The sequence below is a fragment of the Alosa pseudoharengus genome, unplaced genomic scaffold, assembly GCF_046254945.1.
Source record: "Alosa pseudoharengus isolate Yale_2024_CS ecotype anadromous, Long Island Sound unplaced genomic scaffold, YU_APseudo_1.1 YU_APseudo_1.1_scf_8, whole genome shotgun sequence".
NCBI classification, from domain to species: Eukaryota; Metazoa; Chordata; class Actinopteri; order Clupeiformes; family Clupeidae; genus Alosa; species Alosa pseudoharengus.
The window spans coordinates 26,972,218-27,044,306 of record NW_027468870.1 but is presented as its reverse complement, the minus strand read 5'-3'; the positions used below and the strand labels follow the sequence as shown (position 1 = coordinate 27,044,306).

General features: G+C 41.2%; 3 long non-coding RNA genes across 3 annotated transcripts; 1 reads left to right on the top strand and 2 right to left on the bottom strand.

Annotated features, from left to right (window-relative positions):
* Positions 1-37,052: 37,052 nt before the first annotated feature.
* Positions 37,053-37,714, bottom strand: LOC143111734 (uncharacterized). The gene is made up of 3 exons (XR_012984603.1): positions 37,645-37,714; positions 37,221-37,320; positions 37,053-37,106 (listed from the first exon to the last, which is right to left on the bottom strand). It is a non-coding gene; the product is annotated as an uncharacterized LOC143111734 (long non-coding RNA).
* Positions 37,715-38,343: 629 nt separating this feature from the next.
* On the bottom strand, positions 38,344-38,782 carry LOC143112500 (uncharacterized). Its single transcript, XR_012984770.1, has 3 exons — positions 38,705-38,782; positions 38,539-38,571; positions 38,344-38,409 (listed from the first exon to the last, which is right to left on the bottom strand). It is a non-coding gene; the product is annotated as an uncharacterized LOC143112500 (long non-coding RNA).
* A 13,513-nt stretch (positions 38,783-52,295) lies between these two features.
* LOC143112767 (uncharacterized) lies at positions 52,296-55,296 on the top strand. Its single transcript, XR_012984791.1, has 4 exons — positions 52,296-52,372; positions 52,962-53,003; positions 54,594-54,630; positions 55,211-55,296. It is a non-coding gene; the product is annotated as an uncharacterized LOC143112767 (long non-coding RNA).
* The last annotated feature ends 16,793 nt before the right edge of the window (positions 55,297-72,089 follow it).

Sequence of the window (72,089 nt, the reverse complement as noted above, 5' to 3'; positions counted from 1 at the left end):
ACTGGAGAGAACATGCTACAGTAAGTGTCAGGGCACAAACCCAGCCAAGACTGGGATCGACTTGGAGAGTTTGTCAGGTAGAGAGAGGAAGACAGTTACATGTATAAGAGTGGAGGGGGGCAAGGAAGGGTATCTAACAGACAGCTGTGCTTTTTATAAGACAGTGTACTCTATGGAGAGAAAAAGAAAGAGAGAGAGAGAGAGGGTGAAGATACGTAAGGAATCTTTAAGGTATGTTGGGAGTAGTAGTTAGAATAGGAGTTTTCATGACGGATTTGACACAGAGACAATGTTAGAATTTAATTAAGTTATTTTATTAGTCCTGACTGAATTTTTTCCCCATGTAGGGATAGTGCACACACACACACACAAACTTGCACATATGCACACTAAGAGCAATGAGCTCACCAGGAGCACACACAACCAGAGCAGAAGCATCTCTACAAAGAATTGTTGTTTCTATAAATGTTATTCTATAAAGTACAATATTTAGCCGGTTACACTTTACTTGAAGGTATCGACATAAGAGTGATATGACACTGACATGATTGTGTCATAAACATTATAAACAAGTCATAAATGTTTATGACAACGCTTCTGTCACTCGCTTCTGTCAAGTGTCATTCCGTTTTTGTCATGACAAGTTAGGGTTAGTGTTAGGGTTATGACAGTGTCATGTCACTCTTATGTAGATACCTTCAAGTGTTACCGAACTCTGTCCTTTTAAGCCAGACAGCATCCTAACATGACCCCATATTAACACAACAATGGGCACAAAAGATAACAGTACATGAGATTCTTTGGGTTGTATCTCAATATTCGCACAGCCTTTCCATTGCTTCTGTTGAATGTGCTCTCGTCATGATGGTCAGGTGCAGAAGTAGCATGTCTCTGAGTGCACTATAACCTGCAGTAGCATGGGTGAAGGACACGTCAAGCATGACCCCCTGTAATCCAGGCCTGCCACTCAACTTCATCCTCCCATCTTTTATTCCCTTTTCCTCACACAGGATCCTGCATTTTTCATTCGCTCTGGACTCGAGGTGCATATGTGGACATCCAAGCATGTGACACTGCTGAGACTGACACTGTTCACAGAGCATTTGTGTGCTCTACAGCACTAGATTTACATGATCAGTACACGGCACCTTCATAGACCATTCATGACAAATATCATCAGCATTAGATCGATAATTATTAAACCAGATTCTAACTGATTTTAGATGTCATAAAGGCTGGCTCCGTTAATTGTCTGTAAATGAAGTGGAGAAGTGTTTTGTTGGTACAAGCTTATGTTATGACTGTCAGCAAAACAAGGAATATCTTAGATCAACTGCTTTAAATATGCGGCCTGTGTTAATAATCCAGTTTCTATAAAGTTGTAACTGGTTGCTCAATTTGCCTTTGACAGCTGACCTGATACTAATAATATTGTGTCATATTGGAAATAATATATTTAGTAAAGTTTATTAATGGTTTATGTTTTGCTGGGGTGAAGTGCTTGTGTAGCACCAGATGTAATGCAAAATCAGTTAGTAGCCTAACACAAGTTCAGTGTTTTTTTCCCCCAAAGTGACTGTGAGTTGCTATGGCTATAGGCAGAATTAAATAAGTGAACAAAGTCACTAAATGGCTTGCTGGAGCCATCTTGTTTTGAAAGTGTTCTCACAATGGCAGGTTATGTCATCTTTTTGTGCTGATTATTGCAGCTTAATATTTCAGGGACATAGAGCATGCTGACTACTGTTTTGCCTCAAAAGAGTATTCCACCTTCTTTCTCATTTTGTATTCATTATACTGACCTTTAAATTCATCCCACTGTGGTTGCAGCATTAATGAATGCCATGACTGCATTTGAAAAGCATAACCCTACATGACATCATTCATTTGCATTAATTTGTAGAAAGATGTTAAAGAAATACATTTAGGAGTAAATCAACGTGTCACTAGCAGATTATATAGTATTTTTTTTATACGCTGTTGTTGTGTAATGGCATCTGGTGCCTACTGGCTATTTACATTAAGTGGGACAGCCGTGGGGTGCAATTGATGTGCTGACCTATATAACTTCACAAAAGGCTAATTAGCTCTCTTTTGAGGTTGCTTCAAGTGTGTATGTAGGTGTCCCATATGCTACTGCAGCAGCTCAAGATGCTGCCCCATTTGTATAGAACACACTGGGGCAGGTTACATTCAACCCTGAACTGATCAGGAGACATATGTACTGTATGTGTGTTTTTTTAGTGGTTATCTTGTAATTTCAGATAGCTCAGCATGTGGGTTGCCTGTGGCGATGGCTCAGGCCTGTGATGTCAGGAATGCGATGGAAGTATGCCAACAACGTGTGTCATCACACGGCTGCTGTTTTGTTCCAAGGCTGTTTTTTGTGCTTTAGCTGCAAATATGGTCTCTTATTTTCACGGTGTTGCTCAGAGGTATTCTTTTCATGTTGGTTTGAACATTCCTCTGTACTCCCATAATGCGTCTGCTTCTCCACTCACTCCACACTGATGAGGAAGACAGACCGTAAATGAGGTCAATGTTCTTTCGGCAATCAGAAACTTTCCCAGGTAAACTTTATTCCAAAACGTATTCCTTTATTGTGGTTGGCTGTGGATCCTGTTCTGAACACTCTCCTATAGACATTTTCAACAATATTCCTGTGATGATTGCTCCATATGGTAAGGCTAAATGGTAACACTTTACTTGACGGGTGAGTTCATAACACATTCATAGCAGCTGTCATAAACTGCACATAAAGCATTCATGACTGTTTCATGAGACATGACTCAACATTCATACCAAACCTTTCATGAATGTGGAAGACAGAACGATGTCAACTTGTCAAAATAAAAGTCCAACATTTTATTTGTGTAACCTGGATACCATTAATTTAATCTCTCCAGCCTTTGTAAATATTCCATGAATATCTTATGAAGTTTGCATCGAATGTCACTATACTATACAAGTTGTGAAGTATTCGTAATCACTGAGTTACTAGGAGGTAAACTAGCCTACATTTAGCTGACCCGTATTTGTGTAACCTGGAATGGTTGGACATTCCCAGTAGCAAAAGTTGAGAAACCATCTGCAAAGGTCATAAAACAAATACATTTTTATGAAACAAAAACATTTTTATGAAACAAAAATTATGAAACAAAATGATTTGTTTGACCATGTTCTGTCTTTTTGGCACTGGAGTAGCCCATTGACTCAGATGTGACGTGATCAGGTAAGAGGTTTAGAACAAAAATGGCATGCTGCTTTGCGACTTTGGACTTTTATTTTGACAAGTTCTCGTTGTTCTGTCTTCCACATTCATGAAAGGTTTGGTATGAATGTTGAGTAATGACTCATGAAACCGTCATGAATACTTTATGTGCAGTTTATGACAGCTGCTATAAATGTGTTATGAACTCACCCGTCAAGTAAAGTGTTACCGAAAATACTTCAGGTCCTAATTTTTGTATGTCCATATGCACTCTTGGTCCTTCAGTCATGTATAGGCATCCTGCATCAAGAAGTCACAGAAAAGTTGGGTAATTAGTTGGGTTTGTCGTGTGTCAATGGAATTTTCACGTCCAAATACGTGGGTTTCAGATGTCAAAAATACTGAGAAAATGGAAAGGCTTCAAAAGAACAGTACTTATCCAATAGGTGCCTTTGTAGCTGATGTAATATCAGGCAAGACACACTGTTGATACTGTGACGTGTTTAGCTTGTCATGTTTTCACTTTTGTGCATATGTTCATGTGCTAGATTAGACATCAAAATACTTTTCTTTCTTACAAAGAGCAGGCCATCACAAGATATACTCATCAACTTATCCTTTTTTTTTTGGGGGGGGGGGGGTATGCCTTTAATTTGACAGGACAGTGGAGAGAGTGACAGGAAGTGAGTGGAGAATGAGATGGGGTGGGATCAGGAAATGACCCGGGGCACGTGTACCCAAATATGGTATAGGTGCTATAACCAGTTGTGCCTCAGCGCCCCCCTCATCACCTTTCCTGGGGTTCATGTCTTTCCATGATGGTCTACCATTACTGACTGCTGTCCACAGCTGCTGGACCATGCATGTTTATATGATATTGAAGCCTCAAACACCATTTCTCCACTATCCACCACCACCTCCACTATCTGTATCATTGATGACACCATATTGAATTTAAATCGATATTAATAAAACTCCCCTATTGTTAGATGAGCTCGAGTCTGTGTCATGGACATGTCTTTGTCATGGACTGATGTGCTTTTTCTCCCATTCTCCTTATCATTTACACTCTGGTAGCCCTCTGCTTGTTATGGCCAAGTAGAATGTCAGTGGTTTATTTCATACATAAGTGTGTGGGCAATGAGAAGCGTTAGTCCCTCAGTGCAACAAAAACGGCTATGGATGTACAGGTATAAGCTTGTTTTTCAATGGGAGTAGTGTCTGTCTTCATAATATGCTCATGTCTATGTGATCTGACAAATTCATTTGAACACAACTAATAGCCTCAGCATTGCTTCTCAGGGCTTACGTCAGGTCATATCCCCAATATGCCAGCTCAGTCCTCATGTTAAATGGATCTTGACGTTAGCAGGTAGAGTCCTCTCTACAGCACTAGGGGAATAGCTTACCAAACACCACAGAAACAAACCAAGAAATGGAGAGCTCTGTGAAAGGCATACACTGTTCCATTACCCTCTATAATCAACTCCTAGATGACAACCCAGGGTGGCTCCCTGATAGTTTTCTTGTTGTCTTCTTCTCTTTTCTCAGCTCCGGCTGTGAATATGTTAGAGTTACATATGAAAAAACTATCAGTTTATCTCGGCAGGTGAGGTAAATGGTCTTTTTGCTTTGCCCATGAACTCTTTAGTAAGAAAATTACAAACTATTTGTCAGCTGCCAGAAAAGCTCTCCTGCTTTGTGATTCTGTTGCAACTCAGTCAGCAGCACCACTCCAAGGTCTTCTATCTCTACACTTGAAGTTTTTCTATAAAGTCATATGAAGATTTTGATAAAACATTATTTTTCGGTTTCCTGGCTATGAGATAAGTCAGTTGCACACAAATGCTGTATTTTTATCTTCCGTAGCTCATATCAGAAAGGATGTTGCTGGGTAGTAGTAGCACATGGGAATGTTCTTTTTTTAATGACTTAATACAATGTGAGTTATAGCTTAGGACCTCCTGGAAATTACCGAGACTTTCCAACGGAGCCAGACCTCATTTGGCTATGCACTAAAGAGAGATGATTTATATGTGCAGATTGACAATGATGGATGTTTAATCCATTCTCATTTTTTAAAAAGCAGAGTTACGATGTTTTTTCCCCAGGCCTATCTATCTCCGCTATGCGTGTATACATTTGTAAAGAAAATTATTTGACAGCCCAAACTGGAAGTTGGTCAAACTCTGAATTACACTTTTGAATTAAATGGAAATGACAGTCAAATTCCATTTGTGCACCTTTCTATCTGTAAAAAAACACTTCCTAAAACAACATTAATATAGATCCCAATGCATTACGCTAAGCTAATGGAAAGAGAAGAGTGACACAGCACTTTTGTCTCCTCACCCATCATAAACATAGACATGATGAAGTCAGTCAAAGCACCCAAGGGGACAAAGGAGGCGAGAAATTAAATCAAATTCTGATGTGGACCAAGATGTTTCTAATGCACACAAGAAACTTTTTTTTTCTTGCTATGTCACTGTAGGGGCTCTGTATTAACCGTCAAACCATTAGCATAGATCTTGGAAGTGGAACATACTGTATACGCCAGATCAGAGCCACATTGCGGCTCCAAAGCAGTCTATGGTAAATGATTTGTGACTTGTGGTGGTGATGCAGGTGAAGAGTCCTGTTGTCATGCGTTGTGAGGGGCTCGCTCGCATGCGAGGGGCTCATGCATGTCTGGACACAGCATGGAGTGATTGATGTGAGGTGGCCTCTGAGACTTACCCTTACTGAAGAATCTCATTTAGCAATCGTGGCAGGCCCCCGATCATCATGACAAGGCCAGTACTCTTGACCCCTCCCTGCCTCTTATGAAAACAAATGAGACTCACTCTCATCACAGAGGCTCAAGAGTGCACGGCATGACACATTTATTTCTTCAATCACACGGCCATGAGAAAAAGATGGGGTCATATATATAAGGGATGTGGTACTGTATGTACAGTTCCCACCAATAAAACATCCACAAACACAGATATCTGTGAACACACACACACGCACACAGGCGTACACACTCACCTTCACTCACTCACTGATGCATGCAAATGCGCACATACAGTGCACATACATACACACACACTCACACCCATACACACACATACATGCATGTGTTTGTCCATCCATATGTATGAAGTGCAAATAGAATTCGGCATATAAAATATGCATTAGTACTTCCGATTAACACACAATTATCTGCTAGACAAATTCTTTGAAGATATCTGTTTCAAAAGGTGTGAACAAAATGTTTGTGTTATTGAAATTCATTGTACAAAGTGCACGACTGATGAATTTCATCAGGTTTAAGAATGTAAAATACATCTGGTCTGGTAAAATGTGATTAAATATTAACACCACTACTACTTCAATGCAGAAAAATACACCTACCAAATTTATATTATAATTTCCTGTGTTGGTTCAATAGGTTCCTTTGGCTGATTTCATTCTATAACATAACAATCAGAAACGAGAACTTGCCCTGCATACATTAAGAGAGAACCTGCCTTATGTCATTACCACCTGGACATGATCTTCAGTCCAGTCAGATGCTGTTTAGGCCCATATAGATGATGTTTCTGGAATCATCACTTATCTGTCAGCTTGAGCAACTGTATTTTGTGTGTGGATCTATCCAAATTTAGGCCAGAACAGGACTGAATCCTGGCCATATTCCGTCACAATGTCTTCAAAGTTCAGTATTAAATCTTCCAGAAGACTGCGCATCTCTCCCTCTGTTATTTCGTCATCTAACACAATGACAGGCCAGGAACGACGACCTTGAGATCCACAAACACATCCTCGGCATTCTCACCAGATTTCCGTCACAGCGTCATGTGGTGTGTGTGAAGGCAACAGCTGCTCCAATTCAATTGGATCACGTTCAGGGTTTTCAGCAGTCACCACTGTGAGTTGGTCGAGTGACCTCTGAAAAAGGATATCCTCACTGACAAGCTGGGAGCATCGCACACCCCCAAACCTCCCCAAGTCTCTCTCCATCACTCCTCCCCCTCTCTATCTTTGTTTCTTTCTCTTTCCCTCCCTCCCGCTCTCTCTCTCTGTCCTCAATCAAAGTGAACTCACACGCCTGGAGAGTTGGCGGCGGCGCGTGGCGTACTGCCGTGCCTGCGTGGCAGCGAGCGTTTCAGGTGTGGGATTTTTGAAATGATTGTGTCTGTCACCCACGCGCCGGAGGTAATGGAGTATGCTTTGTCTCCCTCGATGTGTCTCAAAGTGCCCATCTGGAGACGAGACGGTATTCATTCCCCGCTGTCGGGCACATGCCATTTTTCATCGCTCTCTCTCTCTTTCTCCCGCTCTATCTGGCTTGGACTGGGCCGAGGCGGAAGCTAAGTGCTTGTTTGTGACAAGCCAGCCGTGCTCTGCTCAAAAGCCGACGCTAAAAGGGGAAATGTATACAAAATACATTTTTGCCGCCCCATTTGCTGTGAAAGTATGAATGGTGGAAAGTTAAGTTAGTTTTCTTTTTTCATTTCTTTTTTGTTTTGTTTCCCCCTTACTTCTCACTTATTTCTCTTTTACCAAGCTGTCACTGATGCTGAATATGTGCTGACAGCAGACAACACTGTGCTCCGACCGAGCACCTCTGAATTCTGCGACATGCGTAGAGCTGAACTCGTGTCACTAGCTTTCTCTTCATGCAAACAGTTTGACAGGCCTTAGATACTTATACTCACTTTCACAAGTTAGATCTGTGAACATCTGGTCGCTGTCAAAACACAGAAATTACTTCTGTCCCGTCACAATGGCCCCCTCTGTATGCGCGGCAGATGACTGCCAAAGCTCACTCGCAATGGGACAATTAGTTAAATAGAAAAAAGAACACAGGTGACTGTCATCACCCAAAATGTATAGCCTGTCAGCAAGTTTAAAAAATGAATATGTTAAGAGAATACTCTTTGAGTTCTGAAATGATTCTGAGACAGCATGGAGGTAAATGCATGGTAAATGGACGTCCTCCTTAGCAGAACAAGATCCAGGGTCAGGGGTTCAATCCCAGGGAACAACCATTGTGTGTAAAGTCCCTCAGCTAAAAGCACTCAATTGATGAATACATGGAAATCGCAAATCAATTGATGAATACATGGAAATGGCAAACTCATTACTGTCCTCATCCTGACCTCTCAACTCTTCTTGAGATTAGGCACACACTACAGACGCCAAAGTGTCTAAGGATGATTAAATTCCACCATACCATGCCAGTCAGCATGTGTGTGCTGTGCTGAGAAGGCTGCATGCTGCTGGATGGAATCACGGAGCAAGCGCTAGCTCGCGTTTCAGAGCCGGAGCCAGAGCGGTCGGAGTCACCAAATCCCAATTTCCATGGCGCTCCCAAACGTGCCAGGCTCGATGCGCCGGTGTGGGCCACGCTGATCCGACTGCGGAGAATGGCGTGAAATCCCACCTTGCTCTGAACAATGCCCCCGCCGTCTCCTCTGGTGCTCCGAAACAATGCAGAGGCGGCAGGCCTCAAGCCCAGCCAACAAAGAGGATGTCCCAACACTCTGCCTGCAACAACAATCTCCTTTTGTTTAGTGTGGTATTGCTTTGTTTTTTGTTTTCCTCCTGTTTAGCAATTGTTGGGGGTTTGTTTACTTCAAAGGCAGGAGGAAAAATTTCAGACTTTGATGACTTAAGATCCTATGTAAGACTTTGTCACTCTTGACACATTGTGATTTCCTTAAAGCCATGGCTTTAGGTGGTGGAAAATAAAAACAACAAACAAATGAGGTTGATAAACTGCTGTGCCGTTGAACCATCACTGCTAGCAGGAGAGCCTGGATGATTTCTGGATGTTGTGCCGTAGCCATGGTGACAAAGTCAAAGTGTTCAATTTGTGTTTCTTTATGTCATTAATGATGGTCATTCTGCAAAAATGATTTCAGGAATCACATCCTTTGGGCTCGTTGACATTTAATTATAAACCTCTGCCAATTTCTTTTCCTCTGCCAATTACTTTTCACTCATTTTGAGTTAACATTCTATAAGGCTTTTTAAACGGGTTATTCACCTTATTTTCAAATTGGGGGGGGGGGGGGGGGGGGGGGGGGTGGCTGGGGGCGCCATCTTTGTCCACTTTGTGTCCGAACTTCCCATTCAGCAGTAGGCCTACATCCATTGCAATACATTGAGATAGCAGAGTTCTATTGAGATGACTGGCATGTTATAGGCCATCCTGAAGTTAGGAACGTTTATTTAGGATTTTGGTGACTAATGACATTTCTGTGATACACCTTCCCTATCTGAAGTTAGGAGCAGCTGTTCTGTAATGACTTGACTTAAACATAGTTACTTACCATAGTTACCAAACAGATAGGATAGGATTTGTGAGTTAGGAAATTTCTGTAATACGGCTTCGCAGTAAATGTTTTGGTTTTAGCATTTTAGACAGTAAATAATCAGATTGGGTTTAAAGAAAGAAAGCACTTTGTAAGAATATATTATGACAATTATGTATTGGCCAGAGATGTAAAAGTCTGGCTTCAGGAAGTAAAAGTCCTGCCATGTATTGCTTCTTCCCAAGGGAGTAGGCTAATGTTCAGAGAGCGTAGACACTATGGGCGCTCTGAGGCTAGGTGTCGACCAGGCGCGTAGCAAGCGTGGGGGATGTGGGTGTTATAACGTACACACTTTTGCTGGAACACGATTCTATCCCCCAGACTTTTTGTCAGATTAAAATGAAAGTAAAATATGGAAATAAACGCTCCCGTAAAAAGTTGGAACCATATCTACCATAATGCACACACAGAGAGACATAGGTCTGTTGATTTGATTGAACGGTCATCCAGCCAATCACATCAAGTTAGCCAGTGAAGAACCAGAGCCGCTTACAGTAACTTTGCACACTACTGTATCATAATTTACAGTAGTGCTCTAATACTGTATTATGATTTACAGTAGTACACATACTACTGTATCTTTATTTACAGTATTTACTACAACTGTTTTATCATTTGCAGTAATGCTACTGCATTTATTCCAACAATATTATTTTATATATTAAAAAACACACATTAACCAGTATGTATGTGAAAATAATATAATTTTATTAAAAAACCTCATCAATACAAATATAATGGCAACCATAGACAAACTAACTGTAAAACAACATGACTGTCTTTATGGTATAAGCCAAAAAGTTCTGCACACACAGGGAAGGGCAGGGCATGCATCATCTTAGCTAACCAAGGGATAGATGACAAATAATCAATTTTTTTCCCCCTAAAATGTGATGTCCTTTGAGGCCTGCATGGTGCTTGATTAATACACCTGTGGAAAGGGACCTGATGAAACCCATGAATAGTTTTATTGTAATATTATGTTGAAAATTGGTGGTAAGCAGTGATGGGCAGTAACGCGTTAGAAGTAACGCCTTACTGTAATCCAATTACTTTTTTCAAGTAATGAGTAAAGTAAGGGATTACAATTGCAAAATTAGTCATTAGTAACTTTACTTTACTTTCCTGCAAGCCTGCGTTACTGCGTTACTAAACCGTGATTTTGTCATAGGCAGTAAAATAATTTGGGATTTTGCCATATGGATTTTGTGAGACTAACTGGTGACAATGATGTAGGCTATAGCTGCGTGATATAAATGTAAACAAACACACGTGTGCAAGACATGGAGTGCGGGAGAGAGTGCGAACATGGAGCATTTAATTCATTGCAGTTCAGACATTACGAAAAAAACATTAACGCTGTACACTCTTCATGGGAAGAAACATGTTGTCTACAGCGAAAAATTTCACCTCAAATCTGAGCAAGCACCTAGCAAGCCGGCACAGAAATGTGAAACTCATTGAGACACCCCCAGATCCCGACATGATGGCTGCAGCAACAGGTGAAAATAGAGGACGTTGCGGGTTCCCTGTAGCCTACTGGCCCGTTATAACCAGTGTTGGGAGTAATGCGTTACAAAGTAACGCGTTACTGTAATTCCACTGCTTTTAGTGGTAACGAGCATGTAACGAAGTATTTTTGTAAATCCAGTAACGCAATTACAATTACTGAAATTTCAAAGAGTTCGTTACTTGCGTTACTCTGTTGATCTTGAATGAACGACTGCAGACAAGATGCATATTTGCTGCTTGTCTCCCGACCTTAGCTGTGTTTCCAGCGATTGTGTTTCATGTTTAGATTGCAGATGCATTCTTTACAGTTAATAGCCTCCTCACATTCCTCCTTATTTCGGATTTATGCTACAACACACAAGAGTGCATTAGGCTACAATTTAAACGGGCATCTTAAAAGCCTTTTCCCTTTCGTTTCCATCTGGTAAGCTCCACTGCAGTAAAAGCGCATTTGTTGTTTATCTCCGCTTTATTCCGCGTTTTTTTCTCATTCTTACAACATAGCCACGCCACAACACCAATAGGCTACAGTAGCCTATATATAGCCTTGACAAAAGCAAGCACACGTTTAACTCGAGAGGAAAATGCAGATTTCACTTACCAGATAAAGAAACCTCCAAATAGCCTACCGTACGTAAGCGACTTGAGTTATTTGCACAGTATGTTTACATCGGAATTGACGTCCATGGTGTTATGGATTCATGTGTCTGCGACGGAACATGCAACTTCTCTCTGGAACACCTTATCATCTGAAGAGTAACCTTCTGCATAGTGCACGACAATCCCAAACTCTCAGATGCATTAGAACTTATTTCGGTAGGTCAGCACTTGTGCAGCGCAGGCTTTTCCCAAACTGCTGGTGCTTAAAATGCTATATAATACAACTGTGTTCAAAGCAGGATGAGGATAACCTAAGGTTGTATGTGTGTGTGAGCAGACAATAACTGCTTTGAAAATAGGCCATTTAACATTGTTTCACATTACATCCCATTGAACTCATTCCATGTAGCCTACAGAAGGATTGCAATAATAATGATAAAAATAACTTATTACTATATTGCAGAATGCAGTGTCAGTGCACCACCATGCATACTACTACTAGTAGTAGTAGTAGAAGGCAAGCAGTAGGCAGTGTACTGTACATCTCTATCAAACCACCTAGATGGTGAGGGTGGCGCAAAACAAGGTCAGGGAGGCCTTAATGCATTGTAGAATGTTTTGGGGTCGGAAAAAGTTTGAGAACTCATGCACAAGGCTATTGATTTGAAGGCCCGTTGAAACTACAATAAATAGGTCCAAAAATTAGGTTTATTGTGTGTGTGACTGTTCAGTACTGTTCATATTGACATTTTAAAAGCAGACTTAAAAGTAACTCAAAAGTTACTTTCTCTAGTAACTAATTACTTTTAATATACAGTAATTGGTAACGTAATTGAATTACTTTTGAAAGAAGTAACTAGTAACTGTAACTAATTACTAATTTTCAGTAACTTGCCCAACACTGGTTATAACAGAAGCCAGGGCATTATAATATTCTGGCTGCATTCACTGTGATTTGGAAAATGGGCAAAAATATAATGTGGTCTTTGCCTTAATGGGGCTGGTGAGTGTTGAAGTCTTCAATAATTTGTTTCCCTTAAACCAGCGTTTCTCTACTGGTTCGCGGAGACATGCCAGGTGGGGCGCGAAAAACAGGAGTTTTTTATTTTTTATTTTATTTATTTTTTTATCTGTAGCCTAGGCCCAGGTAGCACCCGATGCGCAATGGACGCACTGTGTTATTCATAGGGAAGCGCTCGTGTCAAGGCAGCGTGAGCGCATGTTTGAATCTGCAAGCACGTTCACTAATGAACATTTCTTAAAGCTGGCCTATCTTTGCGATATATTTGGAAAGCTCAATGAGTTAAATATCCAGTTACAAGGCAAAGACAAGCACCTACCTCACCTAGCAGATAAGATTACTGCATTCACCAAAAAACTTGAGGTATGGGACAGGCGCCTCGATCGCAACAGTATGCCTTTGAGAATCTGAGTGAAATCACTGAAACGTCTGCTTCGGGAGCCACTCTTGTGATCCCATGTATTAAACAGTAGGCCTACATCACATCCCTGCAAAGTTTATTTAAAAAATATTTCCCAACCAGCAGTGCTCAGTATGACTGGGTTATGGATCCATTTAATGCAGCATGTTGGTATTTCATTGAATATATTGTACAATGCTGTAAAATATTGGCTTATGCTTCCTAATATGTTGCTGGAAAACAGAAATATGTGTGTTTAATTTACAATGGCACATTATGTATTCATTTATTATTATATCTGCAGCACCAGCTGATTTTAACTCTGCTGAAGAGGATATATTTAGAACTTGTCAGTATTTCAATACATTTGACAATTTTAAGCTTGACCTACCACTTTCTTAGAACAATGAAGGACAGGTGGGGCTCGAAAAGGCCCCCCTGATCAAAGTAGGGAATGAAAGAAAAAGTTTGAGAACCACTGCCTTAAACTAAGCATTTACATGAAGCACAGTAGCCTATGCCGATTGAAACACATTCCACTCAGATAGGTGCTACCAGGCTCATATAGGCTATCACTTTTAATTGCAAACAGAAAATGTCTAGCTAGCTGTTTATACCAACTTAATATCATGACTATTGCTAATATACTGCCAAATGTGGAGTTTGTGGACTAGCCATAGGCTTATATTTGAATGGAGCTGATCATTATGAGAGTTGTATAGATGCTCTTAAAGTGACAGCGCACCATTTATAAATGAGTTAAACTGCATCAAATTAGTAGTATTTCTTAAGAAATATTTTAAACTAACATTTATGCTTTGGGCACCATCACCATTTATTTACATCTATTCGAATGAAGGAGTATACACACCAAAAAGTTAAGATTGAAACTAATAAAACCAAGTTTTAAAAAAGCGTATTCAGGTTGTGTATAGCTAGTGTGTTTTTGTAAAGTAACTAAGTAAAGTAAATAGTAAAGTAACTTATTACTTTTGAAAATAAGTAATCAGTAAAGTAACTAGATTACTTTCTTGGATAAGTAATCAGTAATCAGTAACTAATTACTTTATCCAAGTAACTTGACCAACACTGGTGGTAAGCATTGGTTTGATTCTATTGGCCCTTTATGTCTGCAGATTCATTCTCAGGATTAATCCTGAAGGCTCCAAGTGTCAGGCCAAATCCCAAATCAGCCGCCTGTGATGTGTTACAGAGTTCATAATATGGCATAATATGGCAGAATTAGCCTACTGATAATTACCAGTAATTCAGCCACTCAAAATCCACCAACTCTCTAATAAAAGATGCCACGACTGGGTTGAGGCCGACCGTCTTCCTTTGAACCTTCCCTGTCTGGCGGCTGATTTGGGATTTGGCCTGACACTAATCCTGAGAATGAATCTGCAGACATAAAGGGCCAATAGAATCAAACCAATGCTTACCACCAATTTTCAACATAATATTACAATAAAACTATTCATGGGTTTCATCAGGTCCCTTTCCACAGGTGTATTAATCAAGCACCATGCAGTCTACATTCATAATCATGGTGCTTTTTTATACACCTGTGGAAAGGGACCTGGGGCCTCATGTACAAAGACTTGCGTGGATTTTATACTAAAACATTGCGTACATGCAAACCTGAAAAGTAGTGTATGCACAAAAAAATCCTGATGTATGAAACTGTGCGTACGCAGCATTCCACGCAGCCTTTCTTTGTACATCCCAATTAACGTGAAATTAAGCGTACATGCACAAGCATTACACTCCACCCTCTCTCCCTCAATCACACTCATTTTAATATGCTAACTAGAAGGCCACTCGAGAGCGCAGACCTCCGCAAAGACAAAATGCCCTATACCGCAATATTAATAACAATGAAAACTCATTTGTGGATCCATTCACACTTGAACCTGCTCCAAAGTTTAATAATTGAAATCATCAAATTAATAAAAAAAAGTTTATCTCCAGTGAATGCGAGGTAGAAGTGTTTATCCGACGAAATGGCAACAATCTTACGTCTTTATCATCTGTAATTAATAACAAACAAAAAAACAGTAGTGGCAGAGCGTAGCAGTGGCTAGCTATAGGGTCAGAGACCGTGGCAGAATTATTGGTCAGTCTGCAAGTAGGTGACAGGGTTCGCATAACTGGGTTTGATGCATTTGAACCATTACAACACAATTAATTAAAAAAAAACATTAAATCAATCGTGTCCAAGTAGGCTACCATGCATTGTGCACTCGAGGTGGAATAAAAGTTGATCCAGGCCACATCACCACAACATTACGATTTCTGGATCATATCCCTATATTTGCACACAAGTTTGACAACAATAATGTGAATGCTTACTCGAGGAAAGTCAAAGTATCCTATGCAGTCAATCACACTAATCGAAATAGCTTATATCCGCGCTTATTAGTCAGCCTATCTATTCTATCTATATGTGTAAGCTATAGGTTTCACATTCCCTTTTAATTTGTATCCTCTAATAAGTCTACTGTACACTTGTCATTATAGATAGGTTGTTGCATAACTTAGTAGAATTTGAGCATGTTGCATGTCCATTTATATAGAAACAGGCCTACTTTCGAAGAGTTATCATTTTTAATAACCCATGTTTCACAATATACTGTGCAAATAAAGGCCTAGACTCGCGATCAATGTTGTTGCCTGCATTGCCTCTAAGTGTCGCCAACTGACGATACACATTGGAAATGTACGTACGCCAGACATGAAGTTTGCGTGGAGGACCGCACATTCTCACGTTCAAGTCAGTCTTCGTACATCCAGACGTGAACGTGAGAAGTGGCGTACGCAGCATTTTAGTGCGTACGCAAGCTTTGTACTTGAGGCCCCTGGTGAAACCCATGAATAGATGCACTTTGCAATTGCAGAGAGGTCATGCCGTTGCCTAGGATAGCTGAGCCATCAGAAGTTAGGTGCATTAATCAACTAGATAGCCTACGCAAATTGCAAAGCCAGAAAAAAATGTGATGTGTCAATCAAAGTCAATTCAGAATCAAAGTTTCCTTATGTCATTTTCACAGTAGCCATATGAGTTGAGTGGATGAAATAATAGGCCAAGCAGTCTTAAGGAATTGATGAGAGGCAAATAAAGGCAGCCCATTTTAGATTGAATTTAGGTGCAATTAATACATGTAGCTTAGCAATAGAGTCATAAAAGCAACTAGAGATGCAATTTGCAATTGCAGAGAGGTCATGCTAGAAACCGAATAGCCTACTGCTACACTACCTACCAAATAAGGGTACGGGTATGCTTTAAGATGGTCGTCAGATGGTGAGGCCTCTGCAGATTCGTTGCTTGTCACATCGTCTAATTCAGATCCACCGACCGTCGCACCCAACTCGTCTTCATCAGGGTCCAAGAGGACTGCTGTATCTAATTCACACCCTGTCGCTGTACTGTCTTCAAATACCCCGTCAGCCACATCCAACTCGTCTTCATCAGCGCACAAGAGACCAGATGTTTCGAGGCTTATAACACAATGACCAGCTAGATCCTGGGATGGCGCTACAAAGTATAAATAGATAAATTAATACGTGTGTAAATTACGTTTTAGATTCATACATAAAATCAAACAGAAACTGACAAACCTACCTTCAAAATCGAGATCACCTCCACCACTGTTGAGGTCGCCTATAACAGCATGCAAAGAAGCAATCATAATGCAAAGTTTACAAATAGGCCTACTAACAAAAAAATAAAAGGGTACATGCATAAACAAATACAATTTCACTCTACCTGTTATAACATTTGGATTGGGGGGATACTTACAAAGTTGTTTTACACATCTGGGTCTGTCGTTAGATCCTGTACCAGATGTATCCAATGGATTAGAACCACTCAGGAACAATATACTGTTTTAAAATAAAAGTGTTAATGTCAATGAAATATTTCATGCGGGTCATAGACTAGCAGTGTCAGTAAGAGTAAATATTTCTTAATGTAGACACAAACTCACATGCATTGGGGTCCATGCCGTTGCTCTTCCTTCTGACACCAACCAGGTTAAGAATGAAAAAACTGGTAAATTTAGGCCAAGCTATTCTATCAGGGGTTTTTAAACCTTAGGGGGTGGGCAATTAAAAAATGTAGGAGGGTAATATAGCCTAGCCATACTAATAGTATGAGGCGTGTCTTTCAATTGCTAATGTTAGGATTCAAACCACACAGGCCCTAGACCAGCGGAAAACAAAGCATTGACAACGACCCTCGACACCTACCCCCATGCAGTCGTTATTACAATTTCCACCCAGACAACCACCACCCTAACCAATACATGTATTTAAAGGGACACCAGGCAAGCCTGATGTTTTTTCTCTACGAAACTCCCCCTCGCTCGGTCTGAAGCTCTTTTCCTTTTCTTTGCGTCTTCCGTCAAGGGTTTTAGCTGCTTTCCTTTCCGGAAATGTTGCCATCTTTGCTGCATTCACTTTCTATCTATGTCTATATTCATAAACTTAAAGGAATTTTTTTTCTCAAATTCACAAACTTTAGGATTTCAAAGACCTGTAGAAACGCTGCTTGAAAATTAAATCAAAGACTAAATATTCCTTGATGAAAAATACATTTTTTTTTTAGCTTCCCAATGTTACACTGTACACTTTGATTAAACTGGAGTGGACATTTAGTAAGCTTCAAGAAAACTTATTTGAAAAGTCTATTATCTGTAAAATGTGCCTCTTTATTCCCAATAAATAATTAGAAGCACAAAATAAATCAAGCCTCCCATAATGAACATGCTTGAAAATCAAAGCAGCCTTTTATGAACTCTTGCTCCCCATGTTCACCAATATTACAGCAGGAAAAGCTTGAATATGTCCATATACTAGGTATCCACAACTTATTTACACTTGGGAGAGTGTCTCTCTGTGTAGTTAGAGAAATGCATCTATTTTGGGATGTTTAGAACAGAAACTCTTTCTCAGTAACATCTCAGAGAGGGGAAAAAACGTGATGTAAGATATAATCACAGTCTTGGACTATCATAGAGACTGTGAGCTTGACAGTAATTGCTTTAAATAGGTTTTAATGAAAAGATTCTCACCTTTATCTTATGTATCACACCTTGTCGGCGACTGACATTTTTTCCCAAGCTATGCTAAATGAAACTTCTTCTTATCAAATCACTGGAGGTTATGCTAAGCTTCACAATGGTAATGGTGAGTAAAAATGTAGGCCTATATGATGGAATGATAAGCAAGTTTGCAGGCCTAATTTCCCAATCCGCCCTTCAGACAGTATACATAAATGTATGGATTCACAATTAAAGTAACATCTAGAAACTAGAAGGACACTCAGAGAGCACAGACCTCCACCAAGGTCATGTCCAGGGCTCTCAAGTTTTGAAGTTTGCAAGGAGTGAGACTTTGTTTCTCAGGGGGGAGGGGGCGTGGCATTGGCACAGTGCCACGCCCCCTCCCCCCTGATCGAAGTACATTAAAGTCCTACGTCTGCTTGAACTACTCACTCCCCATAACCCATCGACCCAGCTTCATGAGAGAGCACAAATTCCATTATTTCAAACACACTGTTTTATTTATTCTAGAACCCTATAGTAAATAATACTAAATAATAATAACATAAATTATAATAATAATTTCACCCAAATGGGCCCTTTGAACAGCAGTGGCTCATTCTGCTCTAAACAAACAGAAAACAACCAAATGAGAAAAAGCACATTTAGCCCCAAAATGGTCTTTTGAACAGTGGTGGTTCTGTCCATGTGTGTGTGTGTGTGTGTTTATGAGTGATGTTGTGTGTTGTAAGTGTTTGTGGCAGATTTTGATGCCTTGATGACTGATACTGGGGGCCCATTTAAAGCACTGTGGTTCAATGTCAGCCATTTTCAGTCATGAGGCCATCCTTAAAAATATTCTTGTTTGCAGTAACAGCCAAAGAAATAAAAAAATGGGTCGGTAGGTAGGTCAATTTTTTTTTTTTTTTCAAGATTCAAAGTAAAAAAAAAGTACAATTTTGGTCATGGTGATTACGTAGGTATGAATTTAAACAAATGTGCATATTGTGACGTAACTGACTGGGTCCTCAACCCGTGCCTTCAGGCGCATCACTGCAAACCTCAATCTGATGCAGGTTATGTAGACCAGCCTTTCTCAAACTTCTTTGATCTGAGGCCCAGTCATGGTGGACTTTGGGGTCATAGGGCTCATCTACACGTACCCAACCCCACTCCCTCCAAATCAAATTGTCATTATCATTATCACAATCATTATTATGCCTATATTGTTATATATGCACTTTCACTTAAATGTTTTGTGACATGCACATCAGAGGACTGCTTTACTAATGTAACATATAATTAGTTTAATTGCTTTTGCATGGTTGCATGATGCTTGCATAAGAAAAGAAATACTTCTCAAAACAGCAACAATTATATGGGTGCTATTGTTTTGGGATGTTTCCCTCATGCAAGCATCATACATTGGTAGGAAATGGAGAAAAAAAAATACATGTTTTTTAATAAAGTTTAATTTGAATGCCTGAAGGATTCAGGAAACACAATACCAGCTTTTTTGGCGAGCAGATAGGCGTAAATCACTGATCTGTTGATCTTTAAAGCAACACCAAAGAGTTTTTTGTACCTTAAAATAATGTTTCCAAAATCGTTTCAGTGGTTCATCAACTTGTAACAGGGTGAACGGCACTTCTGTACTCGCTTCGCAGCCCTCTATCGGCTATAACCGCACTATGTAAGTTTGCCAGATCGGGTAGCGGATCTGTAGTTCGATGAAATGAGACATAAGAAACTACAAATTTGACTTGCGTTTGATGTCGCAATACATCGTACTTTTATAAATCATGCAACATATTCTACCTTGTCTGTGGACATTGTTATTTGCAAAGCCGTTGCTGGATAAACAAATAGCATGCGTGCGACAGAGGGAAAGTTCTTTGGTGTTGCTTTAACCGATAGAAAGAAGGCTACAATAGCTTTTGGCCACGTTATATTCAAATTTGACTATACAATACTCAGTGCTATACAGTATTATACAGTCTCTGCTCTGTTTCTATGGAAGTTCCAAAAATCAACGTTGTTGTCAAATGTCGTTAAACAATTAAATAGCATTCAACAGGTTGAAGCGGAGCTTTGATACCAACGTTATCGATTAGTTTCAGTTTCTCTCGCGCAGGCGCCTGCATTGAATGAACGCTCATACCACCACTTTATTGTATGGCTCCATGTTTAATGACATCGATAGCAGAAACGTTTGTTTTCTTTTTTTGTCGGTCTGCGGTATCTTGATCAACTGTGCAGCAAATTATCAGACGAAGCACCAGGCCTAATTTCACTCCACGACTCTGCGGACCAGCAGTCTCCACGTTGCGGACCCACATCAAAACAAAACTATTTCCTGATTGGTTGAGAAATCCTATTTTCTGATTGGCCGATAGGTTAGTAACTCAACAGCAGCTCTCTGAGCTGAATGAGTGCACAGACAGCAACGTTGTGTGACACGTTTGTAAAATATAGCCCTTAGAAATTTCTGTGCGGGCAAGTTAATAATTTCTCGGAGTGAGAAATGTCTTGTGTGCCGTGTGAGCGTGTGAAGTCATTGAAATGCGTGTGTCTCACGCTCAATGCGTGAGACTTGAGAGGTCTGGTCATGTAACTCTAGTCTATGCAAGTCAAACTCGAGATATCAGTATGTAATTGGCTTATATATTGTGACGAGGCAAAGAATACTTGCTTTCTTGGCAGTTTATTACCAGCATTTACAGAGAACAATACACACAACTTGGACTGGCTCAGCTTATACCCTAGTGGCTATACTACACAACCTGGGTGGCATCCCGTAACATAAACCCTTTCATCCCGACAACACAACAGCCGGCTAGTTTACACACATACATGACAAGTCACTCACCGGTGATTAACGCATAACATTAGGAAGCTTACCCAGTATCTAAGCTGTACATTTCTCCCATAATCCACCGCATGAAGGTAAGTATAACAGTAACACATTTCCCTGTCAGCATGTCCGAGCCACGCTACATAGCCCCCCCCTAAGCGGGTCCCATGTCCCCATGACCCCAGCTTACATTACAAAGTCCGAAGATGAGTGGGTGGCCTGCGGGTACGTCCCGAGTGGCTTAGTGGCGTCTGCATAACAGACGGGGCTGTTCCAATTTCCGACCCCCCAACTTCTCTCCAGTCCCCGGGTTTCTCTCCCTGTCTTCTCCACCTGTGTCCAGTTACCCCCTTTTTTCTTGGGTTGAAAGAACTTGGCTATGCCAAACCTTTTCATTTTGCATCCTAATCTGACCTGCAGTTTGTCAAACGTAAAAATAGCATGTTGGTTAAAATCATATTATACAATTCCTATTTATCTATCCATATCAATTGAATCATAATCCTTAGTAAAATGTAAATACTTTGACTAGATACATAATATTGTGTATTCCCATGAGAATTGAAATACATGAAATACCACTGTCTTCAATAAACCGACAGTCTTGTACCAAGGCTGCCAGATGTCTGCTGGTTGAAGACTTTGGTGGTATTCAGATGTGGAATGTAGCCTAACTAATTACATCAACTCAAATTACCACAATTAAGTAGGTTTTCTTGTACTTTTAATGTATTTTTTAACAAAAATACACTCACTTCAGTAAGTTTAAGTAATTGTACAGAAATATATTTCAAATTGCATAAGCTACCAAGAAAAATGTGGTTAATCATGCATCAGATGCTGTGCTGGCTTCAGCTTTCGGTTGGTTCATCTACCAGCAAACCCAATGAAATATTTAACTGGAATCTAAACAATTACATCTCATGCATCATGCTTAGTGCATGAGATGTAATTGTTTAGATTCCAGTTAAATATTTTAAGCTGATATCAGCTTCAAATGTCTAGACTAGTAGCCTACTCTGAGTAGGGTTTGAAAGTAGTGGGCTACTTTTATTTGTTGTGATTGAGTAGAATTTCAGTCATGTAGGGCTAACTGCAAAATGCGTGGTCAACCAGAGAGAAAACGGTAACGTTGTTGATAACAGGTGTCCACGTGAGTCAAACGTGCAGTGTGCATCATCAGCCTATGACACCGCTTAGATATCTCAGTTTAATTTGGCATTTTCAAAATTGGATAGCATCTGGGAAAGTGGATGCATGCCAATTTTGTGACAGCAGTAGTTTTAATCAAAGGTTATAAACTAGCGACACACACAAAGAGTTATCTTACCTGACCATCATTGATAAATTCGATGATACAACAAAGTATTGCGGATGTAAATAACGTAACAATGTGGTTGTTGGAGGGTTAACTGTCTGCTTATGGACTTTTTTTTTACTTGGTGTCAAACTTACCTCTAAACTCACTGCTAACTGCTTCAGCCTCTCTTCTCCGACACACTGCGTGCTCCGAGACACTGCCAGACTGCCCTACTACCAATGGTGAAATTTCGCGGGGGTCGCTGCCTTGGCTGTCAACGACTAGGCTATGAACATAAAATATACTTATATATTTTTTTTAATCTGATTTATAAATGGGGTGGCAACAGGGGTGGCAAGACTGTCTCTCAGGGGTGGCAGCTGCCACCCTTTGCCACCCCTTGAGATCCGCGCATGCTTCAGGCCACTTGGTAAAGTAGTCCATTGCTACCAAGATGTACCGGTTATTCCGCTCGGTGACAGGAAAGGGTCCCAGGACATCCACGGCAACCCGCTCCATGGGTGCTCCGACCTGGTACCGCTGTAGCGGGGCATGGGAGCGCCGTCCGGGTTCTTTCCTCGCTGTACAGGCGTCACAGCAATGGACGTATTGCTCTGTATCGAGGCGGCAGCCAGGCCAATAGAACCGTAACCGGAGCCGGCGTAGTGTTTTCGTGACACCGAAATGGCCAGTCCCCACCGCACCGTGATTCATTTGGAGCACCTGGCCGCGGACACAGGGTGGCACCAGCAGCTGCAGTGTCTCTCGCTGTCCCGACGGTGTCTGCCAGCGGTGATACAGCAACCCATCCCGGATGGTGAAGTTGGGCCACTGTGAGTAGAGGGCTTTAGTTTCTGAGTCCAGGGCAGACACAGCGGACCACTGTGGACGGTGTTCCTCTTCCACCCAAGAACGAAGCCTTGAGAGGACGGCATCTTGCTCTTGCATCCGCCGCAGCTGCTGACGGTCGAATACTTCCCAACCGCTGGTGTCTGCGGGCGGCAACGTGGCCGCACTCCTGGAGATGCAGTCTCTCATCTCTCTCGAATGCTCGTTGTGCATTGCATCCACTGCTGTCGTGCTCCTCATCTCGTTCCACTCACAGTGGCAGCATTTTGTTTCCAAACACAGGCGCCGTGACAGTGCGTCTGCATTTGCGTGCAGCCTGCCAGCCCTGTGTCGTATTTCGTCATAGTCTTGTAGTGCTTCCAGCCATCGGGCCAACTGTCCCTCCGGCTCACGGAAACTTAGCAACCAAGTGAGTGAGGCATGGTCTGTGCGTAGTAGAAACTTGTTTCCATAGAGATAAGTTCTGAAGTTTCTTATCCCCAGAACCACCGCTAGCAGTTCCCTTCTCGTGACGCAGTAATTTCTCTCTGTTCGACAGAGAGCCCGGCTAAAGTAGGCAATAACCTGCTCCCCATGTTCCCCCTCTTGGGAAAGCACCGCCCCAACACCCACATCGCTTGCATCAGTGTCAAGAATAAATGGTGGGGTCAGGGAATGCCAGCACAGGTGCCTCCACTAGCGCTGCTCGGAGTCTGTCGAATGTGTTCGTACAGTCCTCACTCCAGTTGAAAGGATGTGACTTCTCGGTCAGCCGGTACAGTGGGCTGGCTTTGTAAGCGAAGTCTTTGACGAAGCGCCTGTAGTAGGACGCTAGCCCTAAGAAGCTCCGAAGCTCGGCAACATCGCGGGGTTTTGGCCAGTCTCTCACGGCGGCGACTTTGCCTGGATCGGTTGACACGCCGGCCTCGCCCACGATGTGCCCGAGGAAGGCTGTTTCCCTCCGCAGCAGATGGCATTTCCGAGTTTGCCATGGCTCCCTTGAAATCCGCAGCATGACAGAGTAGGTCGTCAAGAAACACCACACAGCGACTCCGTGGCACGTCTGCAAGCACTCGCTCCATTAAGCGCTCGAAGGAAGCAGGCCCGTTACAAAGTCCAAATGGTAGGACCCTGAATTGCCACAGCCCCTGCCCGATGGAAAACGCCATCTTGGGGCGTGCCTCTGGCGTCAGGTGCACCTGCAAATACCCACTCCGTAGATCCAGCGAGCTGAACCACTTCGACCCGGCGACGTCATCAAGCGCGTCGTCGATCCGGGGAAGCGGGTAAGAGTCTTTACGCGTGACTTCATTCAGGCGTCAGTAATCGACACAGAATCGGCACATCTGATTTTTTTTTTGGCTGTTGCTCGGCTCGATAACCTCTGCTGCTGCCATTTCGGTGATCTTCTCTTCCGCTGCAGCTCATTTGGCTAGGGGCAGACGCCGGAGTCGAAGACGTATTTGGCGAGCGTTCCCTGTATCAATGTCATGTTGGACTAAATTTGTACCGACGCACTCTTCATCCCGAGCAGCAAATATGTCCCCAAAATTCTGGAGGAGTTGATGTAATTGAAGCTGTTGGCTAGGCAGCAGCCCTTCCTGGCTGCGCATACACAACTATTGTACTGCCTGTCTCGTCTCCTCGGATGGCGATGGTGTGGGGCTGTGGCAGCTTGGCATGGTGTTTTCCTTTCGTTTTCGACGTGTCCTGGCTGGGGCAGGCTCGGTTGTGGCGTGGTGTTTGTGGTGTGGAGCTAGAGGACCGAGTGCCCTCGGTAGATCAGCAGCTGATAGGCTTTCGACCGGCAGCTCGGTACTGGCTACTGCAGCGCCTCGTGTTGTTGTATCTTCCCCAACAGCGTGCAGGTCCACAGTCGCTCTGCTTATGCGAAGTTGAGCTTCCTTCACATTTACTGTGGCCCCCCACCAAGTCAGTAAGTCCAGGCCGATGATGCCATCATCTTGTATATCAGCCAACCAGAATGGGTGTTGGACAGTGCGACCAGCAATGGTAACGGTCATGGCTTTTCTTCCTTTCATGGGTGCCCGTTCTCCCATCACTGTGGCAATCTGTGTCTGTGTGGCTACCCAGCCAGGTGGTGTTGACAGTTCGGTGCCAGGTAACACACCCGGTCGGATGATTGAAATGGTCGAGCCAGTGTCTACTACTCGCCCGCACAAGTACTTCGTCAACGTCATAGTCCACATACAGTCCCTGCGCGTGGCCAAGGCATCCCAGTCTTTGTCGGTCAGGAGGAAAGTTGATTGTCGAGGGCAGCGGTCCTCCCACTGGGCCACCCTCTATTGGTTTGGCGCTGGCTGTTGAGGTGCTGTCCGCGGGGCGGGCGCTGGGCATTCCCGGGCTATGTGCCCGAGCTCCCCGCAACGGTAGCAGCCCTCATCCCGTTTCCTCTGCTGTACGGAACTTCGCCGTGGATATCGTCGGGCGTTGATCGTCGCCACCTGGCGCGTCTCCATAAGCTCCTGCTTGCCGGGCTCCATGTTCACCTCCACCTGCCATACATGCTGCCTATTGGCGCATAGGACATGCTCAACACGCTCCGCCTCGTCCAGCGCTGTAGTCAGAGAGCGGGGGAAGCTTAGGCGGATGTGCTCCCGAAGCCGTTCTGGGCGCAGGCCCCGCACAAATGCCTGTAACGCTAGCTCCTCTTGTTCAACACCGGCAAAACTTGCGTATCCTCTTCGCGCATAGAGCCTCAGGTCCACCGCGAATGCCCCCAGGCTCTCCCCTTCCTTTCTGTAACGAGTAGCTAGTTTCTCCCGTGCATCGTCTACGAAGATACGCTGGCCGAAGTGACGCTGCAGGGCTCATTTGATCGCCGGCCAGTTAGCGTGTTGACCCGGCGTTAAGTCTATTAATGCCTGAAGTGCCTTTCCCTCCAACTTGCACGCCTGTCTCTTCGCTTGACCAGCCATTAAAGTCGACTGCCAGCTGTACTTGTACCAGATAGGTTTCCATATGCCCTTCACCGTTGTACTTTGGCAGTTTCATTGTGGCTCTCTTAGGCGTGTTCTCTGGTGGACGAGTTGCCATGTTCAGCACAGGGATCTCTAGCAGTGGGCGGGTTGGCATGCTCAGTGCAGGTATCTCTGGCAGCGGGCTCGGTTCTAAGCCCGGCATCCCGTCCAAGGCCGTCGACTTGCTTGGGACGAGTGCAGTTGGGTCGCTTCTATGTCGTGGGTCGCTGGCGCCATCTGCCGTGGTAAAGCGTGATGAATTTCGTATTGGTGATTCTTCCATCTCGTAGGTGGGAATCTTGCCTTTCACGTAAGTCTTGGGTTCGATGGATCTTCCAGATGTTGTCCACGTAGGTGTATACATCCTTCTCCTCTTCTAGACCTTTCTGACACCAATGTGAGGAGGCAAAGAATACTTGCTTTCTTGGCAGTTTATTACCAGCATTTACAGAGAACAATACACACAACTTGGACTGGCTCAGCTTATACCCCAGTGGCTATACTACACAACCTGGGTGGCATCCCGTAACATAAACCCTTTCATCCCGACAACACAACAGCCGGCTAGTTTACACACATACATGACAAGTCACTCACCGGTGATTAACGCATAACATTAGGAAGCTTACCCAGTATCTAAGCTGTACATTTCTCCCATAATCCACTGCATGAAGGTAAGTATAACAGTAACACATTTCCCTGTCAGCATGTCCGAGCCACGCTACAATATGTAAACATAAGATGTACATCACCTTTAGGTAATCAGTTTGATCTGAAAATGTTTTAATGCTGCATTAATGAGAATACCTACACACTATTTCATGAACTCCAAAGGCCAGCGCTGCATCTCATATAGCGTACTTCTGCACTTACAATTCCTAATTTGAGTGTATTTCACACTGAGAATTCTAATGACACGAGGTGCACTGCTAGTCCCCAGATGGTGCACTCATTAGCCGGCTTCAGACCGTCGAGCCAGGTCAGGCTAGGAAAATTTGAGGGGCCACCTGGTAATAGTAGCCCACGCTACAAGCCTCATGAACCTGACACGTTTGTGTTCAGACTGTCAAGGCCATTAGCCTCTCTGCATTACACCTCGACACGCCCTCGCTTGTGAAAACGTCACCAATACCACCCATTTTCAAACAGGATAAACAGAAAGTCGCGTATCTCTTTCCTATACTGGGGTGCGATTCCCAAAACCATAGCACTTTGTTGGTTGCAATGCAATTTCCCATTGCCAACCAACTAAGTTGCTAACGGGTTAGCAACTATGGTTTTGGGAAACGCACCCCTGTATGCTATCGAAGTCAGTCACCTATTCTGTCCTTTTAGGCTGCGTGTGCCTATTCATTTCTATACAAACCAAGATGGCGGATTCCTAAAGAAACGCAAGCACACACAGCATACGTGTATCTAAATGAGCTATATATCTTAATGAGCTATGTACCATAAATTACATTTTACCATGAATCAAAGAGCTGTAAACACTGTTGTAAGGGTGTGTGTAACGTTACAAATCCGCTTGGAGCTCTGGTGGAATTTTGATTTCACGAAGATGTGCCGCGTGAGTGGCCACCCAGCCCAGCACCAAACTCCAAGCGCACAGTAAAGAAAATAGGAGTCCCTAGAGTTGGAGGAGTGAGCCAAAGCGTTTTATAGCCGACCCAGCCATTGTCCTAATCTAGAAACGGCCCGGTTAGCTTTATTTTAGCGTAGTCGCTGTAATCCGGCAATATCAACTAGCATGTCGTTGCAAAAGTGAATCAAATAACTCAAGATTTTTTATAATTATTTCTCGTAACCTGTACATTCACATCGAGTACAAATATCAATGCAAATTAACACAAAGGGATTTACTAGACCAAATTAGATTTGGAACTATTTTCGGGCATAGCACCGGCAAAGCACCGCTGCCAGGCGCAAAGACATCACGCAGCATATGAAAACCCTCAACTTCCGGCAATACACCAGCGTGACTACCAAGTTCTCTGCTACTAGGCTGACACTGACAAGTGGGCTTTCTCTAAGAGTTCTAATGGCGATGAATATGGAAGATTACACGATAGATGAAGATGATGACTTCGACTACCAAGATCCAAGACCCTACCTTTTCGAACCTGAGTTCACTGAAGAGGAGTTGCGAGCTTTGGATCTGGGAAGAGAGGACGTTGCGACTAGTCAAGGCGAGTCAGATGAGAGAACGAGAGCAAACACAAACTGGTGGTGTGAGTGTGGAGTGTGCCAACCCATGACACTCTTTTCACATCATAAATATGGTGTGCAACCATACCAGAAACAAAATTTTTCACATGGTAATATTATACATATTTAAAAAGTGGATAAATGGACCCAAGGTTCACACAAATTGTGTAATTTGACAAATTCCACATTGACAAGGGAATGGTAGAGCAATGTCTATGCTCAGCTTGCCTTTAAGAGCACAACTCCTTACATTTGTAAGGCTTTTGTTTTTAAGTCAGCAAGTTTCATGGCCATGTCACATCCATAACGTTTTATAGGAAAAGTTTATGCTACACATACAGTGTTGATGCGACAATGTCCATAGTGTCTGTGCAAAGCTGATTTATATCAATGTAAAGTGTGATGACCAAATTGTGCCCCTTTCTTACTTTTAAAACTATTAATGGTGCGTTATGGATGTGACGTTATGGATGTTACATTATGTAAATTTACAAGACTTTAGACTTTATTATACCTCAAAGCCGATAAAACGTCTGTTCTGGTGGCATGTCAGTTTCAATGCATTTCACCTTAGTGTTTACAATTGACATTTCAAAGATTATTAGGTTGATGAAAACCACAGGGAGGCCTCGCCTAAGCATTAGCAAAACAAACATAATATTAAAATACCTCCAGTAATTAGCCTAGCCATAGCCTATTTTCAAGTGGCCTAATAAAAATCTGAAAATCTGAGCGATTATCTTCCCGTAACTGTCATACTTTTGTTGTACAGTAACTGGATTATCGTGTTAGCTGGTGAAGATGGCTGACTTGAGTTCAGCTGGAGTTAACATAGCAACCTCCTTCTGTTGCAGATCTGTTCAGCCTGCCGTTCATGTCTGCTTAACACAGTTTCATTTTAAATGACGTGATATGCCAGCATTTGAAGTGTCAGGTCCTCTGTAGCTAATACCCACAGAGTAACATGAGTAATGGCAGCAATAAACTAGATGTACCACATAGCGGTACAAAATATGACCGCCTCTCAGTCCTGAATATTCTCTTCGCAAAAATAAATCATGCTTGTCAATTTGTCTCCATCTCCTACTCCTGCAACTCATGTGCATTTGTACTCGATGTGAATGTACAGGTTACGAGAAATAATTATAAAAAATCTTGAGTTATTTGATTCACTTTTGCAACGACATGCTAGCTGATATCGCCGGATTACAGCGACTACGCTAAGATAAAGCTAACCGGGCCGTTTCTAGATTAGGACAATGGCTAGGTCGGCTATAAAACGCTTTGGCTGACCCAATTTCACCTAGGGGTGGCGTATTCCTTTAAGTAGCTAGAAAGCCTAGGCTATTCCACACTATCGACATATTTTGTCACTAGCTAATAGCCTATATCGGCCCTTTGTCAAATACAGTGGCATTATCAGCCCTGACCAAAACCGTTCAGGAATTATTCATGCAAAAGTGGAACGTGAATAATGTTTCATTCTCCCTCCTTTTCGGCACGAATGAAACAGAATGAGAGAGCATGAACCATATAGTTTCTCCCGTTTTGTATTTGCCAAATTTGACAAGTGTACTTCCAAGCGCGAGGGAACATATTTTTGACCAGGGGTGCTGAATAACAAAATAGGCTAATCCGACGATTTCTCCCTCAGCATATGATTCAGCATATGATTTAGACAGCTAAATACACCATTTCAGTGCCGTGTATGAGTAGGTCTAAGAGTGAGAAGTTTTATAATGCCCTGGGCAGCCACATTCCACTGCAACTATGCGCAGCACTTGCCACTCCGACTCATCAATAAAAACTGTGCGCGCACACACCAGTCCCATAGAAGCGCACTTGACTTTACATCATTAACCTATTTCAGTATATAGCCAGAGAATGTCCGTAGACGGGCTCTGATATAGCCTAGTCTAGGGTTAATTCCTTTTCTGACTTCTTTCTTTTTATCGCCATGGCATTTAGAATAAAGAATAACGTTCGCGAACCCTTCTGGTTTTGTTGTAAAAACAAGCTTACCATCGGCCTATCCGCACATTTTAAACACAAGGGATGAATTGAACGATGACGAAGTCGGACATATAGGCATAGTTCATATTGAAAAAAAGTTATACAAATTGGAACTCTAGCTTTTCCCCACTGCAGTCTTTTAATGCCATCTAATCATAACGTGCGCAGTCTGCGCCATACTTAAGCCCAAATCACCCAAGATTTGCGACAAGAAGACCTGCAACATTCTATTAACCAGCAACTTGATGCAACATTCTAAAACCTTGCAACTGTGACCAGACATGGTGAATGCTTTGCGACAGCTTGAAACGACGTGCAACATCTAATTCACACCGCTGTAACCTCCTTTCTGTAACGGTTTCGTGTCATTGTGAATCTTTGGTGTGAATTGGGCTTTAAACAGACAATCTGACGGGTTTTAAAAGATTAAATACAACCCGAAACTAAAAAAAAAGACCAGGCCTCTACTGGAAACCGGCCTTTAACCCAAACCTGTAGCCACGCCAGGTGTTTAAAAGAGACTGGCATCTCTTTGGGACTCGGCTATTATTTGAAGTTTTACGGTAGTCCAAAATGAATCAGGGCTCTATCTTGGCGATCTAAAATGCAGCGCACAGCGTACTCCTATCTTACATTCAAATTTTTCGCCATGCATTTCTCTTCTATTAATTAATGCGCCCAGGGATGTGGCAGTTAAAAAACTAAGGTGTGGTCTAGCGCATTACCTAAAAATCACTATCTTACACCATCTAAAAAGCATCACACCACTGACCAAGAAAATCCTGGTCTATAGCGAAAGGTTTATATAAAGCACAGCTGAAGACGCACTGTCACGAGATGTAAGCAGCAACTCCTCTGCAGAATAAATGTCCTTCGGTTTTTTATTCAGTCATTGGAACATTATTGGGGTAGGTGTTGTTTTTTCAGGCTATGTTTTCAATGGTAACCCATTGTCAGTCAATAGTAAAAAGTAATTAACTGTGTATAACCGTTTTGTCGTTGACTAAGACAGGGGTTCCCAAACTTTTCAACCCGCGACCCCCAAAATATCCGTGCCAGAGACTGGCGACCCCCACTATCCCTGGATGCGACTCAAAAAATAAAATAAAATGTGCGCACCGGCCATACGCACTAGGCTTATCCAAACACGGGCTTAACGACAACACAAAAGAACAGAGCAGCCTGTTATGATTTTACATATGGAACTTTACTAGCCTATATGATAAAAGCAGAATACCTTAGTCAAAAAATAATATCCATGAGTGCACATTATTGCTGTCATGTGCAAACTTAACTTTGAAACATTACTTTAATTTCCATTTTAAAGCAACACCAAAGCACTTTTCCTGTCGCACGCACGCTTGTTTATCCAGCACTGGTTTTGTAAATAACGATGTCTACAGACAAGGTAGAGTACGTTGCATGATTTTATGAAAGTATAATGTATTGCGACATCAGAAGCAAGTCAAATTTGTAGTTTCTTATGTCTCATTCCATCGAACTACAGATCCGCTACCCGATCTGGCAAACTTGCATAGTGCGGTTATAGCCGATAGAGGGTCGCGAATGCAGAAGTGCCGTTCACTATGGAAAGCCGATTGAGCATTTATTCTGATATCAGGCATAATTGTCATGTACATGTAAGACATTTTTGTCAACTAGTTAACTAGTGAGCCATGTTTGTGTGAACTAGTTAACTAGTGAGGGCCAAAATATGCACACTAGTTAACTAGTGGGAGCCAAAAGGCTCACTAGTTAACTAGTGAACACATTTTAGCTTCACTAGTTAACTAGTGAGAGCCAGAAATGTCTACTAGTTAACTAGTAAAGGCCAAAATGCATACCAGTCAGCTAGTTGAAGGCTTTTGGGTCTCACTAGTTAACTAGTGACAGCCAAAAATTTGCACATGTTTACTAGTGAAGGCAAAACCCCTCACTAGGTTAACTAGTTGCAGTAGGTCAATGTCACTAGTTAACTAGTGAACCATAAATGGCTTACTAGCTAGCTAGGTGATGGCAGCAGGCTCACTAGTTAACTAGTTGATGCATCATTTGTCCAAACTAGTTAACTAGTGAGGTCATAAATGTATACTAGTAAACTAGTTCAAGACAAAATTCACACTAGTCAACTAGTGGCGCAGAATTCAAATTAGGAGGCGGAGAATTCTGGAAATTGAGGCTTTCTATTGGCTCCCTATGTCCAAATAGAACATGACAACCAATCACAGTGCTGAATTTCACGAAATCCCACCCATAACATTTGCATGTGGCACACAAGTTAACATGCTGGCCAAAGGAACTCTAGCTAGTAAACTAGTGGCTTCAGTGTGACACTTACATGTAAACTAGTGAAGGCAGAACTGCTCACTAGTTAACTAGTGAAGACACAAATGCCCACTAGTTAACTAGTGAGGTCTAAAAAGTGTCACTAGTTTACTAGTGTGCACCAAAACACCCACTAGTAAACTAGTCATGGCAATTTCCATTCGACTAGTTAACTAGTGAGGTGCAAAAAGTGTCACTAGTTTACTAGTGTGCCCCAAAATGCCCACTAGTTATCTAGTGAAGGCCATTGCAGCCCCACTAGTTAACTAGTGAGATGCCAAAACGCTCACATGTTAACATGTAAAGGCCAAAATGCCCACCAGTTTACTAGTGAGGGTGTTGTGGGCCTTACTAGTTAACTAGTGGCATGCATATTTTGTTCACTAGTTAACTAGTTACACCTAAAAACACAAACAAGCTGACCGTTTTTGTCCACTAGTTAACTAGTGGAACAATTTAAGTCTCACTAGTTTGCATGTGTGGCAGTAAAGCAGCTCACTACTTAACTAGTGCGCACAAGACACACACTAGTGGCTGTTTTTGGAGCTATCTAGTTTACTAGTAATGCAAAAGGTACTCTTACTAGTTAACTAGTGAGACATTGGCCTTCACTAGTTAACTAGTTGACATGTTTGGCCTTACTAGTTTACTAGTAATGGAACAGGACATGCTTACTAGTTAACTAGTGAGCATATCTACATTATGAATGCCTTTCACTAGCTTATAGAGTATGGAAAGCCGATTGAGCATTTATTCTGATATCTTGATATCAGGCATAATTGTCATGTACATGTAAGCCATTTTTGTCAACTAGTTAACTAGTGAGCCATGTTTCTGTGAACTAGTTAACTAGTGACAGCCAAAATGCTCACTAGTTAACTAGTAAGGCCCAAATTCTCTCTAGTTAACTAGTTCATATGTTTCATATCTTACTAGTTAACTAGTAATGCTCAGCATGTTCACTAGTTAACTAGTGGACATTGCAATGTGCACTAGTTAACTAGTTTTAAGACTTCTATATATTACTAGTCAACTAGTAAGGTACAAAATGTTTACTAGCTGACTACTGAATGTCAAATTCCCACTTGTTAACTTCTATGTAATTTGGCCAGCCGCTTGAGCATTTATTCTGATATCTTGATATCAGGCCAACATGCAAGCCATTTTTGTCAACTAGTGAGCCATGTTTGTGCACACTAGTTAACTAGTGACAGCATAAATGCCCACTAGTTAACTAGTGAACACATTTCAGCTTCACTAGTTAACTAGTGAGAGCCAGAAATGTCCACTAGTTAACTAGTAAAGGCCAAAATGCATACCAGTCAGCTAGTTGAAGGCTTTTGGGTCTCACTAGTTAACTAGTGACTGCCAAAAATGTGCACATGTTTACTAGTGAAGGCAAAACACCTCACTAGTTAACTAGTTGCAGTAGGTCAATGTCACTAGTTAACTAGTGAACCATAAATGGCTTACTAGCTAGCTAGGTGATGGCAGTAGTCTCACTAGTTAACTAGTTGATGCATCCTTTGTCCAAACTAGTTAACTAGTGAGGTCATAAATGTATACTAGTAAACTAGTTCAAGACAAAATTCACACTAGTCAACTAGTGGCGCAGAATTCAAATTAGGAGGCGGAGAATTCTGGAAATTGAGGCTTTCTATTGGCTCCCTATGTCCAAATAGAAGATGACAACCAATCACAGCGCAGAATTTCACAAAATCCCACCCACAACATTTGCATGTGGCACACAAGTTAACATGCTGGCCAAAGGAACTTTAACTAGTAAACTAGTGGCTTCAGTGTGACACTTACATGTAAACTAGTGAAGGCAGAACTGCTTACTAGTTAACTAGTGAAGACACAAATGCCCATTAGTTAACTAGTGAGGTCTAAAAAGTGTCACTAGTTTACTAGTGTGCACCAAAACACCGACTAGTGAACTAGTGATGGCAATTTCCATTCGACTAGTTAACTAGTGAGGTGCAAAAAGTGTCACTAGTTTACTAGTGTTCCCCAAAATGCCCACTAGTTAACTAGTGAAGGCCATTTCAGCCCCACTAGTTAACTAGTGAGATGCCAAAATGGTCACTTGTTAACATGTAAAGGCCAAAATACCCACTAGTTTACTAGTGAGGGTGTTGTGGGCCTTACTAGTTAACTAGTGGCATGTATATTTTGTTCACTAGTTAACTAGTTACACCTAAAAACACAAACAAGCTGACCGTTTTTGTCCACTAGTTAACTAGTGGAACAATTGAAGTCTCACTAGTTTGCATGTGTGGCAGTGAAGCAGCTCACTAGTTAACTAGTGCCTGAAACGGCTATTTTGCAAATTCTAATGAGAGGGTGGGTAGAAGACTCCTATTGGATATTATGTAAGAATCCCACCCAGTCTAAATGTAAATTTACTGTTCATAGCCTCGCGATCAGGTCCTGATGGGTGCCCCTAGTGGCTAAAGTGACACACTGCTCTGCAACGGTACTTCAGTATAGATACTAAAGCGGAGCCTGCAGTATGCAGAATCTCATATTCTGTCAAAATGGTTTTTAATAATAACAGGGAAACCCCATGCTTTAACAAGTGAGCTCTTAGTGATCCACACCAAAGATTCAAGGGATCGATTTTAATATTAGGCCTATTCTTTGGTTATTGTTGCTAGGCAACCACAGACATAAATGTATCCATTCAGTCACGCTTTTCTGATTAATAACTGAAAAACAAAAGATTGTACACATTAACTGCACATAGTTTCAAAAGTAATTAAAAGCTCAAAGATCAAGAAAAAAACTCCATGCACTTGTAAGCACATAACAGACATGAAGTCAAATTGACACATTCAAATTTGTTGGGCGGGTGCTGAAACATTAAATTGCTTGTGTAATATAACGTGCATAAATAGAATATAAAATACAGTATGTCTAGCCACAGCAATTTAACTAATATCAGTAACAACGCTGGGTCCAACTTGTGTGTGTGTTGTCCTACCTGGCTTTAAACTCTTTTCTGTAGAGCAGAATGAGCATGTCTCCTGCAAAAGATTTTGCACGATAAATACTTATGTCAAGTACGCATCAAATGATTCTTTTGTCGCAGACCAGTCATGGGAGTCATTAAAATTAAGGGCCCTATCATGACATTCTAAAGTGCATCGTCACTCGTCAAAAGTCTATTCAAATTTAGTAGGATGTCCAGTTCACATTGGGAGGGGTTTCGCTATCAAAAGTGGAGCGCATGGCGTAACAAGGTGTTCCTAGGTCTTTTAATCAGTCATATGGGTGTGTTTGGGGCGTAACATCATTTTAAACCAATGAGAATGACATCTGTCATTCCCTTTAACGGCGCAACATGCGATATGTCAAATAAATGCAACGGTATTTTGGCATTCAAAGGCGCATTTGAAGGAGGCTGCTTGCGAGACCGTATAGAATAGTCATTCTTAAACCATGCTTTACTAAAACCTAGCATAGCCTTCACACATTTGCACTCGTCTATTTAAACTCATTGGCAAAGTGAAACTAACTTCACCAAGGAGTCAGTCAACGACAAGACAGTTATATGCAGTTACTTTCACTATTGACTGACAATGGGTTACCACCGAAAACATAGGCTGGAAAAAGCAACACTTACCCTAATATTGCTCAAATGACTGAATAAAACAACATTTATCCTGCAGAGGAGTTGCTTATATCTCGTGACAGTGCGTCTTCAGCTGTGCTCCATACGTGTCTCTCGCCTCTCCCCTAATCACTTTTAACCGTCATTACCAATTTGCAAATGATGGTGAATAACTACTCATTATGAGATGTACAGTATTTCGTAATATCCTTGTTCTAATTATGTTTCCCATTGTAATCGTGCAATTTGTAATGCTTTGCATGGACGTGCGCTGGTGTGCGTTCGTGAATGATAGGATGGTGCGTGCACCTGCATGACTGGTGACATGCGCTCTTAAAATAGCATATGAACAACTCGCCATTGACTTCTGACCAGGTTTAGGTGGTGTATGATAACGATTTTTAGACAACGCGCTAGACCCCTCCCTAGGTTGTTAATTGCCACACCCCTGGGCGCAATGCTTAAAAAATAAAGGTGCAAAATACCAAATTCAACTTTGCGCGGGTGAATAACGAGTATTACGCCATGCGCTGGTGACCCAAAATACAGCCCTAAGTCCCAGTCCCTGATGAGGTGGAGTTTGGGTTATCAACGCATCATATGACACTTCACATGTGACCCCTCGTCATCACAGATTTAACTGCCGATTCACCACTCACCCAAGGATTATGTTAATGACTCCCTAGACCAATCTGTGACAAAAGAATCGTCTGATGTGTACTTGGCTTTAATCTGACAGCAGAATGTTGCTTTAGATAAAATATCATTAGCACTAGCCTTTTTCTTCCCTGACATCTTCTTGTAGCAAACTGTACAGATGCCTGAACTATCTGCAAAAAACAAATGCTTTGTATAATACAATGATACTTTGGATAAAAGCAACCATAACCAGCCAGCAGAGCTCAATAAGGAGCACCCATACGGTCTAAATGTATACTACTTACCAAGGGACTTAAACAACAAAGTCCCTAGTCTCTCCCGCTCCTGGGAGATGGGGAGGCAATGGAGGTGACCTTGTTGTCCCTGGAGGATCATTTCTGCAAACTAAAAGAGCAACAGAAAGTCTATTTTAATTAAGTAACATCACTAATACCAGACTGCATCACACAAATCTGAAACATATAGAGCAGCGTAACAAATTGTGGTTAAAAATGTCAATTTGGGAAAGGGACTATATTACAACGGAAGATTATGGTGCTCATTATATAATTACACGATCATGACTGTATCATGTGCTGAAGGTAGCACTGTGTCCATGTCCAAGATCCATTAATATTTTACCTGCAATGCACCTTTATTCAAAATTGCTCTAGTTAAAGTGAAAAATAAAAATATCTATACATTATGCAGAAAATGACCAAATTGTACCATTATTGAGAACACTCCACATGACACCGAGTCATTTTGAAAGTCATGGTCCCTTTTAATGATCTTCCAGGACCTTTGGCAGCCTCTGCTAGCAGCAAATAACCTGAAAGATTAGAGAATATAAGTGTGAAAGAGATCTCTACTTAATTTTCATTACCTCATTTTATAGCAGTACAAAAACCTTATACCTCCCATTTTCAATTATTTGGGAGCAACACTGTGGCTGCTCCCCCAATGAGTCGACAAATGCTATCTCTCCCTCTTCCAAGTTGCAATGCTATACAGAAGATGGGAAAACGTATGAGAAAGGCTTGAAGGAGAATTTCAACCAATCTTGAAATGACTGTGTTGAAAATCACTGAAACTCTTTTAAAATGTCAAGCACTAACCGCTCTAACAACACAAAATGGGAATCGCAAAACAGCAACAATAATGATGACAAATGTGTGATGCTATTTTGCGCATAATAGTCTCTGCATAACCTAACTGCAACCTACAAAGAGGGTCCAGTGGCACTCGCCCAACAAGTAGGGCCCGAAGACGGCCCTGGATCCATTAAGAATGTTTTTCTGACAGGAAATAAAGAAAACATTCATGAACAAACATAAATAAACTTGAGAACGTATGTATTCTGTAGCACTGAACAATAGCCTTAAACATTTACATAACTCTTACTTTTACAAAATAAGTGCTCCTGGACCTGGAGCTGCCCTCCAAAATCAGGCGCATAGCCTGGCTACTTATTGCCTCTGTCCCAGGCTGGCCCTAAGCGAGGGAGAGAAATGGTTTAAGTCATTAAATCATGTTATATCTATATTTGATGTTTGTATATATGTGTGTGTGTGTGTGTGTGTGTGTGAGAGAGAGAGAGAGTATTATAAAGGTATGGGTTACCCTGCTGATTACTAGAAATAGGGCATCCATTACCTGAGAAAGTAATAAATAATCAAATATAACAATTACAATAAATCACAATAGAGTCAAGTTGAAGTGAAAGGCTGACAGTTATATAGCCTAGAAGGGGCAAGAGGATCATTTTTTAAAAGAAATAGAAAATTACCTCATCAGGAAGTTCAAATGGGCCTAAAAGGGCCTCCAAACTGCCCAGAAAGATCTTAAACGGCCCAACAGTCCCAAGGACAACGTCACTACAAAGTCCTTTGGACTTCAGTGTTTCTAAGTCTACATAGGTAAAGAAATGAAGTTCCAAAATAGTTAACCTTACTTAGGGTAATGGCACAAATTTAATCCAATCAACTAGTACATGTAGCATGCTAAACTACTTTAAAGTAGTGTTGGTGTAGCCAGTTCACCTTGTTTCTCTGTCTTTTCCCCATGTCTGTCTGTTTTCCCTACATGTCCCACACTGGCCTGCTCCCGCTAACTAGGGGGGCGTGGTGATTAGTTACACACCGGAGTTTGTTCGCACTGATTACTGGCCGGACAGTATAAAACCACCCAGGTATGAAGAAGCGTTGTAAGCTCTGCCTGTTTAACCCCCTAGCGTGTCGGATTCAGTCATCAGGTATGTTGCAATACTCCCGTTTGCTGCCGGACTAATAACATGGTTTAATCAATGTTTGTCTTCACCTGTAGCTTCGCGGTCACTGGCTAGTCTACTCCTGCTGCCCGTGTTTTAGACACCATCCCTTATTCATTCTACAGGTATGCACCTATGTTTGTCTTAAATCTCTCATAGTTTATTTTCTGTTTTGAGTCGTAACATTTTCTCTTGTATGCCTGTAGCTGAACGTGGGTGAGTGCTCTCCATGCGGCGCTTTGTGCACTAATCATAGTTACGAACATAGGTATGTACGATGCTTGCTTTAATGGGTAACTTTCTAGGCTGCAGTAGAAGGCTTTATGTTCAATGTCTTTTCTGTCCTGTCCAGGTAGCGTGGCCTTTTCCATCTACGTGGGGTGCATAGCGTGGGTCGTGCTGCTGTCTTGTCTGTAGTTTATTTTGGTGTAGCCTAATTTTGTGCCGTTTCCAAGTAAGGTCCGTGTCTGTTTTGTTTCTTTTTGTGGGCATTAACTTAATGTCTACGTCTGCCTGTATTCTTTGGGTTTATTTGGCGTTTATGTCAGCCTACATGTTGCTTGCCGCATTAGTAGAGGAGCGGGGCATAAGTGGCATATGCTTCAACCTGGTAACTGCTTAGTGTCGGTCTGGTGCTGGTTGTCATTTGTGTGTGTTTGTATTTCTTTTTGTCCTGGTGTGCCTGCATTATCTACCATCACGTCTGTATAGGCTTACTGTATTTTTTGCCCCCTTGTGGTGCTGTTTTATTTGTTTGTTTAGCAGATGTGGGGCCCTCTTTGAGGGAGGCTAGTCACCTGGTGGTGGTACCCTGTAGCTGCACATTTGTGGTGTCATTGTTGCTTGCGGTGGGCTGCTGTGTCACTGGTAAGTAGGCTTGGGTATCGAATATCGAGTATTGGTTGGAACCGGGACTATCTTTGCGATTTTCCCGGAATCGTTCAAAAGTTTAAATTTCGATTCCTACTTTCGATTCCCAGTCTGCCGACAGGAAGAAGAAACGTCTGAACACCAACGAAGAAGCGCATAGTTAATAGAATTAAAATTCATGGAGAAGGTCAGACTATTTCATTCAGAAAGCAGGGTTCCCGAGGATCGATCCTTAAAAAGTCTTAAATAGGCTACAACTGAATTTTCGAAAGAGAGGTATTAAATGTGCGAATGGGACCGCCAGCGAGTGCAAGAGAGCGAGTGATGTCTCCATCCAGTTTCGTGTATTTAAAACGCAATTGTATACGTGATAGGCTATTAGGCTACGGGAGGAAGTGTAGTGGTTACAGAGTGAAGATGTTTTTCACGGGTTTGGTTAAAGGTGTGAAAACGGTAATAATACAGTAGGCCTATGTACAAAATAATATGCCTGGCGTTTTCGTGGTGTAGCTGAGGCCTGAGAGATAGACAGGGTAGCCTACGTGGAATGAGGGAGCCTACGGTAGAATGAGCGGGAGAAAGAGTTGGTAAGCCAGTTAGCGATAGGTTGGCCATATGTTCGAATTTAGGCCGGACATATGGGTTTTAAAAGCCCTGTCCGGCGTCCGGCGCAGCCTCAAGCCGGACGTTTATTTGTTCTCCTTTTTGGAGTTGCGCTTGGCATCTAAAGTCTTTGCTCGGACGCAGCATCGTTTCACAAACTATGGACGCGAAGACTGCTGGTGAAATTATGTGCAGTGCTTCGCAATCAGGAGGAAATACTGTATACCGGTATGTTAAGTTGATCTGTTTGCATCTTTCCAGCGTGTGTTGCTGGCCTAGCCTAGGGAAGAAAATATCTGTCTAAGTTATAATAGCCTACCTGTAATATCTGCCAGCAGCTTGCTTGCCAGCGTTTCCCAGTAGGCTAGGCCTACTTAGCAAAAGTTGTGAAATATAACCGCATATGTTTTGAATGTCGGCGACTGCTACATAAAAATACGTGCGTTCATAATGTGCGTGCTTGAGATGAAACCAGCAGTTTTCAGCAGGATCATGCGAAGAGGACCTGTCTCTTAATTAATTTAAAACAAGTCAATGGTTTTACAATGTTTCAGTCAAGCTTTGGTTGGTTTAGATACAACTGGTATGCAAAATGTAAAGTAGTGGATTAACTTTAATTTGCTGTGCTGCATATGGACAATAGATGCACATAGTAAATTATATAAAGTAGGCTTATTAAAATATGTAAATAGCTTAGTTAACTTTGAAAAAAATATTTAAGGGAATCCAGTCCAGTGCACGTCTTTGGCAAGTAGCCCTAGGCTACTACAGACACAGGTGAAGAACAGCCTCAGCAGTAAGCAAAACCAAATATGTACAGTACAGCCAGCTTCAAAAGCAAGCAGTCCAGACCCTAAAATTGGGCATTTATAGCTGTGAAGGTAATTCACACACAATTATTTTCTTTCGCCAAAATATTTTTGGTAACTTCTGTAGACATCCAAAATGGGGTGGGGGTTAAAATTAGTAGGAAAAAAAAACTATTGCATTAAACAGTCTTATATATCTTTTTGCCGTGGTATAGTCTTAATTTTCATTTAGATGTCTTGAAAAGGTCTTAAAAGTCTTTAAATTTGCACTTGGAAAATGTGCAGATACCCTGAGAAAGACCGTTGGTTAGCTAGCTCATTTAAAATATCCTAAACTTTTTTTGACCCTGCCTTTAAAAAAAATCGGAATCGAGAATCGTTAGGAACCGGAATCGAAATAAGAAATCGGAATTGGAATCGGAATCGTTCAAATTGAAACGATACCCAACCCTACTGGTAAGTCACTTTCTTGCAGTGTGTATGCACGTGTGATTGCTGGAACTTAGAACACACCTCCAGTTAGCCTGCCTCCCTCAGGTAAGCCCCCATCTGCTGTATCTTTTTAGCTCTAGTGGAGCCTTGGCCCCACTTAGAAATCACCTGTTCATATTGTATCATAATAAAAGATAACAATAATAAATATTTTTGTACTTTCATAACCTCTGACTCATTTCAGGTATTATTGCAGGACGCTCCTCCTTTCCCCCCCTTTGGTTATTTAATAAACTTTTATGATTTGACTGGAATTCACGTTGTCTGCTTGGTGCTTTCGGACCTGTGTCAAACCTTCCTTAGCAAATTCTCTTAAAGAAGTCCCTGGGTACTAAGCCCAGGGTGGCGTAGTCAGGCTACTGGGAGTGGCTTATAGCCTCTCTCTCTCTCCCTCCTTACTGCTCTGGTCACATTGGCAATTTAGACTTTCTGCTTTTTGTAATCTCTGGATACCAAAATTCACATTTTATAGACTAGCGACTGTTTTGCCGATTTGTTAATGTTTTTGGTGAGAAACATCAAAATACGTAGTCTAACTTCCCTACAGCGCTCTGTCTCAAGTGCCACACCAGCTTGAAACAGGCAGATAGAGCATATGGGCAACAGTTTTAGCCACATGTACTATGATGAGGCAAGTCAGGGGCCACATATTGTACAATTTATACATAGCCTAATTGTGTTGAGTTGAATGCCATGCCAATGATGTTTCATGTTACAGTACCCAGCATTTCTCAGTATTTCACTGATATTTGGGCCTATTACATAAGTGCCCCGGGGCCCAATTGAAACACTCCAAGGGCTGCATCTGGCCCAGGACCTTATGTTGCCCATGTGTATGATTGTACATCAACTAAAAAAAGTACCGGTATGTGCTCTACCTGGTCAGTTGTAAATATGCAAATTATGCAAACAATATCATTATGTATGCAGATGATGCAAATGTCTAACATAGATTAGGAAAAAAATAGTATGAATAACTTACTGTTCATTTGGCTTGGTTAAGTTTCCCTAAACAGGCAAAGACAAAAGGCAAACATTAACAACATGTATTTCTCCTGAAGCAGTAAATGGGATACTTATGACTACCTATGAATGTTGAATGGAGATAGGGTAAGGTGCCCTGAGAGCAGTATTAGAATGTACAGTATGTTGCAAAAATGTCCATGGTGCTCTCAGAGCAGCATTACAATATCTGCAACAAAAATGCCCTAAGAGCAGCCAATGAATGTTGAATGGAGATAGGGTAAGGTGCCCTGAGAGCAAAATGTACAGTATGTTGCAAAAATGTCCATGGTGCTCTCAGAGCAGCATTACAATATCTGCAACAAAAATGCCCTAAGAGCAGCCAAGCATTTTGTTGCATGTAGCTATGACATGTGGAGCAGCAACAATACCACAGCAAAAATATCCCTCAAACATAACTTGCAATGACAGCCGCATAACTTGCTATCATAGCCAGTAAAAGTTATAGCACTATGTTTATATTTACACTATTATCCTTTCTTAGAGCTAGCTAGCTAATGTTGCGAGTAACATAAGGTGCAATGAGAGCAGCTAACTTGCTATCATAGCCAGTAAGAGTTATAACGTTAAATTCCATCAGGCTAATTTAATTAAGTTAATTAATAGAATATAAGCTAACATTAGCTATTATCCTTTATTAGAGCTAGCTAATGTTGCGAGTTAGCTTACTTCATTATCTTGACATTTTAATCTAATAATCTAATATAGTTCAACATAAAGCATAGCATTACCTTAACTGCAAGGAAAGCGTGATGTAAGTTAATTAATAGAATATAAGCTAACATTAGCTATTATCCTTTATTAGAGCTAGCTAATGTTGTGAGTTAGCTTACTTCATTATCTTGACATTTTAATCTAATAATCTAATATAGTTCAACATAAAGCATAGCATTACCTTAACTGCAAAGAAAGCGTGATGTCTCCCGAGTCAGCGTGATGTCTCCCGAGTCCTGAGAAAACATTTAAATAATCCATGTCCCGCCTCCTGTCATTGCTGATTGGATGACTGAGAGAACCAATAAGATGCAATGCTGCCCGCAGAAGATATTTCAATAACTAAAAGACCCATCTGCGTTTCAGTGTTAATCTCATCTAATGAGATGGATGCGCGCTATGCGCGGAACACAGCAAGTCCATTCTTGGTTTAATTGTGGAGACGGCCACACGGAGATCATCCTCCACATTTAGACGCGATCTGTATTTGTTTTTAATATAAGTCAGTGCAAAGAAAGGTGTCAGTACGTCGATCGCGGCCTTGGATAGCTGTGGATATTCCCTCTCGACTGAAATCCAGAACTCAGCAAGCGTCTTGGAATTAAAATCTGTTTTTAAAGTGCGGTCACATGACAGCTCAACCAGTGCGTCCTCCATGCCGGCTGACAGATGACTTGCGGTGGTTACAGTGAATGGTGATCTTATCCAGTCATAATTTTTCAGAATTGTATTTTTTCCAAATTTATTTGAATTATGGAAATCATTTCGCGACCCACCCCTCGCCGTCCCCCCCACTTTGGGAACCCCTGGACTAAGACACCACGGTGAAGTTAGTTTCACTTTGCCTATGAGTTCAAATAATAGACGAGTGCAGATGCGTGTAGGCTATACTCTGCTAGGTTTTAGTAAAGCAGTGGAATACCTATTCCATACTGTCTCGTGTGCAAGCAGATTTCTTCAAATGCGCCGCTGACTATCAAAATACCGATGTGATTTGAAGTTGTGCTGCTTGCTGTTAAAGGGAATGACAGATGTCATTTTCATTGGTTTAAAGGTCTCATTCACCAAGAAACCGTTTAATACTTGTTCCTTTCGAAACACTATAGCTCACTCCAAGTTGCATGCATGCTGCACATGAAAATGATCTTCTACCCCCATTGCCCGCATTAGCCAATGAAAGAAAATACACGGAAAAAACAAGCGAATCAGAAAAAGCCCTTCCCTGTGATGCTGCAGGGAAAACAATTATTCATGGCCTCGCCCACCTTGGCTTGTGACCGCCCACAGGAAGACAGGACGATTTTGGCCAGGAGATTGTCTCTCTGCAGCTATTAGGAGCTAACAGCAACCCAGATAGCAAGCATACGTTGGCACAACGGCATATCATCCGTTGGCATGACGTTGTTTACTGACGTTGTGCCAACTTCATTTTGTCCGGTGGGGTAACGTTGTTTTGACGTTGGCACGGAGAAAATCGTGCGTCACAATAGGCCTACAAAAATCCGTTTATTGCAAAACGTTGGCTTATAACCAATTGCCAACATTTTGTTTTTATTTTCCATTGCTAGTCCATACCGTGAAAATGAATGAACATTATACTTTTATTATCATGAGCAATGACTTGTTCTCCAGTAGCCTACAAGCCTATATGGAAATGATTGCTTCCGCAATTGCGCATCATGCCTAACAGCTGTTCTAAAACCAGTGGCCTCTCGGGGCTTGTTGCTTAATTCAAGACAGGCAGGCAATATGTTATAAATGTTAATATTATTTATAATATTTATTGACAATAACAAAAATAACAAAGAAATAAATTAATAAAAAATGTTTAAAAAAAACACCAACAAGGAATTGGGGGGTGGGCTGCTCCGGTTCCTCCAGATCATGGAACTATTCTGGAAAAACAAAAGAGTTTGCTCATCGATCCATTTATCAAAACAATGCAAAGTATGTGGGGTTTGCCATATGTGCTACTTACTCGGAGTCAGAATCGCTGGAATCCGAATCACTGAATTCCAATTGACGCAGACGCTGGCGCTGAGTAGCTGTGGAGAAAAGGAGACAACCATCAGTGACAGATTGCCCATTTAGGAGGTTATCACTGAAACTAGGCCTAGGAGGTAAGAATGTTTTTTTTTAATTATTTTTAAAAAAATGTTTACTGTCCCCATCTATTATATGAAAATGTGCTTAACGTTGTAACGATCTGAATTGCGTTGTATTGAGGCATGCTAGGCTATATTTTTAGTTGAAAATGCATCTCCATTTGCAAATAGCATTTTCATATTGCAATCAATCGTGAAATGCACAGCATGCACAGGCCTACTAAAGCCACGCGACAAAATGTTACCTGAGAATGAATGCACGTGATGTTTGCATGAACCACGCGACATTAGGTCAGTTTGGCCTAGGATTAGCCATAGCTAGGGCACTGGACACTTGGTGACTGTTTGACATGTGATAAGGTAAGATTTTTAATTATTGTCTTAAAATAAGGTTAGAAGACTAAGCTAAACTTGGTTACTTTTGTGTGAAGAAATGAAGAGTTTGGTTCCAAAACGCTATCTCCTTTTTTTAAAACATTCAGGTTATTTAATGTGTATTGTGTTGTTTTGATTGAGTAAAGATATATAAAATAACAACACCCAGTTACAGTTCAACTGAAATTATTTGGAAAACAAAATGTAAAAAAAAATATTTATGAAAATTCATTAAAATGGTGGCGTTTTGAAACTCTTCAAATGTAGCACATAGCTCGACATATTTTGTAGCCTATGCTACTTTGGAATAATTAAAATACATAGATATTTATGTTTTTGGTATAATACAGAAATATAAGCAACTGTTGTTGAAAGTCCCGAGTACCGCCATGTATAGGCTAATAGAAAATCGGAGAGATTTCTATTTTGGGTAGGACTTTTTGCCTCAGTATTTTCTGTCAGTCTAAAGCACAACTGATATTGCCATCTATGTACTGTAGGTAGCCTGCTTTGTTTAAAGATCGTTGTCTTTCAAAGAAATGTAGCTGGGCTTTGGATGATATAAAATCACGGTGTCTCTGCAACAAATGCGCATTAAGATTAAACGAGGTTGCATTTTTTGGTAATTGGTGGAGTAGCCTAGGCTAGGAACACGAAAATCAGTGGGGCTGTTAAAAGCGTAACTGGCCAGAATGCATCCTAGGGTGTTTTTGTGAATGTACCCTAGTCAAACTTTAGTTTAAAAGCATAATTATAGCCTACGTCCGAAGCGCCACTTTTAGCTTGTCGTCGTTTTCGGGTCAAATGGCTTTTTTAATGGAAATCGTAGGGGCACTACTATTTTGATACATGATGGCATCAAAATAGCTATTTTTAAAACACCAAGAAGGCTCGACACAACATGAAACTTTGATCGAAGTCATCTGTGTCTCTACACATGAACTTGAGCATTGTTTGTGTACACAGAGTTTACTAAAAGAAAGGTTTTTAAAAACTTAGTTTTTCTGCTCGCCGCCATCATGCCAGCCAAGGAGTGAGTTGTCCAAAACCTTTCTTTTTAGTAAACTGTGTACACGAACAATGTTCTCAATGCTCGAGTTCATGTGTAGAGACACTGATGATTCTAAATAGCTATTTTGACGCCATCATATATCGAAATAGTAGTGCCCATGAATAATACTTATCATAAATGCTCAAACATTGCTTCCTAGATAATGTGAATTCCAAGCTACAAAACTGAAGTAATTCTAAGGACTGACAATTATATGAATGTGATAAAGACAGGATTTGAACAGAAATATTTTACAGGCTTTTGGTTTTGGGACCCATTCTTGATTAAGACAATGTTTTAACAAAATATGAGATGGTGCAGCAAGAACCTTAGATGATTTAACCTGGAATGACCCATTGCATATACTTAAATGTCTGCCACTATGTCTTTGGATTTCCCTCTTCTTATTCAGGTCTGTAACATACCGATTACAGGGCTCTGCGGTTCTTCAGCTCTCCTCTTCCTTCCTCCACTGCGGTCACTGCTATACTTAAGCCAGTTCTTAATGTGGCTGTCGCACTCGCTGGCAGTGATATTTTGCGCTGCCGCAGCACCTGAACAGGTAACAGTTCTTGATCATTGAAAATACAATGCACTATTTCCAGGAGAATCAAAAAGTGTCTATTAAGCACACTGTATTTAATTTTTCTTTTACAATGACAGCAATGCAGTGGCATTCAGACACCTCTTATAGCTGCAGTGATTTTTAAAGCTGCAAAAGCCTTCTTTTGGCCTCCTCGGCCAAGCCAATTGTATTGGGTTGCCAGTGTGTCTGTGATGAGGTGACGCATTATTCTCCTGACCGCGTCCCCAGCATTCATCCCACCAAGTGCTGTAAGGTGTGTTGTCTACAGATAAGAACAGAAATGTACAGATGTATATAGATTTTATACAGTTAAGAACAAAATTATTCATACCCCTGGCAAATATTAATTTAATGTTGATTTTCTCTCGACCAATATGTTTGTTCTGACTGAAAATGAAACTGCCACATGTCAAAAGGTTGCTTGACAATGTGGTAGAAACATGGAAATAGAAGCATTTTCATCTTTTTTTTTACATATGTATGAATTTTGTGTCCAAAATTATTCATACCTTTTTTTAGATAATGACTGGAAAGCCTTGTTTGGCTGTATGTTTTGGATCATTGTGTGGTTTAATGGCCCGATGCCGCCTATTGGGACGGGTTTCTCGGCAGACTGCCTGATTTTTTTTCCTCCAAAAATCTTACTGTAGCCCCTTGTTTTAGTGTTACCATTTACTTTGAGAAGGTCACCAGGTCCCATTGTCTGGAAAAAAACACCCCAAGCTAATACATTTCTATAATAGCTATTCTGCACTGTGGATATGGTGTTTTGATGGTTGACATTTGCAGCACATCCCAAAATGGACCACTTGGTCATCATGGATGCTGATCATGGATCACTCTTCTTAAAATGCACAACTCTGCTTAACCTTTTATAAGGACACACCTGAACAAAGAATATAGCTTTTGCTTGATTTTTAAATGGTTATGAACTAGGTTTCCAGACTAGATCTCCCTGAAATAAGATCTAGGTGGGCGGGGCTAGGCTAGCTGTCTAGAATCATTGTGAAGACATTGAGAGGCTTGGTATGTATTATGAGAACCATTTTGAGAGCTGTGATGACAAATAAACATGCTTCCAGTGATTATTTAAAAAGGGTATGAATAATTTTGGACATGCCATTTTTCATAAAAATGTTCAAAAAATATGAAAACTGATTCTACCACATTATCTTACAACATTTAGCCATGTAGAAGTGTCATTTTCAAACATATTGGTCAAGAGAAAATTAACATTAAATCAATATTTGCCAGGGGTATGAATACTTTTGTTCTTAACTGTATAGAATGTGTACTGTTGACAAAACATAATGCAGTTGGTTCCAAAGTATTCAACCAACGTGAAATTTTTCACCATGTTGTGGTCATCAATGTAGTCAAATACATACCATAGCTTTCTCCTGTGCTTTCTCTAATAACACATTCTCCACTCTCCTCAGATGTTCTTGTGTCTGAATTGGGAATGTGAATTCCTCTGGTAGAGAGGGCGCTGCTTGTGCTGGCTGCTTCTTAGCCAGGGCCTGGAGAAGGAGGGTGTTCTGGCGCACTTGCGCCTTTATCTCCTCCAAGGCCCTGAAAATTAGCTGGTCACGCTCTATAGGTAAGAAAGGTTTAATAGAAAAACAGAAACATTTCACATTGCTTTAGAAAGTGTTGTGACTTAAATGATTATGTTACACAAATGATATCATCAGTCATGTTGCAGACCAGCAAAATGTTTTGTACCGAATGTGTTTGTCACAGGCTGTGAGTAGGAGGTAGTGGGAGCACTCAAGACCGATGAAAACACCGGTGGTGGCTGGAGTACAGGCTGGAGTACAGGTAGCTGTTTGGAGGAGCCTGGTTTCGCAGGTGGTTTCACTGGTTGTTTCGCTGGTTGTTTTGCTGGTTGCTGGTTGGCGATGGAATGGCGTGGCTGAGGTAGAGCTTCAAACTGCTCCACCACTTTGGCAGAGGGCCTGCAGTATGACAACAGGACAACACCACAGGTATTAAAACATCAGTGAATCTTAGACTTTTGTTAATTTGTGTACTGTACGGTTCTTACATTCTAGGCCTTCTGAAACTTTCATCCTCAGAAGTGAGGGAGTCTTTCTTGGTGGCCCTCACCAGTTTCTTCCTGGCCGCTTCATAAGAATCTGTATTTGAGGGAAACATTTGTTAAACAAGGAACCATATTGCAGCATGTATAGAAATGAAATGAAGTTGCATTATGATGAATCATGTTATCTCTCTCTCTCTCTCTCTCTCTCTCTTTCTTTCTCTCTGTGTTTGTTTACAGGAGGGTCTCACCATATTTCTTCAGTACCCTGACAAAGAACTCCCCCCATGTCTCATCAGGATCCTCCTGATTCTGGACAGCCACCTTACCCCGTTGCATACTTTTGTATGGTGGCCAGAACGACACTTTTTGGTCGACACTCAGCCAGCTTGTGGGCACCACTTCAACCTCATTCTTTTCCGTAAATAGTACAATTGCGAACATGATCTGTAAACTGAAATGATGAACAGATGAACTTAGCTTTAACTAACTAACTTATTTATTTATTTATTTATTTATTTATTTATTTATTTATTACTAACTAACTAACTTATTTATTCATTTATTTATTTATTACTAACTAAATTATTTATTTATTTATTTATTTATTTATTTATTTATTATGTATGGTTCAGTCGGTATATTGCAAAGCCATGTTTGACAGGCATTGCAACCATTTTGGCATCAATGGTTTTCTCTGACAAAGCCACCACCTCTACAGACAGTCCTTGAACAAAAGCAATATTCAAATTGAGGGAGTCAACTGGGGATGTGAAAAACGACTGTCTGTTTAAAAATTTCCGTCCCAAAAACTGTGTGCAGCCATCAGCATTGAACATTTTTTCAATTCTGAATATGCTGTGCCCACTCAAAACTATGTTGTTAGGCGCATGGACTGATAAAAAGAATTTGGGACAGGTGTAGTGAGAGAGTAGACTGTGCAACACTGGACTGACATTGACTGACTGACTGACACTGCTGTTTAGTTTTTGTTCAGCGATGCGTTTTACAATTTGCTGCAAAGGTTGGTTTGGCTTTCTGATCTTTCTTTTCAGTTGATGCAGAAAGTTTTCGAAAGGAAAGGCAGAAATTCTCTGCAAGGGGCCAAATTTTCTGACATCGTCTGCCAGGTGGATTAAGCTATGGACATTGTACACAATGAAATCGCCATAAATCACAGAGAAGTTTTGGACAAAGACTCTGATCACCTTCTCGGCGTAATCACAGTATGTTTTTGACAGCTGTGGGCTGCATAGAATGGTTATGCCCACATGCAGAAGGAGGAAGTGATCGTACATAACATCAGGCAGTTCGTTTTTGAGAGCAATGGGACCCGTATACAAAAGAAATGTCCGAAATTCAGTTGCTTTCCAACGGTCCACCTCTGTTAGGGATCTCCCTCTTCTATTGAACTCTTTTGGCAAGCTTTTTCCAAGTTCCACTATTTTTTGTGATATTGATGTTATTGTTCGGTTGCCAATTCTTGTGGGTAGTGGGCCTCGCATCCACAACCAAATGAGCTTTCTCACTACTCCCAAACACACTAAGTGCATGTAATCGAGCACAAATTGGGAGACCATGCCAATGTTGATGTCAGTGAGGGGACTTTCACCATCCTTGTGGTGATCACTTTGTAATTTGGCCTTAAAGCTCTCGTCTGTACGTGGTGCCGCCATTGTCTCAGGGAAGTTTAATCTGTTATTGCACCAAACACCCTCCTGAACACACCTCTCGCAGCCGTAATACGAATTATGATATTTTATGTTTTTGAGGAATGCTCTTGCTGGTGCATCGCATACAAAGGCCGAAATGATTATTTTGTGATTTTGTTGGTACATAACACCACTTGAGGAGATGACTGACATCTCCTCCACAAAATCGGAGAGATACTCTGCCAAATTTGATGGTTTTTTAAACCCAGAGTATAATGCCACAACGAAGGGAATTTGGTCTGGGTCTTCTTCAATTAATGCCAATATTGGCCAGAATTGGTTATTGCTACTTTTAAAAAGTGGCATGCCATCAATATTGATTTGCAGGTGGAGTGTTTGAGCGATTGTTAGGGTGGGACTGTCCTGCATCCTCACCAATACACCTTTAGCTAATCCAAAATAGTGCATGGAGCCCCCTGCTTTTTCTTCCACCTCTATGCTTTTAGGAGTTGACAAAAGTGTCCGACCATCTTTTGGGAGATCTGCATCGGGCAGGTGTTTGTTAAGGACAGCAAGAAGACTTGAAAGATGGCTGATTGGTGTGTTTGTTTCCACTGCCCACGCCTTTAAATCGTCACGTAATTTAATGTTGTCATATTCCTCATCAGGACTGTCAATGTCAATGTCAAAGTCCTCGTCTTGCATACAGTAATCGATATTTTGGATTTCCTCCAGACCACAGGTGGCGCTTATGTCCTCTAAACTAGAGCTAGTACTAACGTTACACCAGTCTCCTCCATCACAGCTGTCTAACGTTTCCGTCCCTGACATGTAGGAGTCGGAGCCATGGTCGGAGCAGTCGGAGTCGTGAGTAACGCTAACTTTTTCCACATTAAGTGATTGTAGCATAGAGACAATGGCCTCTGTATTTTTTTTTGTATGCCGTCTTAAAGACCTTTTTGATAGCAATTTGTTGCTCTCTGCCATTATTGTGACAGACAATAGCGTAAAGTTTACTAGATAACTGTTAGCATCAAGCAAGCTATAGCAGCTAGCGATATAGCTAACGTTAACGTAACCGTTTTCAGCTAACTTTAGCGAGCGAATCCGACTAACGCTAATTTACACAGTTATCGTTCTTGGTTTATGGTGTTGCGGTCTTGAAAGTGACCTTATAACCACTACTTTACCTGAATGTTGACCAAAACACCACAGTGTCTAATGTTAGACCAAAGTCTGTCGTTGGCGATCCCAGGTGAATTGAAAATCAGTTGATTTCAGTTAACTTTTATTCATACGCGCGCAGGTGTGTGTGTTACATCATAAGCACGAGAGCAACCTATATGTTCTATATTGTTGATGAACACAGTGGACCTTTTAACCTGTAATGTGTAGTGTAGCCTACAGTTTTTTTCTCCTACTCTCTCTGTGTGTGTGTGTGTGTGTGTGCTTTCAGACTCTGGAAAAATGTACTTATGAGGGCTTTATTTCCTTGAAGGTAACTATATTACACCCCCAGACACACACACATCAGTAGTCCTATGAGCTATGAGATGTCAGATTGTGTGTGTTGACACTGGAGGCACACTCACCTGTCTTATGTTCTTCAATGGAGGCTGAGGATGATGAAGACACTGTCTGTATGCTTGGAGTTGTGAGGGGAATTCTTGTAAACATGCACTACCAAAGTTTTAGCCTGATGAGCCAGACCTCACATCTTGATGTAGGACCATTCGCAGTGCTCAGTCCAAGGGGCGGGATAAACGGTTGTCTTTCAAATTCCCTCTGCACGCAATAGGATAGTGCTACAACCATGCATTTTCCCACCAGCGGAGCTAGTTGTTCAAACTTTTGCCAATTTAAACAAAGCTTAACTCGTGTCACGCTGTTCGCCAGCAGCAGCATCCATCTTCTTTGTTTTCAAGTAGCAGGGAATTCACGCAGAACAGTCGCAACTATGCCATCATTATGTTAAGTCCGCTTACTGATTCTATACACGATGTGATTGGCCTGACTGAAGTTGAATTTTTCCAACTCGCAAGCCAACGGAGAGTTGCTAGACTACCCTGGCAGCAAATTACATCACCTTGGCCGCTAGGGTGCGTCTAGATTTCTAGGCTACCAAAGTTTGGGATCACTTAGAAATTTCCATTCCACTCCATTATAGACAAAATACCAGCTGAGATCAATTACATTGTTTTTTTGTTTTTTTAATCAGTGCAACAGTTTTCAGGTTACACAGTATGCGCTTACATAATTGCAAAAGTGTTCTCTACTATTGTAGAAAGAAATGTCTTATCTCTAATGCAATATTTACATTGCCCATTATCAGCAACCATTCATCCAATGTTCCAAAGGCACATTCTGTTTACTAATATATAATTTCTCTGTTTCAGTAGCATCTGTTTCCTGTTACCAGCGTAACACAACACAGACTGTTTTTCTGCCGTGTATTCAGGGCACAGGCAGCTAGCGGATAGTGAGGCGATGTTTTAGCTTAGAAACTGCGTGACATGTCAACAACGTTTGTATTTACTTGTCACAGCCTGGCATACTGTGTTCATTATTCCATACATCTGATGTGTAGGCTAACTGCTGAACTATGAGGTCCGACAAGGGACCAGGGCTATAGGCTACAGTCAGGGCTACCCTGCTGAAAAAAAACAGCCTGACCAGCTTAAGGTGGTTTGCTGGTTGACCAGCTTGTTTGACCACCCTATGATGGTTGACCTGCTAGACCAGCAAAACTCATGCGACAACATAGCTTCGGCTGGTTTACCCAGCTTGCGATGGTAATTCAGCTGGTTTTGCTTGTCGTATCATCTCAAGTCATTTTAGCTGGTGTTGCCGGTCTACATTGCTGATTTATCTGGCCATGCCAGGTTATGTTGGTCATTCTAGTAAACCAGTATGACCGCCTTACACACACAGTATGCACTTACATAATTGCAAAACTGTTCTCTACTGTTGTAGAAAGAAATGGCTTATTTTTAATGCAATATCTACATTGCCCATTATCAGCAACCATTTATCCAATGTTCTAAAAGCACACTCTGTTTACTAATCTAATATCATTTCTCTGTTTCAGAAGCATCCATTTCCTGTTGTTACCAGCACCATGCCATGTATGTCGCTCTGCATTATCCACATGTACACTGACCAATCACTGACTTGTTTCTTGCTGGGCATTTTTTATAACAGTGATAAACATTAAAAACATGAAAAGCATGAATATTTCTTTCAAACAACACAACTTGTGGTGAAGTCAGAGTATGCTTCCAATCAATCATTACACAACAGTGAAAAAAGTTCAAAATATAGTTTTCAATATAGATCGACAGATAGATACTTTATTGATCCCCAAGGGGAAATTCAATTCAATAAGAACCTAGACAAGATAAATTCATATATTGAAATTGGTCAATTGTTATTTCCATTGAATATTTTTATTTAAGTACACCAAGTAAGTACAGAAACCACTGTAAATGTGCCTTTGGCCTATTTGATCCATGCTTGCAAATACACACACCTTCAGCTGTGTTGCTGTGTGTGTGTGTTAGAGGGTGATTGACTAAATAGCACCACTGTACATTGTAAAATGAGTGTGACAAACATGTAATGCAACTTTTTTGTTTGTTTTTAAAATCCATGCTATCTATTTCTCTGTCTAATGTATATTTTTTTGTTTCTATCTGGTCCATTCAGGTGCTCTCTGCAGCTCAGAATGAGATTGGCTGGGACTTAATGGCACGCTACTGGGAAAGTGATTACTCACTCATGAGTGAAATAGTGATCTCGTATACTGTGAAATGCCAGTATTAAATAAATGATGGGCTTGTAAACATTGGGTTTGTGTCATGGTTTTCAGCAACAAACATACTTTACATGAAACTGTAAGATGACATTCACTTAAATTGTGAGTTATTAGGGGGAAGGCTGAAATCATTTGACAAATTAACTTTGTCTAATACAAAGATTTACTTGTTTGTATTAGGTGTAATTGCAGTGGCACATTATGATACACATTTAAATAATGCCCAGTCAGACATAAGGAATTTTCTATCAGAAAAACTTTATTGGACCATGGCAGTCATATTTTATGGTGAGGTCACGGGCAACTCCAACTGAAATATCTGATGTTACATGATTAGTGCTTGGATCTCATCTAGCCTATAACCAGAAAGTTGGACATCAGTTCCACCATGAATAGCCTAACTGCTTAACAGTTATACCCATTAGAGTGGAACTTCTAATGGGTGAGCTATAGTATACTTTTTGTTGGAGTTGCGATAGCTTGACCTATTTGGGAAATGCACTCTTTTTCAGTGACTTCTGTGGGTATACTTAGTTACTTATTGGTCATAGGAATAAGTTGGCTACTGCTTTTCTTGATTGCATGTGGGAAAACAAATATCCTAGTCTTACAAACAGAAGCAGGTATGTATAATCTACACACCTATGGCTGAAAAAGTTAAGGTTCATTTAGCAAATGTTATTTTGTAGTATTAAAAAAGATTGTTTTATAATTTATCACGTAATTAGCACGTTTAAGATAATCACTGCAGTTGCAAACAGCCGGTCGGTGGACTGCCGTTGGCGTGACTGTGTTTCAACGTTGTAAATCCTCTTGTTTTAAGAGGCCTTTAAGAGGTCTTACAAACTTCTAAAATTATCTCACAAATGCAATAAATAATAATAATAAATAATAAAACCCGAAATCTTGCGTTGTTGACATTCGCTGCAGTTGCAGCCAGTCGGTGGACTGCCGTTGGCGTGACTGTGTTTCAACGTTGTAGATCCTCTAAATATTTTTGTTTGACGCAGCTTGTCGCAGAACAATCCAACATTCTATAAACCAACATTCTATATACAATTGCTTGAGGCGCTGCGGTTGTTGTGACATTGTTTCAACGTTGAAATTCCACCTCCGACACTGCCAACCAATGGCAACGTTGTGACAACGTGTGCTTGCTATCTGGGACACATTTATTTACTTTAGGTACCCAAACAGAATACTTCATGAAAAGTATGAGTATTGATACAAGCCCTTCGGATACACCATGGGCATGGGGGCCTGCTACCTCTACTCCCATCAAGCCTGTTCATCCAAGGCCAGCTAGAAGACCTCAGGTTGATCAAGAGGAGGAGGAGGATGAAAGTGACATCTCCACAATAACACCTGATTGCTCCACCTATGGCCCAGCGCAATCAATGAGCAATGTAATAGAATCATCACAGCCAACGAATGTGTTTTATGTGTTGTCCCTTCGGATACCCAGGACAACACAAGCCGAAACAACAACTCAGACCTTTTTCCCTAAATAATCCCAGCACCATCTTACAAAGGATCTGTAGGCCAGATGTCTGCATCGTTTGGCAAAAAGAGGACATTGTTAATTCTGTGCATAGTTTGGATGTTCTTTTTTTGTGTTTGCATTATTTTAATAGACTGCAATATTACTATTTGTCAGTGTTTCTCAAACTTTTTCAGACCAAGGACCACTTAAACAATAATAATTTAAACAAAAAAATCACGGACCACCTAGCAAAAAAAAAAACAGTAGACCTACTTCAACAGTATATTACACAATAGGCTTTCTCACTGAACCACCTTGCTTATTGTCTTTGCACCTTGCTTATGGTGTCAGAAGATTCATATGATTTAAACTGGCATACTGTAAGTTACATCAGTGTTGCAGAACTATTTGGATTTACATACAAGTTGGCTCAATATTGCAAACAACTAATCTATTATATTTTACCACATCTACTTGTGGAACACTTGAGAGAGCTTGCGGACCACACTTTGAGTACCACTGCTGTATCTAAATATAATAAAGCTATTTATTGAAAATTGACCTGTTTTGTATATTCGTTTTAGGAGTTGCATCAGTTTTTGTCCCTTTTAAGCTAAAGTATTATCTTACCTTTCATATGTTCTGTCTCACAGAGGGCCATCGTCATAGTCGAATGTTTAGTGCATTTTGAAGGGAGTACATTATGTTAAGGCAGATTGGTTCTAATCCTGGGTACAGGGTCATACAGACAACAGGGGTACTGGTGTTGCCCATTTTTCTAACCACATGAGCAATCCCCTTACGAAAAAGTAGTATAGGAATAGTATTTTGGGACAAAATATAGTAATCTTATAGAATATGTATTTTGGGACATACTGTAGAAGTACTACTAATAACTCTAATATCCTATAACTGATATAGACATTTTGTGCAACAGTTTTGACTCGAGTTTTAGCCAGGTTGTAGCACTGTAAAGTTGAATATGGAGCATAGCACAGGCAGAATCGGATGAGGACGCACTGGAGGGAGCGTCACGGTGACCGTGATTTGTTCAAGTAAGAGTTGTTCCTGAACCAACAACTCTTTAACCAATCACAGCCTTGTGATGTCATCAATGTGAGTCTTCTGCTTCTACCATTGCCATTTTGAAATTTCCCTCCAGAAACAACCAGTGGATCACCAACTTGTATCTCAATAAAGGTAGGTCCTTGCATATTTGTGTGTAAAATAGTTGTAAAATAAAGTAATTCCGAGTGGAATCTGAATACATGCACCTTAGATTTTTTTTTATTTTCGTTTTAGTTGACTTGGTTCCATGTTTGTCTAATGTTAGCTGCCAGACTAGGGACCATACATTTACTGTAATACATTAGCTTCCTAATAGGTAATTCAGTGGCTATGCATCTTTTAGATAACCTATTTCAAAGGGATACAGTAGTTGAAGTAGCTTTGAAGCTCATTTAGCAATCTTGGTGCCGCTGTTATTATGTTAGAGGCTAGGCTAGGGAACATAAATTTATGTTACCAAATTAGCTTGCTAATAGGTAGGTGCAGCATGCAACTATGTGAAGTGCCAAGCCAGTGTTATGTTAGTTCACTTGCTAAGGAGCACACTTTTGGACTACTAATGTAGCTTGGTAATAGGCTAAAGCAGTAGCTTTTGTGTGTACATGGTCCTGGAGCGACGTTGCCATGTTGGTCTTGGACCGTCTTTACAATGTTGGTCCAGGACCCACATTGTCATGTTTGTCCAGGACCGTCATTACAATGTTGGTCCAGGACCGGCTTTACAATGTTGGTCCAGGACTCACGTTGTCATGTTTGTCCAGGACCGTCTTTACAATGTTGGTCCAGGACCCACATTGTCGTGTTTGTCCAGGACTGTCATTACAATGTTGGTCCAGGACCGTCTTTACAATGTGGCTCCAGGACCGACATTGTCATGTTTGTCCAGGAACGTCTTTACAATGTTGGTCCAGGACCGACATTGTCATGTTTGTCCAGGAACGTCTTTACAATGTTGGTCCAGGACCCACATTGTCATGTTTGTCCAGGACCGTCTTTACAATGTTGGTCCAGGACCAACATTGTCATGTTTGTCCAGGACCGACTTTATAGCTTGCTAATAGGCAATACAAATCTGTCAGTTGTCGTTAGACTGTTTTTCTTTTTTGCTACATTTCTGAGAAACTTGCAATGTTTAAACCTTTATACAATAAGCTACAAAATATTTTTGTCTGCTTTGTTTATTCCAGGCCCATTATAGGGAAGTTTGTCCCTGTACATCACAGGGAAGTTGGTCAAGGTCCATCACAGTGAAGCTGGTCCAGGCCCATCACAGTGAAGTTGCTTCATGACCATCACAGGGAAGTTGGTCCAGGTCCATCGCAGGGATGTTGGTCCAGGCTCCAACATTGGATGTTGGTCCTGGACCAACATTGTAAAGACGGTCCTAGACCAACATTGTAATGACAGTCCTGGACAAACACGACAATGTGGGTCCTGGACCAACATTGTAAAGACGGTCCTGGACAAACATGACAATGTGGGTCCTGGACCAACATTGTAAAGCCGGTCCTGGACCGACATTGTAATGACAGTTCTGGACAAACACGACAATGTGGGTCCTGGACCAACATTGTAAAGACGGTCCTGGACAAACATGACAATGTGAGTCCTGGACCAGCATTGTAAAGCCGGTCCTGGACCAACATTGTAATGACGGTCCTGGACCAACATTGTAATGACGGTCCTAGACAAACATGACAATGTGGGTCCTGGACCAACATTGTAAAGACGGTCCAAGACCAACATGGCAACGTCGCTCCAGGACCATGTACACACAAAAGCTACTGCTTTAGCCTATTACCAAGCTACATTAGTAGTCCAAAAGTGTGCTCCTTAGCAAGTGAATTAACATAACACCGGCTTGGCACTTCACATAGTTGCATGCTGCACCTACCTATTAGCAAGCTAATTTGGTAACATAAATGTATGTTCCCTAGCCTAGCCTCTAACATAATAACAGCGGCACCAAGATTGCTAAATGAGCTTCAAAGCTACTTCAACTACTGTATCCCTTCGAAATAGGTTATTTAAAAGATGCATAGCCACTGAATTACCTATTATGTAATATGCTAATGTATTACAGTAAATGTATGGTCCCTAGCCTGGCAGCTAACATTAGACAAACATGGAACCAAGTCAACTAAAACGAAAATAAAAAAAATCTAAGTTGCATATATTCAGATTCCACTCGGAATTACTTTATTTTACAACTATTTTACACACAAATATGCAAGGACCTACCTTTATTGAGATACAAGTTGGTGATCCACTGGTTGTTTCTGGAGGGAAATTTCAAAATGGCAATGGTAGAAGCAGAAGACTCACATTGATGACATCACAAGGCTGTGATTGGTTAAAGAGTTGTTGGTCCAGGACCGTCTTTAGAATGTTGGTCCAGGAACAACTCTTACTTGAACAAATCACGGTCACCGGAGCGTCACAGTACTGTTAGCCAATCAAAGGCGAGGTCATTAACATGTCATGAATATTCATGAGCAAGAGGCAAATCCTGTCGTTCCTCCCCTCCCACCTTCCCCACCAAACTAGAACAGCATGAAATAGACGCAGGAGAGCATTTTTTTCACCAAAACCGGCTCACAGGGCATTCATTAATACTAGAGACCACGGCAAAATTAATGAAAAAACGATGAGATGAGACCTTTAAAGGATGTTACACCCAAAATACACCCATGATTGATTAAGAAACATAAGACCAACCTTTTTGCGCCAAGTGCCCGACGTTTGATAACAAAACCACCCTGAATGTGGACTGGACACACCCCCTAAATGTATCTAAGCTTTTCGCTACCGACAATGCATTTTAGATCGCCAAGATAGGGCCCTTAATCTTCATTTTTAATAAATATAATTTTAACATTACAGACCAGTCTAAAATGGCTTTGTGAAACCGGCCCCTGTGTATGATTCAGTGATGCACCTGGTGTATTGCTATTCCTCTTACACTTGTTTAGCCTGGCATGTCAGTCTTGTAACACACCATTTGGATTTGATGATGGGGCGTGTTTCAAAATTTTAGGATGTCAAACGCCTTAGTTGCTGTTTTCTGTTGCTGTTGCTGCTGTTGCTGTTTTTTTTTTTGCCCTATCAGTACTCAACTCAAGTGCACTCAGGTGACGTGGACGACACTGTTGCTCACCTGTTCGCCTGTATGTAGCCCACCCAAGCAATTGCTCCGTACACATCTTAACAGGGCATATGGAGGCATATGGAGTCTGGGGGTAAATTCAGGCTGGCGTCCAGGCTAGAACTTGTCTCTTATCTCTGTACAGGGTTCCTACGCAGTATGGAAAACCTGGAAAAGTATGGAATTTGATTTTAGTAATTTCCAGGTCTGGATAAGTATGGAAAAAAGAAACAAGGGTATGGAGAAATATTTGTGTTTCCAGACTATTGCATCTACAGTACTAATCACTTCACTCAGGTCATAATGAACCCTGTTTGTGTAGTAATCATAATGAATTTGTAATCATAATGAATTCCCTGTTGTGTAGCTTAACTGTCAGTCCACATCATCAAGATACAATTGAATGGGGGTCCTCAGAAAAAAAATTCTCCCACAAGGGGACCCTGGTACCGGAATTTTGAAATGGAAAATGTGTAGGAACCCTGTCTGTACTATTCTATAGAAACAAATGTCACAATTACCGTATCCTTGCTCTTCAGAATGCTATGCAATCTATGAAACTTTAGTCTCAAAAGAAAATAGGAATTTAGATGCAAAAATTATATCTCTACACAAGGATCATACACTTTTTTGAAGTTTGTTAAATGTCATGGTCTTATTCGAATGGTTGCCGGTTCGGTCCCCGACCAGTAGGGCCTAACCCCTCACTGCTCCCCGAGTGCCGCTGTAGCAGGCAGCTCAGTGCGTTGGGATTAGTGTGTGCTTCACCTCACTGTGTGTTCACCGTGTGCTGAGTGTGTTTAACTAATTCACGGATTGGGATAAATGCAGAGACCAAATTTCCCTCATGGGATCAAAAGAGTATATATACTTATACTTACTTAACTGCAGACATCTGCTAAATCATGAAATTTTTGTGAACAAAGTTGTGTGCATTTTGCTATTTGCCACTGCAAACCACTGCCTGGATGAGAACAAAACTAAAGTCCTATATGACCACACCCCTTTCACTCACACTCTGCTCAGTTTCACTAGCAGTCGTACTCAAAGATCATTTTAGCCAACAGAATTGAGACTGAATAAAAGACGAGACTAGACTAATTAAAGTGTCGCTATACATTTTGTCCAGGTAAAAGAGGATTTCTGTCATCTTTAATTAATTGTGACATTGGAAAGAAAGAGGAAACATTATCAGTGGACACTCACTGTGCAATCAAGATCTTGCCGCTTGTCTGAATTCCCAGAGGCGGTTACTGTTCCTGGGCCTGGGCCTGATAAAAGCATCTGACACTAAGGAGCTTATTTTTCCACCTCACTCTTTCCTTTGAGCATGAATGTATGTATTTATCATCAGACTCAATCTGACGTTAGATTGATCGCTACTGTAAACTTGTCTACTCCTCAATGCTTTCCAAAACCAACCACATGCATTCAGAAAAAAATTGGGTTAGTTTTGTCAGATTATTATGATTGTGCCTGACAATGTGAAAACAGGGTAAGACCTTCTATGAAAGCATTATAAATACTTTCATAAAGGGTTATAAACCATTCATAAATTATAATCATTAGTATACAGGTGGGTCTCAAAAAATTAGAATACCGTGGACAATTTAATTTTCTCCCCCTAATTTATTTCAAAAACACCCCTTTCAGAAACAGGCTATGGTTGCTTTCCTCACCACTGTCTGTGATAAAGGTTGTACATGTTTTTCTTGATTGGCACTGTGTCCACCACACACGTCTTCTGATCATCCAAATGCCTTCAACATGAAATATATACAGATCACATGCGAAGTAATTTGTTTCTTGTTAACTTTCCTCTGTCTTCTTCTCCTGAGACCAGAAAGTTCAGCATATTTTTTTTTTCTTCTTCATACATTTGATAATGCTGTAACCATGGTTACCGGCCATGAAAGAGCTATTGATTTTTTTTCTGCCTTTTCCATCTCTTCTGTCCTTATGGTGGACAAACTGCTGTCACATATGGTGAGTTTAGGCCGTCTTCAGTTTTTCTTTTCTTTTTTTTGCACACTGATTCACAAATTATGCAAATGTGTCTTACATAACTGCCTCCAAAATGTATAAAATGTAACTGCCTATAGAAACTGAAAAAAATAATGGAATTTGTGATTTCTTCCACGTCAATGGAAGCAGAACATCCTTGTCAGGCGGTCGGGGAACAGGCAGAGTGGGCGTGCATACATCATGTCGCATTAATAATTAGTGGTGGCCACTGAGTGTCGGCACTATACGAATGGGCTTGCAACATGAGTATTTTCGCCTAGGGCTTTTTGGAGAGTGTATGCAAGTCTCTCACTTGCTTTCTTTTAAAGAAGAAAAGGAGGGAAAAATGACGAGAAGGGGTAAAATGGGAACACAGCTGTGAGCTTTTAATCTTTCGTTAATAAGGGAGTTTTGTTTAAAGTGTGTGAGCTTTAATCTTTTTGTGAGATTAAGAGAGTTCATAACCTAGGAACGTGTTGCGATTACAATGACACGCCATTTCATATCATTTCACAGATATTATTCAATTTTTCATTAAGTGGGCACTCTTGCCAAATCTGTGTAAGAGCTAAGAGTCAGAAAGGGCAACAGGATCTGTCTCACACTTTCTCCATACACCCATTCACCACACGGAGTACGTGACACACAATGCTGAAGTTTTTGGTAATGATATAGCTGTTAATCAGATGTAAACATGTTTTATAAGGTGTGACTTCTCAGACCTTTGACATTACATTTTAAATGTTTTTCCCTGTATGCTACTTCATGTACTACACGAGTCGCCTTGAAAGTACTTCATCATGGGGCTGGTGTCACACACAGATCCCGATGTAAAGTCTGCCCTTTCTCTATTCCCATCCCAGGCTTTGAGTTATGACCCCAAATTTCAAACTTTAAAATTAAAGGTCATATCGCAGCGCGGCTCTTGTAAATATGTTTTCAGGTATTTCTGAGTAGGCACTTCGATAGTATGTGTGACCTTTGGAGGAGCCACGTTTTTGTTTGTCCATGGTTCACGGTGTATCTCTGTAGATCCCTATTTCAGCAGTCTATTCCGTTTCACCTTATGCATTCTCTTTAGGGAGCACCGCTTTGAAAGGTTAAGTGCTACTTACAAGGGATGTTCTGCTCTGTTATCAAAATCCATGATATTTTGGTAATTCTCAGTGATATTACATACTGTATACTACAGTATGTGGCTTTGAAATATTGTAGTGTATTTTTTACACAGTAAAAGCACACATGTATTATGTTGTGAGCTTATTTTCATTTTCTATAAATTATGCATGAAAACCGAGGCATTGTAATTTAGGCACTGTGGTCATCAGCTTCAGTGTACAGTTCTGTCATCTTAATTTCAGGAACAGTGTGGCCATGTTCTGCCACAGAACCTGTTCGGTTGTTTGTTGTAAAAGTTACTCACACTCAGCAGGGAGGTGTTGAGCAAACAGTAACATCCCGACCACATACAGGTCAAGTGTCATAGGGTACGTTTATTTTTATTTTGAACCCGTCTCTCTCTCTAACTTGCTTCTTGTCACTTTTTACGGTACAAATAAAGGCCAAAAGTGGCAAAAATGTAGGCTACTTTAGTTACTCACTCTCAGACTGGACACACCATCCAACTGACCAATGTGAGTGCCTGGGGAAAGTCTTCTGTTCACCTACCATTGTATCTCAGAAGTGGTGTCTGCACTGTTGACATGCAATACCCTCTTAATATGCAGTCTATGCCTGAAACTCCACCATCTAGGCAAAGGCAGCATATCTCTCTGAATGTTGTAACTGTGACCAACTTAACCCTGGCCCGTTTTTAGTTGAGACACTCGTACCCCCCTCCAACCTTAAGGAAAATTCCAGCCCATTAACCAGTATCAAAATGCCTCATCTCAATATTCTATTGATCTCCATCCAATAGGACATTCATTAATGGGTCTTATCTGAGGCGGAACAGATCCGAAGGTCCATTGAGGGTCTGTTCTGATGAGTTGTGCTCAGCTCGATCACTGCTTGCCAAAGGCTTTGCTCTTTTGAAGAATCACTTCTGCTGAATGGAAAAGGCTATCCATCATTGTTCCGCCATCATTGTTTCACCTGAGGGACCATGATTATGTTGGACACCATTGTCTGATTGAGCCAATCAACATAGAAATACATAGTATATGGATGATCTCATTCATTCAGGAGCAACTTAATGGCATTATGTTAATTCAAAGCTACCTATGTTTTGACAAATTAACTTTTTTGAGACCAAGAGATGGAGAAGGAGATAGAATGTATTACTTTATCCAAAAGCCTGTTCAAGTAAACTTTCCTTATTTCCTTCACTCTACTTAGTCATTGCACAGCTTAACTTTTAGAGAAAGACCACTATAATTTAAGAAATGTCAGTGTGTTTTCTGAGAATCACAGCACAAAGACCACGCCAGTTAGTTTCAAAAGCACTTTACTGCTCAGATGGAGCTGAGAATCTCATTTCACCACCAAACAATAATTAGGGGAGAAAGATTCCACTTCCAGAAGACTTCATCCTCGGTCGACACAGTTAGTTTTCATGTGTAGACCACAGTCACAGTCCACGGGACAGGCTGTAAGCTGTGATGAACGACTCAACCAGTATTTCACTAGCTGCTCTGAAATCCAATGCCATGGAAATACATTTCAGTGGAGGAGCTGTAACTCATAGTGTGTTTAGAGTCATCAGCAGTCGGTCGCTGCCTGTTGGCCTGCCTAGAGGACACTGTATGTGAGGAGTAATGAGCGAACAAGTGCCCTGAGGAAGGGGTCATCCTGCTCGGTCCAACAGCGACGATTTGATCCTCCTGATGTCATACCGCATGAATCAAATCTGCATGTTTGGGAGATTACCATAATGCGGTGGCTGACGGCGAGCTGGCCATCAATCATACCTCCAAAGCTCCTGCTGGTCTGTGATGGCAATAAGGGTGACGAGCCAAGCTGGACAATGTTGCCATAGTGAATTAGAGGACCCGGCCTGGATGACGGGAAGCTTTGTGTTTGATAGATTATGTTGTGGTGTTGTTCCCCCATCTAAACTGAAATTGTCTTTGAGATGTGAGGGGCTAAAATTTTGCACTAAGTACTCCGTGTCCTCTAGAAAAAAGACAGGGGAATTTGCTGCTGCACACTGATTCTTTTTGTACATGCATATGGTGACAATTAAGGTATTAACAGTGCCAAGAAAGGAACGGCTGTTTGTTTTGAGGGTCGGACCTGAATTGGTCCATTGATCTTTCAGGAACCAGGTTTTGGTCCTTGGTGTACATCAGCCTTGAATTGGACAACTTGGAGAAAATGGTCATCATGGTAAAATGCCAGAATGACTCAAATGATGTCCAAATATGTTTAATGAGAATATGACGTAAAGAGATGGACATGGCATCTTGGCATTATGTAAGAGATGCCAGTGGGGCAGACAGGATGGCAGCACACACTCACACACACACACACACACACTCACACACTCTCTCTCACACACACACACACACACTCTCTCTCACACACACACACACACACACTCACACACTCTCTCACACACACACACACACACACACACACACACACACACAGTCACACCACACCTGGGTTTTATGTGAATACATGAGACATATGCTAGAAAGCAGCATGTCTGATTGTTGTGGCAAAAACAAAAAATCTCCATAAGAAGCTTTGTTTTAAGTCTAGGACTATAGACTTAATCCATGTACAGGAAACATGCCCATGATGTGTTGAGGTGTCATTTAGATTCATAAAGTGTCCCCAGCCCCCCCTTACATGTGAGGAGGACTGTGCATTTGGAGAGCAATGCATCATGATCCACAGGAGCACAGACATGATTATAAATTAGATGGCTCGGGCAGATGTGAAGGAGGCCATACATTGACTAATCTACACCCGAGTTGCAGCCATTGCTACACAACAATCCCACTACCATTCTCCACGTGTATCTCTTTCACGGTTAGCAGCAACCACCAATTAAACCCGCAATCATTTATCCATGGGAGAAGGAGCCCGGCATCGACACAGGTAGCATCAGATGGTTTGTTTCCTAATGACTCTTATCCAATGAGGCCTGCCACCCCGTTCCCTATGCCCCGATATAAGTGAAGCACTTAAGCACTGATGTGTCTAGCCATTAAAACGAATTGGCACGGAGCATTTAATTTCCCTGCTAAAGGACGGATCTTTAGGCATTCCTGAGATCCCTGAGGGGAACCTGGCATCTCCCTCTTTAACAACAGAAATCAAGCTAACTGAATGCAGGGGGGCCTACACGCGAGAAGGCGCCCAATTTGAAAAAGAATCAGTTCTCAAACGAAAGTTTTAATTGCAACAATTAGCTAGTTCCCGCATTAGGGTGTAAATAGCACACATTACTTATATACACCTGGGTGCGAATAGCATCCACTTCTAGTTATACAGTGATGCAAATAGCATACCTTGCTATTGACAATTTGCACCCCCGGTACGAATAACCTAGGCCACACAGCTGAGCTATTCACACCCTGTGATGTAACAACAAAAACACGTTGCTCATTTTTTTTATTTTTTTTATTATATTGTTTGATCAATATGCCAGGGTAAAGGCACAGGGGTACAAATAGCAGGTATTAATTGAACACATTGCTGTGTGCACCGGGATACGAATACCATACACTGATATTTGTACCAGACGGGGTACAAATAGAACACATTGCTGTGTGCACCGAATAGCATTCACTTCTAATTGCACCAGGGTGCGAATAGCATACTGCTAATTGTACCAGGGGTGCAAATAGACTCACCCTAACTTATATGATATGCCACTAAGGTACCGTGGCGTCATACATTTTATGGCCTATCATAACAAGTGCTGAAAATGTTAATATTGCAAATATGGCCTATGCCATGGCTTGTTTAGTTATGCTAGCCTCAGGATTCAAGCAAAGTATTACCCATGAGTTCCATAACTTTAACTCGCTTATTAAAATCAATGTTTATTTTCAGATATTGCATACACATCTGTGTGGGTTTGTTTATGGGCATGAGTTTGATGGCACACTGTGATTTAATTTAATTTGGTTTAGACAGCATACCCCTGGTGTTCAGACTCCACACCTCTGTTTGCCTTTTTCTTTCATTATCACAGTCTGTGGACATCTGGTCGATGTCAGGGAGATGAGTGCCTTGCCAAGACACCACGCACCGCTATCACCTACCCTGCCACCTTTTAATGAATAGATTTCAGAGAGGAAGAAAAAGATCATCAAGCGTCATCACTTCTGCAGTTATTTAATCTGTGTCACAACTTAGGATGGATGACTAGTTATGTGTGCAAAACGGGGGGACCAGTGATATTTAAATGCATGGCTTAGCCCCTCAGTTCAGGTCATGTGACAGGGAAAATGCCATTACAGACATGCAGTGGGAGAAGGCACGTGTTGATGAATGGGTTGATGGTAAGTTCATTTTGCTTTGGCAAGATGTGTTGAGGGAGAGGGGTCATTTCAAGGTCAAACCTTTCCATACACCCACATCTGTCAGAGTTTGCTCATACAGTGGGATGTAGTATAGCTCATCGACAGCATTCTTAGCTTTTGAGTGACTCTGAGAGTATGGTTTGTGTGTATCAATGTTAAGGACAATATCACCTTTTACATTTCTCTAATTGACATCACCATTTAAAAAAAGACTGTTCTATATAGTGGTGTTCCAGCTCGTGGTTCTGCTGTCACGGTCGGTCCTGTTGGGCTCACGTTGGTGTGCAGGTGAGAGTCAGTCTCCCCACGTGTCCTAGCAGAGTCCAGCACTTCCCCCTGCTGGTCATCTTTGTATTCTTTCTGCCGAAGTGACCTCGCTCTCTTTCTGTCTCTCTCTATCTCTCTTTCTTTCTCTCTCTCTCTTTCAGTTTCTCTATAATAACACCTTTAGACCCAGTAACAAACATACTTCTGTAAAGGGAATCCTGTCAGTCCATACTATGATTGTCATAACCTTTTCATAATTGTCTTTCACCAGTTTGCATGTAGGTGCATATTTGCACGACATGTTTATTATTGTTGTTTGCATTGTAGCATAATATCCCAATATGACTCAGTCTTCCTTATATGGATATTTGGTAATTTAGTCGATGCGGGTCTCTACTTATCCAGATGAAGAAGAGCAATTTACCACTTACCACTCACCACTAACTCTATTGTGTCTTAAGGGCAACAGTGGGCTGCATATGCATGGTGGCTGGCAGCATTTAATCACAACAGTGCATCACTGCATTCCAATTTTACAAACAAAATAAATGCAAGAAAAAAAAGACAGCATCCCAGCTGAATTGAGTTATTTGTTTTAACAGTTGTATTACTGGAAGAACATAAAAAGCTATCGTACACTAGTGAATGCTATATAGCATTATGGAAGTAATGCAGACTTTAGTGCTTGTAATTAGCATAGGGTCGGTGCATTAAAACCTGATAATCATGAAAATCGGAATCATGAAAATGTTCTACACAGCACAATGTGCATATTAACTTTCATAAATGCATAGGATGAATAAATCATACATAGACCAAAGAGGCACAGGGAGAGTATAGGGGTGAAGGAGATGATTTCAAGGACAAAAAGGAGAGCGATCCTTAATTCCTCATGTGACATAAACGTATCCCAGGTCTGCAAACGTATTGTTCTTGTAACTTATTCACAGTGGTTTGAATGTTGCTGATACACAATTGTCACCAACATTCTTTCCCCCGCACTTCTCAAATATATGTATATGCAGTAGGGAGCTGGCATTTGACCCCTGCAGCACCTTGTTGGTCTGACGTGTGAAAGCTACCACAGCTCACGCTATTCCTAAATATATTTCTGTAAGCTTTACAAATGTGTTTATTCTCTTCGAGGATCAAACACCATATCTTGCAAGTATCAGAAGTGTTCTGTAACTATCATTGTATTTCTGGCATACGGATGTACTCCATTGATCAGTACAACATTCTTTAGATATATTTGGTAAGATATACAATAGTCTGATCACTATATCTCTACGAGCACCTGAATAAATTACGAGCCCTAATCCAATGCAGTGACATCTAATTCTATAACCTAACGTCTGAATTTGAATCATCTCATTTACCTCCCTTACCTTTGGTTACACTGTGTACACCCATTCTGATGCAAAGTCCTGTATTCTCATTAGTGTATTCTCTTCAGGCTCTTGTATGGAAACAAGCCTCTTTCTCCTGCAGAATATGAATTTCATATCTGCATTGCAGCCTGAACAGTGCAGTCTCTCTCTCTCTCTCTCTCTTCTCTTTCTTTCTTACTTTCTTTCTTTCCATCCATGTGTGTGTGTGTGTGTGTTTGTGTGTACGAGCATTTTACAGACCTTTCCAGCAGAATGTCCAACAGGGTCCAAAGGTTCCAGAATCTGAGTTGCCTGAGCAAACATGACTGACAATTCTCCTTTCTCCTCTTCACTGCGATAGTAGTATGTCTATTTACAAAGAAAAGTGACAGTGTCTTCCAGTTCAGTCATGAACAATTGCTTATTTCATTCCAAATAGTCCTTGCCGAGACACTAACAAGGGCCATTTCATATATTTATTTCAGATATCACATGTTTTTTGTCCTAATTTAATATAGGGCCTGTTATCATGCAACAGACAATATTCATAATTTTGTATTCAAGAGGCAAAACGGACCCAGACCGTATCTCTCAATCAGGCACAGGATGCCCGACTCGACGGACTTCTTGGTGGATGGATGATGAGATTCATAGAGAGATGTTCACTTTAGAAAGAAACTCGCCCCAAAAGCTGAAGTACATATGAGGAAACATTCACATGTGCTACAGCTCAATAGAACCACAAATATGACAAGAAGTATTTTTTATTTATTTCTGGCTATTACAACAAAATCTTCAGAAAATGAAATGGGATATACCTTTGACAGTTATTGCACATTCATCACATAAATCTACTCTATTTGTTTCAAAAAGCAAAAGCTTTCTTTTTTATATTTCCGTAACAACATGATTAAAACACCCCTCTTTTGTTTTTGGCTTTCCATCGAGGTATATTTTGAGAGATCCACGAATACTTATATATTTGGCTGTATCTCACGAACACACAACTCATAAGCCAACACCTGTCGTGTCCCTAGTATTTGGAGTATTCTTCTGACATTCACTAACAAGAGCTAATTACCATTCACTGTGGCCATCTGCATCTCCAGGGAGTCTATTTTACCTTGTGCGACTTGATTCTTAATTGGTTGATTAAAAAAAATCGAAATGGAATGGGAGGCCTTGCCACCTTAATTAGAGATAAATTTCAAGGTCACTCCAAAAACTTTCAAGGGAGTTTCTGGGTGAATGGATGTGGACATGTTGTGCCTAATGAAAAAAAATATTTTATTTCAGTGAGAATGACACAAATGTGCATATTCTGGATACAGTCAATGCTGTCCGAATACAATATGGTATCTATCCTCTTCAGTATGTGTGGATGTATTCATAGATCTCAGAATCTAATAATCGTGCAGATATTCATTCCACATTGCTGAGAATTTATCTGAGACTAAAAGTCTGTACAGCAGAACATCCAAGAAACCAGACAAGTAGACAACTCACCTTAAAGCAGAATCCCCCAAGGTGTTGTGAAACCCAGTCTGAGACATGACATCATTCTTACATCATCTATGTCTGGGACAGCACCAAACTGTGTGTTCCTGCTAAAGGAAACATGTCTTTGGTAAGCTGGAGCTGGTTTGGAAATGCCCCATCAAACGGCCAGCTCGCCAAGTTCAAGTAGCTCTCAGCAGCATCAGCGAGAGAGAGAGAGATGGAGACAGAGAGGGAGAGAGAGAGAGAGAGAGAGAGGGAGACAGAGAGCAGCATGGCCTGAAGAGGAAGACACTGTGTATGCCAGTGCAGATGTGCTGTCAGGGCTTTGGCTTGACCGGTCTCCCCACAGTGCCTCCAGCTGGAGTCTTTGGGAACGAGAGGAGAGGAAGGAAGAGACATCACGTGTACTTGTAGCGACGCTACTAGCTTAACTACATTTGTCAGTAGCTTGGC